We start from the raw sequence: 59786 nt of genomic DNA, 5'->3' as shown, positions 1-59786 counted from the left end.
GCTAACAGTTGTAATTGGTGAATAAACTCTTTTGTTTAATAAGCTAATAAGAGGTGGAGAAACTATTTCTGAAATTTCAGTGGTGGGTAAACTGTGTTTAGTCTGCTTGTGTTTAGTGGTGTGTTTAACATTATCCCTTATATATATATATACAGTATATAAATATATATATATATAGAACGCCGGTCATTATTGGGAAAATAAGTCCCGACAGGGTGAACCAGACCCCGACGTGCAACTGAGGGGTCTTGTTCCGCCCTGAAGGGACTTATTTATTACACGGCTACTTGCCAACACGAAACAATAAACTCCCCACGATGTGACTCTTTAGCCTACATAGCCTAGGCTATAGCCTATTTGTTACCGTTTCATCGTGGCTTTTGGTGAGAAACAAATAGTTTGCAACAGCACACGCTGAACTTGAATCAAACATTCTTTAGAACACAGCTGATCAACCGTCTGCTTTCACTTTTGAATGAAGTTCCAGTCCTTGCGCAGTAATATGAAAGACGTGAAATAGAAGCACAAAGCCCATTTTCCTTGACAGCGGTCTGTTATACTTAGCAACGGTCTGTTATTGAGAATTAGCAGACCACCGAACGTTAGGAAGGCCCATTCAAGTGAATAGAGCAATCTGCAGCACTCTGAAGAGCCGTGTAATATATATATATACCCTAATTCAACAGCTATTCATATTATCATTGCATGGTGTCTCATACAGTATATTTCATGTATGTGATACTATTTACTCCTCTATAATCCATTGTACATATATATTCCTTAACTAATATGTATGATCTCTCTGCTTACCTGAAAATTTCTTTGCCGTTAGGAATAAATCCTAAAAATGGGGCACATGTGGGGAAATTTCCAGTAATTAGACAACATTAAGCTGTTAAATGTCTATTGGGGTTGTTGTTGTCCAACTTTACACTTTAAAAAAATGTAGATATTACAAGGATGAACTGAGTTATTTTGGGTTTCATGACCTCTGATGTCGCCCTTAGGGACTAGGGAGTCTGGAGTAATAACAGCTTTTCTTTATCATGACGGCTCTTTGTCTTTCATTTCATGCAATCCATCAAGACTATCCTGTTAGTCCTATAAATAATGGTAAAACTTTGTCTGTGACAGACTTGTTGCTCTCATGCTCGCTAAGATGCTTGTGTGTTTGCAACCTGTCTCCGGTGTTGTGAATACATCTTTGTACTCTGCCGTACAGTCTGCTTGTCTGTGCATTATACTTTTTGCCTCTTTGTGGATTAATACTTAATTTTTAACACAACCACAACGTCCACAAGGAAGACTATTGACTAAAAGTTTAAATTTTATTGTAGTTGGCTAGAAATGATGGGCATAATAACAAAGAGAAAGTCATATACAACAACTTGTACAATACTAATTCAGAAGGTATTACATTGGGTTTTATATAAGATTAACATAATCATTACTTGTTAAAACAAGTTAAAACAATTGATTACATGATTTGGAGTTTATCACATTATGGGGTTTTATTGCCTTTTTAATGGACTTAACGAAACACACTAACTTTTGGGAAATTGGTTATTTTCCGTCTACCCCAGAGATAGATAGATATTCTCTTCTCTGTGTGATGCGCTCGATGGTGTTTTATGCCCCCGACGTCGTCTTCCAGGCAGCGCTGCCACTGTCGACTTAAAGGCACCTTAAACCTAAACCTAACCCTAACCCTAACCCATGCCTAACCATAGCGCCTTCCAGGCAGCGCTACCTTGAAGACAACGTTGGGGGCATAAAACACCAAGAAACATGTGATGCCATTAGCCTAGCTTAGCATAAATAACTGGAAGTGCTATCGGCTAACTGGTCTGACTCACTTCCAGTGACTTGGGCTAACAGTGCCAGACTAGGTTATTCCATGCACAGAGAAGAGAAGGGTATCCTTTTAAATGGGGTGGAGGGAAAAATAAGTTGGCTTTTTATTTGAAATGGCAAATTATGAATGTATCACACATACTGAGGGTGTAACATTAACATTCCTGAGAAATTGTTGAGTTGACATTATAGCATCTGATTTTTCACCACAGTTGTGAGAGGCAGCACAATTGTCTCCAGGTTTGAGATATGTTCTTTTATGTTTAGTCAACAATCGCCATTCCTGTTTTGATGATTTGCTCCAATCCTATGAAGTGAAGCAAAACATGACAAAACAAGTCTGTTATCCTGTTATCCTTTTCTAAAGTTCACCTAATCATTTACATCTCTATTTGTTTATGAGAAACTTATAAACAATACATCCAGTGAATTTACATTTAGATTTATTAATTTAGAAAACACATGATAATAATAATAATAATAATAATAATAATAATAATAATAATAATAATAATAATAATAAATATTCTTTGTGAATCCCACCCTTCAACTTCCTGATATTTACTCTGGAGTGGTGACCATGTTGTACTCTGGTGTCTTACAGGCCGTTCCCAATGCAGTTAGTGAAAAGAGTAGTGCACTGTGTGGTGTGTACTCACAGCATTCATACAGCTTTTTGATCCTCAGGATGTCAGTGGGGGAGAGACCCTGTATCTGGCCAATGGGGACGTCCGGGTCAGGGATGGGGGTGAGCGTTGCCTTTCCATACTCGGTGGTGAAAACAGTTCTACAGAGGCCAATGGGTGGTAGTTATTGAGATATGGGGGAGAGAATAATCATCTGATACATGTAATGACAGACACAGATTGATTGACTGATTGAGTGAGTGAGTGAGTGAGTGAGTGAGTGAGTGATTGATTGATTGATTGATTGATTGATTGATTAGTTGATTGATTAATTGATTGATGGATGAATATAAAGATAAACAGGTATGGGTAGATTTTTATATTTGTATAAGTGAGTAATTCAGTGCTTCATGTTGTGTTGCCTTACCGGGTGTAGTGCATCACAGATGTGTAGTCATATGGAGTGCCCATGGTGTTACCATATTGTTTTCTAAAGTTGTAAGCCTGGTCTGACAAATCAATAGAAATGGGATGAATAGAAGTGGAACATTTTAGTTTAATGACAGTGTGAGGGAAAAGTTCCGTCTAAGGCTTATGTACCAGCCACTCGTTTTCAAGTTAATTTATAGATATTCAAATATTATTATTACTATTAATGTAATCTAATGCAATGATATACTTATATAACATAATATTTAAATGTTATCATTACTTTTAAAAATAACCATGAAACCATCAAAAATAAGGAACTTTTTTATATTTCAATATGTATGTGCTGAATGGAGAGAGTAGGCGAGGTCAATCCCTTACCTGGGTCGACGTATTCCCAGTGGACTTTCACATACTGGTCCCTGTCGGCCCTGTTGTGCTCGTGGTAGAAGCCCAGGGCGTGGTTGAGCTCATGCTGGATGAGGCCATTGTAGATGCATTCATCCCTGTTCAAGGACACCAACTGCCTGCCTCCTGCTCTCCCAATGTAGGACCAGCACCTGAACAAAATGATGAGAATTGAGGACTATAGGGTACACGAAAAAACTGCTCATCTAATACAATCTGACCAAGTGTTATTAATCTCATATCAAGACCAAACAATCTAGTAGTTGGTATCGTTTTCAGTATAACGACACAAAGAGACAAAGAGCTCTTTTCCAACCAAAACGCTATAAATCCATTTTTGAAAAGATCAACAAGTCATGTTATTTAAATGTGTATTTCAGGTAATGCAGTGCAGTGCAGTTGTGTTGTTTTGATTGAGTAAAGATAAATCAAATAACGATAACCTAATTACATTCCACTAAAATTACTTGGAAAACAAATCTCTGTATCTCTGTTCATTTTCATTTCACTCAGGTACTAGTCTAGCATCTGACAATACACACTGTCAGAAAACGTTTCCCTCAGCCACCAGGGCGGAGGGCCAATCAGTCACAACAGGACATGGCATTAGTTTCTAAATCGAAAGTGGCTGTGGTAAACAGGAGTAGCATAACATAAAAAGAATTACAGTCTGAAAAGTGTAAATTTATGTACAGCATAAGTAGGCCTAAATACATTGTTTCCTGACTGCCAATACAGCTTATAATTAGTTAGTAAAGGTTATGCAAAGTAGGAGTAATGTTAGGAGTCCCTGATCAATGTGATTGGTTAGGCTGAACCAATGATTTCAAAGTTAAGGAAAACTCTATGCCTGTTACGATGCCAGGGTTGGCAACGTTTCCCAATCTCTTCACAAAGCGAAACAAAGTAGTGAAATTTAAATCCAGGCTACATGCCAGTGACTGAAGAGAGGGATTAAGATCCTCCTCGTGTTGTTCTAGAACGTTCCAAACAAATGGAACAAACTCACCCTTTACCGTTCTCTATGCTGATGTAGTCAACCTCTGTTGAGCGAGGCACAAATCGGATGCAGGTCTCTTTTGTGAAGGTCAGCATCGCCTTTTCGATTTTCATCCTTTCATAGACGGCTAAACAAAGCAAAGCAAACGTCAGTGTTTTTAAGTATTAAAACACAAACATTAAGCAAGGGATAATGATTTGTCCAATGGTCAGTATATAAATTCCCATAGAACAAACAGGACCCCATGATAGGCTATGTCTGTTTCAGCTTCGTTTAGATACAATAAAGTCAAGACAATACATATATTGGGCCCTAACTTAAATGGCAGGAAAAGTGCAAAGCCTGTTTAAAAGCAAAGCTATGTATCAATATTTGAGCTTAACATCTTGCCCATGTTGTTAAATTAGCAAATTGATTTTGTGTAGTTATGAAATTACATTTAGTTAGTCTTTGCACATTGGCCATTATTCAAATTAGGGTCATTTATGCTATAATATATATATATGGAGAAACCCACTCACAGAAATCAGGGCTCACAATCACAGGCACTTCGACAAGGCCGTTGGCAGATTTCTTCCACTTGCAGGAGGAGCAGATTAACGCATTCCTCTGTCGCGGAACAGCAATATCGCCCTCCACGAGAAGCTCACTGGAGGCTACAGGAAGAAATGTCAGTCATGAAGGAACTCACTGTTGCATATTATTTTATATTTAAGGACCACAATGGAAATAAGCCCTGTGACTTTATTGCGTTTATCCTCTTGACCGATAGTGTACAAAGACATTTTATTTATTTATTATTTATGTTCTCTTAGAAAACATTCTTTGTACAGTAACAACAATAAAGAATTTCAATCAATCAATCAATCAATCAATTAGGCACTTCACTCGAGCACTCTAAACATGTTGTGAAACACATTATCTTGTCATAAATCGGTAAATGATATGTGACCATCATCGGTAAGCTCAAAAGACTTGATGTCATGGCGGCCAGGGTTGGGTAGTAACGGATTACATGTAATCTCGATTACGTAATCAGATTACAAAAATCAAGTAACTATAATCAGCCCAGATTACAATAAAAAATGTGTAATTAGGTTACATTGTTGGGGATTACCTGATTACATTTCATCATGCAAATAATGCAACTTTTTAGGATAGCCTATTAATTTGACAAGCAGTTCATTCGGATGTTCACTTTTTAGACTTTTTTAATATATAGTTAAGAACAAAATTATTCATACCCCTGGCAAATATTGATTTTCTCTTGACCAATATGTTTGTTCTTAATTAAAATAACACTTGCACATGCCAAAAGCTTGCAAGACAATGTGGTAAAAACATGGAATAAAAAAGGTGTTTTATTAAAAAATGCATGTTCAAAATTATTCATACCCTTTTTAAACAATCACTGGAAACATCTTTATTTACCACCACAGCTCTCAAAATGGTTCATATAATACCCACTAAGCCTCTTCGGGCCCTATCATGATATTCTAAAGTGCATCGTCACTCGTCAAAAGTCTATTAAAATTTAGTAGGATGTCCAGTTCACATTGGGAGGGGTTTCGCTATCAAAAGCGGAGCGCATGGCGTAACAAGGTGTTCCTAGGTCTTTTAATCAGTCATATGGGTGTGTTTGGGGCGTAACATAATTTTAAACCAATGAGAAGGACATCTGGCATTCCCTTTAACGGCGCAACGCGCGATATGTCAAATAAATGCATCGGTATTTTGGCATTCAAAGGCGCATTTGAAGGAGGCTGCTTGCGAGACCGTATAGAATAGTCATTCTTAAATCATGCTTTACTAAAACCTAGCATAGCCTTCACGCATTTGCACTCGTCTATTTGAACTCATTGGCAAAGTGAAACTTCACCAAGGAGTCAGTCAACGACAAGACAGTTATATGCAGTTACTTTCACTATTGACTGACAATGGGTTACCACCGAAAACATAGGCTGGAAAAAGCAACACTTACCCTAATATTGCTCAAATGACTGAATAAAACAACATTTATCCTGCAGAGGAGTTGCTTATATCTCGTGACAGTGCGTCTTCAGCTGTGCTCCATACGTGTCTCTCGCCTCTCGCCTCTCCCCTAATCACTTTTAACCGTCATTACCAATTTGCAAATGATGGTGAATAACTACTCATTATGAGATGTACAGTATTTCGTAATATCTTTGTTCTAATTATGTTTCCCATTGTAATCGTGCAATTTGTAATGCTTTGCATGGACGTGCGCTGGTGTGCGTTCATGAATGATAGAAGGATGGTGCGTGCACCTGCCAATATGACTGGTGACATGCGCTCTTAAAATAGCATATGAACAACTCGCCATTGACTTCTGACCAGGTTTAGGTGGTGTATGATAGCGATTTTTAGACAACGCGCTAGGCCCCTCCCTAGGTTGTTAATTGCCACACCCCTGGGCGCAATGCTTAAAAAATAAACGTGCAAAATACCGAATTCAACTTTGCGCGGGTGAATAACGAGTATTACGCCATGCGCTGGTGACCCAAAATACAGCCCTTCATGTCTCCACAATGATTGTAGACTGCACCTTTTTAGCAGCAATCTGGGTTTTGAGGCAGGAACGATTATTTGCCATCACTTTGGCCTTGTGCTCACTTTTTTGACGGATTGAGGTCTGCTCTAAAATGTTGATATTGTTCTCTGTTAACCATTTCTTGCCTTGTTTGGCTGTATGTTTTGGATCATTGTGTGATTTAATGTTCAAATGCTACCTATTGGGGCAGCCATAGCCTACTGGTTAGGGCTTCGGCCTTTGGGCTTGCCGGTTCGACTTCACTAATTCACGGATTGGGATAAATGCAGAGACCAAATGTCCCTCACAGGATCAAAAGATATACTTACTTACTAACTTACATAATATTGGGGCAGGTCTCTCGGCACACTGCCTGATCTTTTCCTCCTAATCTTAATGTAGCCTCTTGTTTTAGTGTTACCGTTTACTTTGAGAAAGTCACCAGGTCCCCCTGGTTGAAAAACATCCCAAAATAATACATTTCTCACCTCCACAATTGAAATGGACATGGTGTCATTTGGGTTTAATGCTTCCCTTTTTTATGCCAATCTCAGGCCATGTCCCTGGGTAAAAAAAAATCCAGCAAAAGCTGAATTCTTTGTCCAGGTGTGCCCTTATAAAGGTTAAGCGGAGTTGTGCATGTTTGGAGAAGAGCAGAGAAAAATAGAATCAGAATTCTTTCATCAATTCTGTGGTGGTGTCTTTTACTTAATGGGAATATTTATTGAAGTAATCTAAAAGTAATCCTAAAGTAATCAGATTATGTTACATGTTTTTGGTAATCCAATTGATTACGTTACTGATTACAAAAATTGCCATGTAATTTGTAGTCAGTAATGGATTACATTTCAAAGTAATCTGACCCAACCCTGATGGCGGCTTATAGCCATGTTACATAAACTGTTTTGTGATAGACCCCTTCAATGTTTGTAATCATCCAGAGCCTATGTTTATTTGGCAATTGATAGGGTATACATCCTAGTTCCTTACATCCAACAAAAAATGTAACCTATTGTATAACTTTGCAATTGTTCAAATCTAAACTGTCACTGTCAAATAGTCACAAGTTTTCAAAAATATTAATACTTTAGCAAAGTACAGATACTCAAAAATCATACTTAAGTAATCAAGTAAATGTACTTAGTTACTGTCCACATCCCCTGGTCTTAGCTAATGGCGATTGTTTGCCTGAGCTGATAACAAAATGGGTAGGCGACGTTAGTAAGAGATTGATTAGCCCAACATGGCTATCTGGTTGAGCCCAGCTTGTATACATGCAAAAAGTAGTAATAGTAGGCATTTTTCTTGACGTTTTCTTGACATTTCAGTTATGTTTCATGTCATCTGCCATGGCATGTTTATAACTATGTCACATGTTACACACAACTATGTTACATTTGTAAGTTAGTTATTCCATCAAGATATGAAATTAAGTATGAATTGACTGAAGCTCTGTGAGAGGTTAAAGGTGAAACCTGCCATTGTTAGCGGACAGAATCTGGGTTGTTAAGTCCACGTTGTCTGCATCGTCGAAAAGCTTTTCAATGTCAACACCATCTCTCACCATCTGTAAGAGACACACCACAACCCTTAAAGTAGCCTGTTTTTTTAAAAAGGCATGATTGACATTTTTATTTTAATTAGCGAGCTAACAGGCCTTGCAATCAGATATCTAGCTGACAGGCTTGCACTGCAATCAACATACACAATACAACTGACAATGATTAAAACTAACTAATATATTTTGGCTATATACTGTATACATGTATGTGTGATGTAATGGTTTACAATTATTTAGGGTTTAATACTCAATAACTATATAGTGAGATATACTATACCCTAATAGGGTGAACTAAGTCAAATCCTTCACAGACTGTATACCATTAAAACTATAGCATGTTTTTAGTATGTTGCTTTTTTTAATATTTTTAGCCCAGAGAGAGATTTGTATAGCCTTGAAAATCTTACCATGAAGGCCAGACCCTTACACAAACCCAGCAACAGCACTAGGAGAGAGAGGGATGCTCTGAGGTCCATGTTCCTTCACTGTGTGTGTGTGGAGATGTTCCAGATTGTTCCTTGCTCCTTGACCAAGGCCTGATGTATGTGGGACCTTTATGTCTGGACTGTTAAATACAGATCCTCTAAGGTGTGTCCACGAGTGGGATTTAGGCCTGCTGAGAGGCTCAGGTGTCTAATGGACACTCTAGGAGGGTGGACGCCACCGCCTCTCCCACAAACCCAACAACTTATATAGAGTTGGGGAGATAATTTGTTTTTCTTTGGATCTTGTCTAGCTGACATACTGTGGCTGATTGTGAAGGGTGTAGTATTTGTTTTGGCTTGGTTGTTTGTGATTTAGGGTGTTGTGCTTACAGTAGATTGACTTCCTCACATACAGTATGATTAGTGTGTTCTACATACAGTGCAACCGGAATGTTTTCAGACCTTTTCAAGTTTTCCCCATTTTGTTATTTTTCAGACTGATCTTAAAATGGATTAATTTAATTTTGTTAAAAAAAAAAAAATGTAAAAGAAACAGTCCTTCTTTACGCTTCTCTCATCGTCTCAAAGGAACTCTGGATCTCATTCATAATGACTTGGTTACCTGTCTGAGAAAGGCCCTTCGTCCCAGATTACTCAGTTAGCTGAGTCTGGAGCTGAGCGGCCAGATCTAGGAAGACTGTCGGTTGTCCCAAACTTTTCCATTTGAGAATGATGGAGGCTACCGTGCTCTTGAGCACTTTCAATGCTGCAGAAATGTTCTTGTATCCTTCCTCAGATCTTTGTCTTCACACAACCCTGTCTCGCAGGTCTACGGACAATTCTCTCAACCCTTGTGACTTGGTTTTCACTCTGACATACACCATCAACTGTGAGACCTTATATAAAAAGAGATGTGTGCCTCTCCTACTAATGTCCAGTGAATTCATTCAGGCACAGGTGGACTCCAATCAAACTGTAGAGGCATCTCAAGGACCATTGATAGAAGTAGGATGCAACAGAGCTCAATTGCAAGCATCATAACAAAGGGTCTGAATACTTATGTAAATGGTCTTTTATTTTTTATAAATTTACAAAAGACTCCAAAAATCTGTTTTTTGTTGTGGAATGTTGGAGTATTATATGTAGATTAATGGGAGAAAAAATGAATTGAATCCATTTTAAGATGAGTCTGAAACATAACAAAATGTGTAAAACTTGAAAGGGTCTGAAAACATTCCGGTTCCACTGTAAAATCCACTAATTTTGTATAAGTGCATAGATTATATACTATATATTCAACAAAATATATAAATCCAACATTTTTGATTTCAAAAGCAGTTAAGAGGAGATGACAACTAGGACGTGTCAGATCATGTCATATGGGCCACAGAAGCAACCTGCTTTTGAAACAGACCGTTTTCTGTCTTTTTTAGCACCGTGTGGAGTATCAGCTGTTAGCCACAGCCCTTCCTTCACATGTGGCCTCACTTTTTTGAAAACTGTATATATACAAACATACACACATTTTTTTCAAAAGCTAAAACTAAAAATGACACCACTCCTCAATCATGACAGATGTGTGATGTTTAGGGTGGTGCTTCCTGTGATAAACAGCAGAGGAAGTCTCTTTACTGTAGGTCGTATGTACTTACGTAGTTTTAGTAAAGCCATTCAGTGGTAATAAGGACCTTCTCAATATGATTATTAATATTGTTAGAACGTTTGAAGGCACTATCTACCATTCTGAGGTGCATTTATAGAAAAATAAATAAATAAGTGTGTGTGTGTATGCATGCGTGCGTGCGTGCATGCGTGCGTGTGTGTGTGTGTGATAGAGAGAGTGAAATGAGGAAGTACAAATGACGTCAGCAGAACACTAATAACCCTCCCGTTTTCTTTTAAAGCCGCATTCTCTAAAGTTTCACTGAAGTCACGGACAAAGAGATATCAACTGGGGTAAATAAGAACCCATCATGCTTATTTCAATTGATATGAATGAACAAGCGAAAAGCGTATTACAGAGTTGAGATGATGATTATGATGATGATGATTATGATAGGCCTAATGATGATTATGATGATGAGGGTGATATGTGAATGAAACTCTGAGTCCATTAGTCATTCAATAGACTCCTCTAAAATGCATGAACATCCTGGTAGGTTTTCACTATGCACAAGAAAATGCACAGAATCAGATGCATCATTCTGCTGTTATACACACTGGGTATGTATATCATATTGTAACACTGATATCTTGCTTGGGTTGTTTTACCATCTTATGTTTGTGTGAGTGTGAATATGTTTAATACAGTTGTTCCTGAAAGGGGTAACAAGTTGTGATTGACATTACAGACACAGACTTCATTTGTGTGTGTGTGTGTGTGTGTGTGTGTGTGTGTGTGTGTGTGTGTGTGTGTGTGTGTGTGTGTGAGTGAGAGAGAGAGAGAGAGAGAGAGAGAGAGAGAGAGAGAGAGAGAGAGAGAGAGAGAGAGAGAGAGAGAGAGAGAGAGAGAGAGAGAGTGTGTGTGTGTCTGTGTGTGAGTGTTTATGTGTGTTTGTGGGTGAGCTAGTCAGTGAGTGATGGAGATTCAGAGGTCTATAGGATAGCACTACAACTCATGAGTCCCATGCGTTTTCCCACCAGCGGAGCTACATGTAGTTGGCTAGTTCAAACTTTTGCCAACTTAAAAAAAGCTTAACTTGTGTCACACTGTTCGCCAACAGCAACATCCACCTTCTTTGTTTTCAAGTAGCAGTGAATTCACGTCGAACCCTTTCAACTCTGCCATCAATCATTACAGTATGTTAAGCCCGCCTAACGACTCTATACACGATGTGATTGGCCCTATCAAAGTTTAATTTTCCCAGCCCGCAAGCCAACGGAGAGTTGCTAGACTAGCCCAGGCAGCAAATTAAATTTGCTGCCGCTAGGTTGCGTCTAGATTTCTAGGCTAAGTTTGCCCTGCATCCACAAGAGGTAAGTTCAGCACAGGATTGTGAGGCCTCAGACACAGACGCCCCTTGAGAGGGGAGGAGCCATCAACTGGTTGACTCAAGTGGAGATGACAACTACGACTGGCCAGATCATGCGACACGGGCCACAGGAAATGTGTAACCACTTCCGGTGTATTTTTTAGCACTGAGTTGTATCATGCCACTTACCCTCCTCCACATGTGGGTATGTGTGAACTGAGGTCCTCAGCCTCTGTGCAGCAGAGGAGACACACAGGAAGTAGAAATAACCTCAACAGAGCACTTATACCGTCCATTTCCTTTCTAAGCATTTTCCATTCCTCTGAAGTTTCATTGTAGTCACACATAGATATATACTGACTATGGTAGTCACAGATGAAGTCTCAGCTGGGGTAAGTGTCAACACAAACGTTCTTCTTTTAATTCACTTGAATCAACGAGTGAAAAACATATTGCCAAGTTGAGATGGTGATGATGATTATGATGGTGATACATGAATAAAACTCTTGAGTCCATTAGTCAGACAATTTACTTTTCTAAAACACATTAACATCCTGACAGGTTTTCATTATGCACGAGAAAATGCACAGAATCAGATGCATCATTCTGCTGTTGTTCACACCGGGTATGTATATCATATTGTATACTGTCAATCTGCTTGAGTTGCTTTACCATCTTATGTTTGTGGGAGTGTGCATCATTTTTAATAATTGTGTTTAATAATGTTGTTGCTGAAAGTGGTAACTCATGAAAGTTGTGATTGACATTACACACACAGACTTCATTGAGTGTGTGTGCATGTGTGTGATTGATTGATTGATTGATTGATTGAGTGTGTGAGTTAGTCAGTGAGTTATGGAGAGAGAAAGTGTGTGCACCCATGATGAGTGTGTTTGTGTTTCAGGTCTTTATGCCAAACCATCCCTCACTGTGACCTACTCTCCTCAGAACATCTGTGCTCTCGCAGGCTCAGTCGTGGTCCTTTACTGCAATTACACACTTACACCAAACTACAGTTTTAGATCAGGATATTGGTGTAAAATCGATGGTCAGAAACATCCTACATGTGTGAAAGTATCTGAACCTCGTATTGAGTATGACTCTTGTGAGTGTAGAGTGAAGATAAGCAATCTGATTCCTAGTGACTCTGGTGTATATGAGTACAGAATTATATCGACCAAATTCACATACTTACAAGGCAAAGATGGAGTTACACTCTATGTTTCAGGTAAGTACACTTTTGGCTTGGTTCATAGCTTTAATTATAACTGTAAATGTTTTATTCTAGATTCAAGTGAGAGTGTATTTTGTACTAGTATACAAACATGGGTGCTGGGTTGATGTATGCTGTGCTGGTGAGCTATTATTGCAGCCCAACCCCAACTTCCTTCGCAGAAGTAAACAAAAGGTTCAACAACAATGGCAGGCACACACACAAGCACGCACACACACACACACACACACACTCACACACCCACACACATAACATAAACATAACACAAACAATCAAGAATTTCTCAGAATTATGAACAGGCAAGATGGAGGTGGGGTTGTATAAAATGAATTTTACATGTGAAATCTATGAAATAATCATGTTTTGGTACTTGTTGTCTAGCAGATACCAGTGAGAATTGAATGTGGATAATGCAATTTAGTGAGACAGTTAGAATCATATAGGCCTTTCAGCGTGATTTGTTTTTGTGGAAAAAATGTGCTGGACTGGGCGGCGGTCATATTTTGTACCGCTCTGCGGTACATCTAGTTTTTTGAATATCTCTAGATGCCCCTGATGTGCACCCATTTATTTTCCCTTCACTCCAAACATTTAATATAAGCCTAACTGAAAACAGTGCTGGGTAACACACACACAATGTGGAGTGAATACAGAGTTGGGTAATTGGATCCTAGAACTGGGTATATGAACCTTTGTTATGTTCTCTGGGAATAAGACCCTGGGAACACACAGTAAGGATGAACCCAATATGTATATGTTACACTAACTTAGTCAAGACCAACAGGCCCATTTTAGTCTTCATTTTAGCACTCGAACATTTGAGTCTGAACTGATGGACTACTGGGCTGCTGAGCTTCTTACCTTTCAGAATCAGAATCAGAATCAGCTTTATTGGCCAGGTTTGCATAAACAAACAAGGAATTTGACTCAGGTTAATCGTTGCTCTCAAAGTACAACACTCACTTAATAAGAGTAAAAAATTAAAAAAAAACATAAAGAATAAAAACAGAACAGTAAGAATAGAATGAAGAACAGTAGAATATGGCTATGTATAAGTAGAAATACAGTATGTACATTTGCAATAAATAGTGGGATAGGGTAGTGCAATTGTCCCCTGTTGTCAAGGTACAGGCAAGATACAATATACAATTGAAGAGAGGGTAGGAATACTGCAATATCAGTATAGACTGAGATTTAAGATTTAAATATAAATATAAATATAGTGCAAGGCAGTTCAGTGCAATGATTATGTATTAATAACAATATTGTAATTGTAAGATGAAAGTATAGATGAGGTAGATGAGCAGAACCGTGTTGTTTGACTTTGTTCAGTGTAAGGGTGTGGGGGCTATTTCTGAGTGTTCAACAGAGTGACTGCTTGGGGGAAGAAGCTGTCTTTTTGTCAGCTGGTTTTGGCGAACAGTGCCCCCTGTATCGCCTACCAGAGGGAAGGAGGTTCTTTCAATTATGCCGAATGTAATTGTGTGTAAGTATGAGAGTAAGAAGTTTAGTTGAATAAAGTAATGTATCCTATTTTCCATATAGATGCTCCACGTAAGGACTGTTGGGGAGTGTTCTACTCGTCCAGCAGCTTCTGTGTCTTGAGGGACTCAACACTGGACATCAAAGTCAAAGTCAAAGTCAAAGTCAAAGTCAGCTTTATTGTCAATTTCTTCACATGTTCCAGACATACAAAGAGATCGAAATTACGTTTCTCACTATCCCACGGTGAAGACAAGACATATTTTTCCAATTTAAGTCCACAGACAAACATAACATTCAAGTAAACAAAAAAGTAAGTAAATAAGTAAATAAGAGGGCACATATAGTAATGAAAAAATAAGAGCAGCAAAATTTGGTTGAAGTTGTGCGTAGACAGTCAATAAAATACTAGTGCATTCCCTGCACATACGGATTCCCCAGAGACCAGACAGTCACCACAACACTCTGGTACAGAGAGGTGGAGAAGGGTCAGGAGCCTATAGACCTGCGTCTGGAGGAAGACTATGAGGGCAGAGTGGAACATCTCAGCACTGAGGACCGTAACTGCACTCTGAGAATCAGAGACGTGAGAGAAAGTGATTCAGGACAATTTCGATTCAGATACGAGACAAAGAAAACAAGAGAGGCCATTTCTGGTGGATTGGTGACAATCTCAATCACAGGTAAGTACATCAGTGAAGCTATAATATATGATAAAGGTTTGAGATTTTAACCCCTGACATTTTTCCAGATCTCCATGTCTTATTCACTGCTGGTACAGTTACTGAGGGAAGCAATGTGACACTGACCTGTGACACCAGCTGCAAACTAAAGGCCGACATCACCTTCATCTGGTACAAGAACACACGGCCAACCAGACACAGAGCCATCAACAACACCCTCCACCTAAACCCAGTCAGCAGTGAGGATGCAGGCAGCTACTCCTGTGCTGTTAGAGGACATGAACAACATCGATCACCTGACACTGCTTTAGATGTCAGATGTATGTGTGAGAAGCTACTGGATATTTACTGTTTAATAAAATGTAGCTGATGAATGTCAACAAAGGTTAAACTGATTATACAGTATGAGACAAAAAATGGCCAGCCTTTGAAATGGACCGAATAGATAAGAGGAAAAACAGTCTGAATGTAATTGTTGGTCTTTGTGTTGGCAGATCCACCACGGAACACCGCTGTGCTTGTGGATCACCATGGTGAAATAGTGTTGGGTGAGTCGGTGAATCTGACCTGCTGGAGTGATGCCAATCCACGGTACACACCTACACCTGGTACAGGAAGATGGGAACTCAAATCTCACTGCTAGGAGGAGGCCAGAGTTACGTTGTCGCTAACATCAGCTATGAGACCAGTGGACTCTACTACTGTGTTGCACAGAATAGTGTTGGTGAACAGCACTCAGCTGCTGTGTCAGTGCCAATAGCAGGTAAGATCACCTTTTGTCAGATTATTCAATCATAGTGTGTCGGAGTCATTTGTGCACTCTTATGACAAATGATTGTTTTCTCCCTGTTTGGAGTCCTAAGTAAACGGGCTACTATGGACTAGTGTAAAAGCAAGTGGGTACCAATTACAGAACTGTATGGTTTCAAGGCATGTACATGCAAGCAACTGATCATTCACACGTGTTAGCGTACTCCCTTTCACCATATAGTACAGAACTAATAGCATGCTCACTAGCTCTCTTGCCTCATATTCCAAGGGTTCATGATCCAAGCCCACTACTTTGACTAATACTACTGTTCAGCTAAAAGAGTAATTTTATTGGTCACTATTGTGAAACATTGTGATTCTGTTTATAGGGCAATGCTGGGCTAAGTATGTAGCCATTAGGAGCCTTAATGTAGTAGCTCTCCTGCTGCTCCCCTACCTTCTGTGTCTGAGGTGAGAAAACATTTTCCTCTAAATTACTTTTTGTGTGTGTAAACAACAGTCATTATGGAACCAATACAATAATGTGGTAAATATATAATATGGTATTATATGTTTTGTTGATTTCCCATGATAACTGACCCTAAAACCATCTGCACGTTAGCCATACTGCCAGGGCCTAGGCATAAACAAAATACCTCTGAACCCGTGCAACCCTGATCAACTTCCAATGGGGAGACCTGCCTAAATAGCCAACTTAGGGTTATATATGACAAATAAGTAAGACGTGCGGCTTTACCTTTATATCGGGTCCTTTTAGTGACACATGAAAATACTCAAACCCAACTTTTCCACCTATGCATTGTAACACGTAAGGGTGCACCTTTGTTAAATTAGGCCCTTGCACAGTTCCTTGGTAATCATCACTAGGTGGTGATCTTATTCACAAACACTGTTTGGCTGAGCGGCCTGGTGGTCATGAGATATCTTGTGATGAAGAAGGAAACAAATTCAAATGGTAGCTAATGACTAACAAGGGCATACTTACTGAAGGGGTAATATAATGCTGCAGCAGTGGACATTATGAGCTAACACAAACCCTTAGCCAAGAAACACTCAGTTGCTTAAAACAACATCAAATTAGTTTAACTGACTTTCAGCATCACAGGAACAGAGCCGGGTATCTCAGATAGGATCTTTTGCATTTACATCATTAGTGGCAGCTTGCCCTGCCCTGTTTGATTTGCTTTGAGCTCAATGAGCATCAAACCAGCTAATAGGTTAACTGAAATAACAATAATAATAATGTCAATCTCTAGGTATGGGGAAGGGTATGTGATGATGTGGGGCTATTTTCATTCCAAAGGCCATGAAATAACTGTCTGCCATTAAATAAAAATCTGCCTGCCTCTAAGGGAATTTAGGGGTGCCAATACTTATGACGCCTATATTTTAAGGAAGAACATGTATTTATTTATGATACATTATTCATTCACAAAGAAAATTGGTGTCCTTAAAGGTTGGATATTTCCTCATTTTTTACTTAAGGCATTAAGATGTAATTTCCAAAAGATGATTTTATATTCCCCTTTTTACTCAACTTTAGCATGGGTGCCAGTCCAACACTTTTGACCATCACTGTAGATCTGTATCTCTGAGTGTGTGTGAGTGAGTGAGTGAGCGACAGTGAAACGAGGAAGTAGAAAATGACCTCAGCAGAACACTAATAAACCTCCTTTTTCTTTCAGAGCTGCATTTTCAGTTCCTCTTAAGTTCCACTGTGGTCACAAAACGAAGTATCAACTGGGGTAAGTAACAACGCAAACATTCTTATTTCAATTGATATGAATAGACAAGTGAAAAACGTATCGTCGAGTTGAGATGATGATGATGATTATAGTGATGATGATGTATGAATGAAACTGTGAGCCTATTAGCCAGTGAAAAGGCTCCTCTAAAATGCATGACCATCCTGGCAGGTTTACATTATGCCCAAGAAAATGCATGGAATCAGATGCATCATGTTGCTGTTATGCACACTTGGTATGTACAGTAGCCTACATTATATTGTGTATTGATATTTTGCTTGGGTTGCTTTACCATCTCATGTTTGTTCAAGTGTGCGTCAGTTTGTTGATCCAGAAAAAGCTAACTCATGAAGGTTTTGATTAACATGCAAACACACACAGGCGTCGTTTAGGTTAAATGTGGCTTCTTGTGTGTGTGTGTGTGTTTGTGTGTGTGTATGGCTATGCCTACTCGCCCCGCCCGGCAGTACATCCCCAAACCCTGTCCAGGCCTTTGCCGATGACGTCCTCCTCGTATCAAGAGAAGAGAACGTAATTACTAACATGCTGTCAAACACCGATCGCTTCCTGCAATGGTCTGGGCTTGAAGTTAAGAACAGCAAATGCGCAGTGTTCTATGAATGGCGCAGCGGAGGCAACAGGTGGTATAGGGCTAAATATGACCACACTCTCTCATTCACAATAGCCGGCAGCGAGATTCGAGTCTATGCAAGACACGAAATTTACAGCTATCTCGGACACAAGTTTAATGTGGCGGGTGAATGGCAGGAACAGGTGAGAGATATCTGTGAGGAGTATTCTGCCAGATTGGATCTGATAGACCAATGCCCCTTGCCGACCTGTATGAAACTCCAGGCAGTTCGGGACATAGCCCTCTCCAAAATCCAACACCTGTTTTCCAATGTTCACATCGCCAAAAAAACTTTGAAAGAACTGAACAATAAGACAGTGCAGCTTGTTAGGAAATGGACAAATCTTAACACACACACAACAAGGAGTATAATTTTCATGAACAAATCAGAGGGGGGACTTGGAATCCCTAACATTGAATGGATTTATATAGCCACCAGAATAAGTCACTTACTGCATATGTTAAATAACGACGACCCGACTGTGCGTGCAACGACATTGCTACTGGACCTAACCAAACGTAAGATCCCCCTTGCCCCTCATGGAGAACTAGGTTTCCTGGGCTTCAGAAAGAAACCCAGTGGAAAACTGGACGCCAGGGCCACAGGGTTTGGAGTGCGGTCAGATTGGCCTGATCTAAACGATCTGTGTAGCAGCAATAACATACAGCTAAATTGGATACGCACAAGCGGTGGACAGGTAAACGTCAGCGAGGAGCTAATCATGGACTTAAATGTGCATGCTGAAGCGACTCTACACCATGACAAAACCAGCAAAAAGCTGAACAGCCGGACATGCAGGTATGAGATCCTCCAACACTTCCATTCTCAGCAGCGCAATCACTGGGTGAACCTGCGCCTCCAAGGCAAACTCGCATGTCTACAGTGCGCGGACCGGACAGTTTCACATTCGGCACTACATAACCCATCTGTTAACGCAGGCATTCAACAATTTGTCATTAAAGCTAGGTTGCAAGCACTCCCCACTCAGTATAACCTCTCCCTGTGGTATCCACAACGTCATGAAGCGTTTTGCCTTCTACAACGACAGCACAATAGAATCGACCGCGCACATAATGAACGGTGTCCAGCATAAAGCACTCTACATAGCCCGACACGATCGCCTTGTCGATATTACAACCAACGAACTACGCAGAGTATATGGACAAAGTGTAATACATACAAACAAAAAAATAGAATTGAACTGGTTCACACACTTCAATGATTACTCTCTAGAAAGTGTTCTCAGAGACTCTCCAAACACTACTGACATTGTTGTTGTTGATGATCTTTTAAAAACTGTTGTGATTCTGGAAGTGGGTTGTTGCTTTGACATGTACATGGACCTGTGTTTCTCAGATTTTTTTTAATAATACCAGCCATTAACTCATGCTCTTTCAGTAGGTGGTTATAGCACACAAATGGTTGTACTTATTTATGGTAGCCTTGGACATGTTCATAGACTCTGTGTTAGAGGATTGCAAATTGCTGGACTTAACAAGACAAAATCTAAGCAAATAGCCAAATACTGCTCTGTGTCAGCCATCATAGGCAGTCTGCATGTATGGAGAAGGCGGGGCCACCTCTACCCCTGATAATATGTATTTATCCACTGATTTAGCTGATCATATCTATTTATACACTGATTTAGCTGATAATGTGTATTTATCCTGATTTACCTGTAAAGCTGTAAGCACTTGCACAGTGTTTGTGTTGCTGTGTGAGACACAAATGGGCTCTTTATTATTAATATTTGGAATGCTGTGTTGTTGTAATCAGTATTGGTCATCCCAAATAAATGAATTAAATTTGTGTGTGTGTGTGTGTGAGAGAGAGAGTGAGAGAGAGAGAGAGAGAGTGAGCATGTACAGTATGTGCATGGGTGAGCTAGTCAGTGAGTGATGGAGAGAGAGTGTGTGCACCCATGATGAGTGTGTATGTGTCCATGATGAGTGTGTTTGTGTTTCAGGTCTTTATGCCAAAACACTACCCCTCACTGTGACCTACTCTCCTCAGAACACCTGTGCTCTCACAGGCTCCTCAGTGCTCCTTACCTGCCGTTACATAATTCCACAAAATTACTATTTTAAAGCAGGATTTTGGTATAAAAATTCATCGTGTCTACAAGCATCTGAACCTCGTATTGAGTATGACTCAAGTGACTCTAAGTGTAGAGTGAGGATAAACAATCTGATTCCTAGCGACTCTGGTGTATATGACTACAGGATTACAGCAACCGACAAGTCTTCCACAACCTTACAAGGCAAGAATGGAGTTACTCTCAGTGTTTCAGGTAAGTACACTTTTTGCTTGGTTCATAGTTTTAATTGTAATAATAAATGTTTTATACCAGGATCAAGTGAGAGTGTATTTCGCTCCAGTATAAAATGGGTGCTGTGGTGATGCCTGTATGGCAAGCCGATTGAGCATTTATTCAGATATCTTGATATCAGGCATAATTGTCATGTACATGCAAGCCATATCTGTCCACTAGTTAACTAGTGAGCCATTTCTGTGTGAACTAGTTAACTAGTGACAGCCAAAATGCTCACTAGTTAACTAGTAAGGCCCAAATTCTCTCTAGTTAACTAGTTCATATGTTTCATATCTTACTAGTTAACTAGTAATGCTTAGCATGTTCACTAGTTAACTAGTGGACACTGAAATGTGCACTAGTTAACTAGTTTAAAGACTTCTATACTTTACTAGTCAACTAGTAAGGTACAAAAATGTTTACTAGCTGACTACTGAATGTCAAATTCCCACTTGTTAACTTCTATGTAATTTGGCCAGCCGCTTGAGCATTTATTCTGATATCTTGATATCAGTCCAACATGCAAGGCATTTTTGTCAACTAGTGAGCCATGTTTGTGCACACTAGTTAACTAGTGACAACATAAATGCCCACTAGTTAACTAGTGAACACATATTAGCTTCACTAGTTGACTAGTAAGAGCCAGAAATGTCCACTAGTTAACTAGTAAAGGCCAAAATGCATACCAGTCAGCTAGTTGAAGCCTTTTGGGTATCACTAGTTAGTAGTTAGTTGGAGTAGGTCAATGTCACTAGTTAACTAGTGAACCATAAATGGCTTACTAGCTAGCTAGGTGATGGCAGCAGGCTCACTAGTTAACTAGTTGATGCATCCTTTGTCCAAACTAGTCAACTAGTGAGGTCATAAATGTATACTAGTAAACTAGATGAAGCCTAAATTCACACTAGTCAGCTAGTGGCTCAGAATTAAAATTAGGAGGCCGATAACTCTGAAAATTGAGGCTTTCTATTGGCTCCCTATGTCCAAAAAGAACATGACAACCAATCACAGCGCAGAATTTCACAAAATCCCACCCACAACTTTTGCATGTGGCACACAAGTTAACATGCTGGCCAAAGGAACTTTAACTAGTAAACTACTGGCTTCAATGTGACACTTACATGTAAACTAGTGAAGGCAGAACTAGTGAAGACACAAATGCCCACTAGTTAACTAGTGAGGTCTAAAAAGTGTCACTAGTTTACTAGTGTGCACCAAAACACCCACTAGTGAACTAGTGATGGCAATTTCCATTCGACTAGTTAACTAGTGAGGTGCAAAAAGTGTCACTAGTTTACTAGTGTGCTCCAAAATGCCCACTAGTTAACTAGTGAAGGCCATTTCAGCCCCACTAGTTAACTAGTGAGATGCCAAAATGGTCACTTGTTAACATGTAAAGGCAAAAAGACCCTCTAGTTTACTAGTGAGGGTGTTGTAGGCCTTACTAGTTAACTAGTGGCATGTATATTTTGTTCACTAGTTAACTAGTTACACCTAAAAAGAGAAACAAGCTGACCGTTTTTGTCCACTAGTTAACTAGTGGAACAATTGAAGTCTCACTAGTTTGCATGTTCTATTTGGACATAGGGAGCCAATAGAAAGCCTCAATTTCCAGAATTCTTCGCCTCCTAATTTGAATTCTGTGCCACTAGTTGACTAGTGTGAATTTTGTCTTGAACTAGTTTACTAGTATACATTTATGACCTCACTAGTTAACTAGTTTGGACAAATGATGCATCAACTAGTTAACTAGTGAGCCTACTGCCATCACCTAGCTAGCTAGTAAGCCATTTATGGTTCACTAGTTAACTAGTGACATTGACCTACTGCAACTAGTTAACTAGTGAGGTGTTTTGCCTTCACTAGTAAACATGTGCACATTTTTGGCTGTCACTAGTTAACTAGTGAGACCCAAAAGCCTTCGACTAGCTGACTGGTATGCATTTTAACTAGTGAAGCTAAAATGTGATCACTAGTTAACTAGTGACCCTTTTGGCTCCCACTAGTTAACTAGTGTGCATATTTTGGCCCTCACTAGTTAACTAGTTCACACAAACATGGCTCACTAGTTAACTAGTTGACAAAAATGTACATAACAATTATGCCTGATATCAAGATATCAGAATAAATGCTCAATCGGCTTGCCACATGCCTGTTGTGCTAGTGAGCTATTATTGCAGCCCAACCCCCTCTTTTTTTGCAGAAGTAACCAAAAGGTTCAACCACAATGGTGGAAGCTAAAGACTAGGCCTACGTTGGCTTGAAAACATGTATAAGGATGAAAGATATTGAAATCTCTAGACTCTAGACACCCCGTTTTTTGCCATCACTCCAACCATCATGTAATATATATATGTGTGTGTGTATATATATATATATATATACACACACACACACACTATATAGCAGAGCTGGCCAATACAAACACAGTTACCCATATTGTGTTAAGCGAATACAGGGTTGGGAAACTTTTTTATTGCCTGAATAATATGCTATGCTAGACAGGACATAAAACCCTGGGAAATTGGACTATAGAACTGGCTAGCATATGGAGCTTGGTCATGCTATCTGGGAATAGGACCCTGTGAACCTAGGGAATATCTATGGTACACTAACTTAGCCAAGACCAACAGACCCATTTTAATCTTCATTCATTGGGGCGGTGGTAGTGTAGTGGCTATAAGGAGCTGGGCTAGCATGCAGTAGCCTGAATAGTTGTAGGTTCAATACCCTGTTGTGCCTTGAAATATAATTGACAATGTACTGTACTGTACTTGAAATATAATCGACACGTATTGTAGGACACTCAAATGGATGAAGGTAAAGGTTCATGATAACACATTAACTTTGGAGTCTGTTAGGTTGATTGTCAGTATCAGAAACATTAGATAAATCAGGTTGATTCAGATCAAAGTCAAAGTCTGCTTTATTGTCAATTTCTTCACATGTCAAGACATACAAAGAGATCGAAATTACATTTCTCACTATCCCACGGTGGAGACAAGACATATTTGACCAATTAGGTCCACAGACAAACATAACATTCAAGTAAACAATATAAAAAGTAAAAATAAGAAGGCACATACAATGAAGAAAATAAGAGCAGCAAAATTTGAGTTGAAAATGTGCAATTGTGCATACAGTAGACAGTCAATATAATAGTGCAAAAGTCAGGCCAATAAATGGGGTAGTTCTGTTTGACCTAAGTATGCAAGTGGCATAGTGGTGCAAGTTATGTAAGAGCAGCAGAAGTGTGTTCAGAAGTGTTGTAAGTAAGTAAGTAAGTTTAATTTATAAAGCACATTTAAACACAGCATAAACTGACCAAAGTGCTGTACAGCGGACAACTAAAGATGAAGACTACGACAGATAATACAGAAAAACACATTGAGCCAATAGTCATAAGAACATAAAACATAAATATAAGGAAACCTTCAATATCAGGGCACACAACACAGACATAGGATGAGCAGAAGTACAGGGTTAGGGAACAAGGAAGGCCAGGGAGTAAAGATGGGTTTTTAGCCTGGATTTGAAGGCAGAAATGGAGGAAGCGGATCTAATATCCAGGGGGAGCTGCTTCTACAGACGTGGAGCGGCAACTGCAAAGGCTCTATCACCCCTCTGTTTGAGCCGTGAGCGGGGCACATGTAGAAGTCCTTTGTCTGAGGATCTCAGGGACCTTTGGGCTGAGTAGGGCTGTACAAGGTCGGTGATGTAGGTTGGGGCCTGCCCATTAAGTGCCTTAAAAACAAATAATACAACTTTAAACTGAATCCTAAAAACAACTGGGAGCCAGTGCAAGGAGGCCAGAATAGGGGTGATATGTTCAAGCCTCCTGGTGCCAGTTAGAAGACGCGCAGCTGCATTTTGGACCAGCTGCGAACTTGGGGGCCTGGGGGAGGCCAAGGTAGAGGGATTTGCAATAATCCAGCCGTGATGTAATAAAGGCATGAATAACTTTTTCAAGGTCATTGTGAGATAGGAAAGATTTGAGGTGGGAGATTGTTCTGAGGATGTCGAGGATGACACCCAGGTTTCTGGCACAGGGTTTGATAAATGGGGTGAGGTGACCTAAATTTTGCACTACAATGCATCTTGCCTTGGGAGGACCAAAAATGATGACTTCTGTCTTGTCGCTATTTAGCTGGAGGAAGTTGTTAGCCAACCAAATTCTAATGTCTTCAAGACAGACCAGGAGAGATTGTATGGAGTCCCTAGATTTTAGAGGCAAGTACAGCTGTGAGTCATCTGCATAGAGGTGGAAAGAGATGTTATGCTTTCTTATAACGTCACCCAATGGGAGCATATACAGGCTGAAGAGCATAGGACCCAAGATGTAATTGTGTGTGAGTATGAGAGTAAAAAGTTAAGTTGAATGATGTAATGTATCCTATCTTCTGATTTAGATGCTCCACGTAAGGACTGTTGGGGAGTGTTCTACTCGTCCACCAGCTTCTGTGTCTTGAGGAGCTCAACGGTGGACATTACCTGCACATACGGATTTCCCACAGACCAGACAGTCATCACAACACTCTGGTACAGAGTGAATAAGAAGCGTCAGGATCCTATAGACCTGCGTCTGGAGGAAGGCTACGAGAGCAGAGTGGAACATCTCAGTACTGAGGAGCATAACTGCACTCTGAGAATTAGAGACGTGAGAGAAAGTGATTCAGGACAATATCGATTCAGATACTTGACAAACAAAACAGGAGGGGCCTTCTCTGGTGATGTGGTGACAATCTCAGTCACAGGTAAGTAACTTAGAATATAACATAACTTATAATAAATAATAAAGCATAACCCCTGCCATTTTTGCAGATCTGCAGGTGTCAATGACTGCTGGTACAGTTATCGAGGGAAGCAATGTGACACTGACCTGTAATACACCCAGCTGCAACCTTAAGGCCAAATCCACCTTCATCTGGTACAAGAACACACAGCCTACCAGACACAGATCCATCAACAACACCCTCCACCTAAGCCCAGTCAACAGTGAGGATACAGGCAGCTACTCCTGTGCTGTTAGAGGACATGAACAACATCAATCACCTGAGGCTGCTTTAGATGTCAGATGTATGTGAGAGAGCAGCTACTGGATGTTAACTGTTTAAATAAATGTAATGTCATTAAGAATGTCAACAAAGGTTAAACTGATTATAAGTGACAAAAATGCCTTTGAAATTAATTGAATAGATAAATGAAAAAAAGTCTGAATATTATTTTGGATCTTGTTGTTGGCAGATGCACCACGGAACACCGCTGTGCTTGTGGATAACTATGGTGAAATAGTGTTGGGTGAGTCGGTGAATCTGACCTGCCGGAGTGATGCCAATCCACCGGTACACACCTACACCTGGTACAGGAAGATGGGAACTCAAATCTCACTGCTAGGAGGAGGCCAGAGTTACGTTGTCGCTAACATCAGCTATGAGACCAGTGGACTCTACTACTGTGTTGCACAGAATAGTGTTGGTGAACAGCACTCAGCTGCTGTGTCAGTGCCAATAGCAGGTAACATCACCTCTCGAGACTGTTTTTCACTGGCATACTGTTATTCATAAACTCTGTAATGATGACAAAGCCTATTCTCTTTACAGAGAATACTCATTTTACTCAGAAAATCTGAGATTTCAGATTTTTCCTCACAGTGTGTCAGAGTGAGTTTCGCACTCTCATGATAAATTATTATTTTCTCCTTTTTGGAGCAAGTAAACATACTACTATGGATAAGTAAAAAAGCTAGTAGGTAAGGAACTGCATGTTGCATAGCATAATATAGCATTCACATGTGTTAGCCTACTCCCTCTCCCACAGCAGATCACCACATTGTCATTGGGTGTGTTCGAAACGGGTAAAGTTGCTGCCTTTTAAGATATCTAACTGGGGAGCAAGGCAGCAAGTGCGGTTCGAAAACGAAAAAACAAATTCTGCTGCCTTTTAAGATATCTTAGAATTCCCAAATAACGGTCATTTTTGAAGGCAGCATCGATGCACACTTCATGCTCCCTCCTACCCATAATCCCTTGCGGCAACGTCTGAAACAGCTGTGAAAGGTAAACAAACATGGCGGATGACATTGGTAATGGCTGCTGAATCTGTTTAAAATGTCATTTGTGTGACCTTATTTTGCTTAGATTAGTAGATTACAGATTAGAAATAAACAATTTACTATCTGATTACGCCATTGTTGTAACCATTAATAGCGTCTGGTCTCATATATCTGCCGGCCGTAAAACTAATTTATACCGTTGGCTTGCTAGCTTACGTAAGCTAATTTAGTTTAACGCTAACGCTTACTTTGCTAACGTCATACCGTAGTGTTAACAAAAGATTCTAGAGTGCTACGCTCATTTTTAAAAGATGCATTTAATCCAAAGTCATGTCTAGTGAGACAGCTCTCTATGTAGGGAGGGAGGCAGTAGGCAGCTGTCTCCCGTTTCGAACACACCCATTGTGTTGCCCTAAGTTCTCTATGACCTTGAAGACAACCAAAACTCAATCGTGCTGAATCAGCAAAGGGAGACGAGAGTGATTGAAAAACTGATCACTGATCAAACAGGGACATGCTGGAGCTTGGAGTAAACACCGTACAGAACAGAACTACTAGCATGCTCGCTAGCTCTCCTGTCTCATATTCCAAAGGTTCATGATCCAAGCCCACTACTTGGACTAAAATATAAGGGTAATGATTGGTCAGTATTATTTTTTAGCTTAATATGCACGTTTTTTTTAGCTTAATTTACCTTAATTTAACAGCTTCAGAGTCATTGGAATGGTTATATGACTTTTTTCGGGTTGAATGGTGGCCGTCTCGCTTCACCCTAGTGAGCGGAAATACCACCCTTGCAACTGTGGGCTGGCGAGTGTAACGAATTGCTTTACTGCATTCAAATACACATACACACCAGGCACTGGCTAGAAAAAGGTAGCGATGGAGTTTCTCAGACATTCGTCATGACAGTGAAAAAGAAGCAAAAACTGAGAAAACAGTAAGGAAAATGCCAATACTGCATAGTTTACCTTTAAACATTGTGTTTAAGTGTACTTAAATATTCTGTTTACAGGGCAAGGCTTGGCTAAGTATGCAGCTATTGGAATCCTTATTGTAGTAGCTCTTTTACTGCTTCTGGGCCTTCTATGGCTGAGGTGAGAAATAATTTCCCTTCACATTCATTTTATATGTGAACAACAGTCATTATGGTAACAATATAATAATGTTTTAAAAACACTGATAAGGTATGATACGTTAATTTTGTTGATTTTTCATGAAAATTGGCCCTAAACCCTTGTCCTCCACAACAGCAAGCAAAAATCCAGCGCTCCTCCCATAACAGCAAGCACAACGATTTCGCAACAGGTGAGCCGTGCTAAAGAGAGACCGTCAAACAAACTAATCAATGACAGCATAAACATCACTGACACGTGATAGATTCAGGTACAATTATCCTTATTATTATTATCTCAATGCAGCACTATAAATGTTTGGTCTAACACTAGCGAGCTAGTTACCTAAAAGGCATGCCTTATTGCCACTGCCAGAAGCTTACTAATATGCTGACATATTCAGCATTGTTGTGCTGTGAAAAGAAATATAGATTCCAGGTAGCCTGGTTTCATCAGAGCAGTTCAACTTGTGTAATCTCAGTGAGAAAATGTCCAAAGGCCAAGCTAAACTCTAGGAGCTAGATAGCCTACAACTCTGGAGCTAGATAGCCTACAATTAGTTGTTCTTTTTTAGTTGTTGTTTGGACAACTTCCTCTTTTCCTCCAGCAGGCAGACTCAAGTGTGGTGTACAACAACGTATTGATCTCCGACCCCTCATGCAGCCGGAACACAAAAGCAGACAATGACGTCCAGTATGCCAGCATTAAGTTCAAGGGCTCGGACAAAGCAGAGGTGGGCCCATACGCCGATGTTCACCGTCCTCGCACCCAAACAACACAGGAGGACGTTCAGTACGCTTCAGTGAATTTCTCCAGACCAAAGGACACTTTCCAGTGAGTAGTTTTGCCTTCATCATACTAACTTAATGCACAAACATAATGTGGCATATCTGTAGTGTTTTGTTAGGAGAGAAACGTAGGTAATATTTTTACACTTTTACTCACCTTTTTAAATGCAAACATACACAACCAAAATGCAGCTGTTCCCACAACAACCAACACTGCTAGACTCAAACTTCAGAGTGCTTTGTCTGTGAGGTACATTAATGTAGTAGCCTAGAAATCTAGACGCACCCTAGTGGCGGCAAATTGATTTGCTCAGTTTGTACGTCTAGTAGCAAACCATAGGGATTTCTATTGGCTGACGCCGTGGACGTCATCCAATCACAGCGCTCTATTTTGTTAGAGAGTCTTAAGGCGGGCTTAACAGGATGACGACAGTCCTGCGGCGGTGAACAACAAGGAAGGTGGCTATGGCGAACGAAGAACGGTTGTTTGAATCGGCGTTGGCGTCAACTTTGGAGGAGTTGGACTTGTGCTTTTCTTTGAAAGTTGAGCAACACAATGCACTTAAGTCATTCCTTTCGAAGAAGGATGTATTTGCCGCTTTGCCGACCGGATACGGTAAAAGTTTGATATATCGACTGGCTCCGTTTGTTCTGATTGGTCGTAGCGCTGGCCTATTGCATGCCTAGGCAGTTTGAAAGACAATTCTCTGCCCGCCCCTTGAATTAAGCGAGGTGAATGGGTCGATTCCAGACTATACATTTCAGTGATATAGGATGGCCCGCCAGGCTAGTAATGTAGGCTATCATATCAGAGCCATATAAAGGTAGGGTTGCGACAACTCCATTGACGCTAATGTTCCATTCACTAGTTCGCCCTTCTATATGATTGCTTCAGCTAGACTAGAATGTATGGGAGAAGTGCGTGTTTGGCAAGGTAGCTGTCCGTGGTCCTGGAGTGCCTGGAGCGGATATCGCGATAGAGCGATGACCGCTTGCACCCCCCTGTGTAAGGAGGATGAGTAACAGGGCAATTGGTGAAATGGAGGAGTAGGGGGAGGAGGGGGGATGATTTCGCGAACGTCGGAGCGTGTGACGTATGGAAAAGGAGGTCGGCTTAAATAGGCCTACCTATTGCTGTCAATCATCCCGAAGGCTCCACCCGAACTTTGTTTATAAAACATCATTTTTTTTCCAACAATGGCGGCTCATGGAAGCCTCAAAGAGTTCCCGGAAGTTAACAATTAATAATAGCAGCAACTGCGGTTACAGCAGTGTAGACTGTTTGTAGCCAACTTTTCAGACTCAGATTTACATTATTGGCACATCCGAATAATAATAATAGTAATAACAGTAATAGTAGTTAAGTAATAGTATTAATGACCTAATTATAATAATAAACTATTTATGTATCGACTATGACAGCTTTCTGCTGCTCAGTTTTTATCAGTTCCTCATCAAATAAATTAAAAGAGGCTAAAAGCCCAATTAAGGTGCCACACATAATAGTCTAATATAAGATAAACCTTGCCTATCCCATTTCAATTCGGCAGCACTAGGCTACACTACGAACAAGCTGTCATTAAGTGTAATTTTGCGTTTGTACAACCTTTCTGATGTGACGTTTCTTGGGCATTTAGCTTTATCGTGTCAACATAGTTGTAACGTTATGCGCAATGCTCATCTAGGCTATGGATTTAAGTGGTTTCATTTTAAAAAGCGCAGCAAAAGTGGGATATAGTGCAATTGCTTCCTCAAAACAATTCCTCCATAACTGTGGATTTAATCGTTTGATATGTGGATAACTTTCAGTGGACTAAACACATAAAAGGTAAGACTTTGTTATCACAAAGCTAGCTGGTTAGTTATGGCAAAGCATATTTTCAGTTAACTTTGTAGGCCTACTTGTACAGTGGAGTTTGTTGTTAACATTTCTTCAAACAACAAACCGCAAACGTTTCTTCAGTTAGGAGCAGGACTGTTTTTTTTATTTTGCATTCATTTTGATTGGCAAAAGCTAGCCTATGCATGAGAGAACCTAGATTTGAAGGAGCTGCAGCTGTTAGCATCAGCACGGTCATATTTATTAACACAGCAGGGCACACTAGCCCAGTGATGAAGGATGACAAGGATCGTGTAAAATTCCCATCCTCAGAAAGCTTCAAACCAAGCTTGCGCTGATTATTAGGGTTGGGCGAATGAAGCCCCACGAGGCTTTGGAAGGTTCTTCCTGATTGTATCGTAAGTGTTTCGAAGTGTCAAAGCATCGAATACAAAACAGTGACATCTGGTGGTTAGCAGACATAACGGCGGCTCTCATTAGCGATTAAACAATCACAGACAAAGCCACATGCCGACCAAATGGCCCTTCTCTGACAACGTGTTCTGTTCCCTTTTGTGTAAAAACTATTAGGCCTACAGTAATTGGAATAAACATTATAGTTTTTATATGCTTCTAATGACTCGAATTGAAAATGTAATGTGCTTGGTTTTAAATAATGCTATGTTTCCGTGAAAATCTTAAAATGGCCTTGGGAGGGTGGTAGCGTGTTCGTATACCGCACGCGCGCCCGGGGTTTAAATCACGCCATGTTCATAATTGCCATGCGTTAGCATTATTTGATATTGCACGCTTCTCTATAGTGGTTGTGTTTAAGACTTCATTTGATGTTTTGCAAAATAACGTACACTAATTGCTGCAGATGACCACAGCAGTGTCAGATAACAAAAAACATATAAAGGGCATTGTGAACAGTGGGGGTTGTGAAAACATGGGCATTGTGTACAGTGGGGATTGTGAAGTGCTTGTGTAGGGCTACAATATGTGTTGGGGACTTTAAAGGTTTATCGAACCCGTAACGCTTTAGAGATTTGATACAAGCACCGGTGCCCCTGTGTCAAATGTCCCATTTAAATTTTTCAGTGACGTCCGAAGCTTCGTACGTCATCAGTCACGTGACCTTACAACTTTGATACGCGCTCCGATACATTGTGCCGAAGCAGATTGCTTCGCGGAAGTGATACGAGCTTCGGTGCCTCGGTGTCAGACTTCCCATCCCTACTGATGATGCATCTGATCAAATTGCTATTTTCTGACAACCATTTCCAGGTGCTCTCCTGTCTGAATCTCAAGCTCTTTAGCCTAGCATCTTAATGCTGTTCACAGCACGGTGAATGACAAACGATGACAAAATGCTGTTCATGTTTATGAGTTTATAGCCTGGACACGTTTTACATGTCACGTTTTATATTTTATTATGATCACTCTCATTACCATGGGGTTACTAAATATGTAATGCTACGGTTAACACTGGAGATGTTAAAAAAAACTTTTAAACTTTTTTTATTCTCCCGCGACGATAGGCTAGGCTTGGCTACAGGTAATTCGCTCATTAGCTCAGATCAGTGACTACCAGAGGAAACGTGGGGTAGAAAACTCAAACAAGTTAGCTGCTAATGTAAGACTAGGTGTGTTAGTTTCTCGTTGCAAAAGCAAAATTTCACAAGAGCTCCATGCGCTTTTGTAGGCTACACGCAGTCTCAAAAACACTGTTTACAGCTTTTCGAGTCACTGTACGAGGTAATTTATTTTATATAGTGATAATTTAGATACACTTATGGGGTGGTTGCAATTGCGTTTTCTAAAGAATCTCCCGTCTCGATTTTGTACAGAAATTAATATTAAGTGACACATACGTAAAAGGGCAAAAGGTCACCTTATATAGCAGGCTAAGATATAAGGTCTGGAATTTAATTTAATATTGTTGTAATGGTAGGATAACTACATAGTTTACACAATAATTACACTGAGTTATAAATATTGTATATCAATGCATTTATTGACTGTCAATTACCCAACATTGTGGCTCTGTCTATCATTGAACAGTAGCCTATTTAATGCATTCTAATCCATTGTCAATCACTTCCGGGAACTATTTGAAGTTTACATGAACCACGTGACCTTAACGAATTTTGAACACCCATTGTCGCAACTCTACCTTTATATGGCTCTGTATCATATACATAGATGCTGTGTGTGTGATGTGTGTTTGGTTACTCTGATAATGATGTGCAGTTGGTCATTTTGAAGATGATATGTTTATGTTTGTCTGTAGAGCTGAAGAGGACCCTGTGATCTACTGTACAGTCAACAAACACCCCAGAACATAAATACAATGAGCATCAGTTCCCATCAGTGCTTCCCATATGCAAATGCATGTCCTGTGTCACTGGGCTCAAGAACCAGTTTCTACCATTGTTATGAAGTTGTTCTGTCCATGCACTTCTTGCTTATATATGAAGGTCTATTTTTTGTCTAAATATATATACTGTATATAGTTTTCACCTGTTATGTTCTCTCTGAGTTTGTGCCCTGTCACCCCATCAACTGTTTATTTGTTTCCTGTTTTTCAGGAATATTATTCCTCCATACAACAGATGTGGCAAAATATGGTGATTAAAAGACATGATTATGAACTTAACAGAGAACTGAATGCAAAGGTGAAGTGTTTATTAATACAGATTTGACCAAATTTGTAAACATTGAGTAAAATAAACATTCCTACTTTATTTGACAAGGAACGGTATCAGAGATCAAATACTGAATTAAAACCAGAAAGCAAAGGCATTTAGATGATGAAATATTTTTAAACCATTGGTAGGAGGCATGATATTGGTATTGGCTGGACAGATAAGCGTGCAACTTTGTTAAATTAGGCCCTTTCACTGGTCCTGGCAATCACCACTAGGAGGGGACATTATTCTCATACACTGTTTGGCTGAGCCAAAGTCCTTTTAGGCAAGTCCCTCCACTCGGCAGCCATATTGCAACACTTTTTGGGCACTCATCGAACATCCGTTTCGGCAGAAATGCGTGTGCGCAAGGCTTTATGACACCATTCTTGCTCCAGCGGCGAGATCACAACGTATGATTTGGGAAGATGTCTTCACAACACAACATATGATTGGCTTAATGTATTCACAACACAGCACATGATTGGCTCAATGTATTCACATGTCGACGTTTTGCCGCAGAAGCGGTGTGATATGTGTAGACAACTGCCATTACAAACTAACCCCATGCATTTCTATGGAGGATTTTTTCAGTGCTGTGTCTCCTCATTAGAAAGTCTCTGGCTGAGCTTCTCAGTTTACCTGAGATTCAATGTGTGAATTCACCTTGCAGTCACGTGACGAAGGAGAAAAAATAATTAAAACGATTCAGCTAAAAACTGGCAGTGGTATACTTTCTGAAAGTATAGTATAATGCTGCAGCAGTAGACATTATGAGCTAACACAAACCGTAAGTCAAAAAACAGTCAGTTGCTTTGATACTTGCTTGCAACAGCATCAAATTGGTTTAACCTACTTTAAGCATCACAGGAACAGAGCAGTGTCTCAGATCGGATCTTTCGCATCTTTCGCATTAGTGGCACCTTGCCCTGCATCCACAAGAGGTAAGTTCAGCCCAGGATGGTGAGGCCTCAGACGAATGGCCAGCGTAAGCTTCTGAGAGGCCTCAGATAGACGGCCAGTGTGAGGAGAAGGAGCTATCATCTGTTGGGCTCCTCCCCCACTCAAGAGGAGATGACGACTAGGACTTGCCAGATCATGCAATATGGGCCAATGAGAACATGAACAGAAATGAAATATTAACAGAAATGAAACATGAAATGAGCGTGACATTTTTCTGTCATTTTTAGCACCGTATGGAGATGGTATCAGCTGTTAGTCCCTCCCCTCCTCCACACAGTCAGTATGTGTGAACTGATGCCCTCAGCCTCTGTGCAGCAGAGAGGCTGCAGTATGAAACACAGCACAAAGAACCATTAAAGGGACATTCCACCATTTGGGGAAATACTAACACTAACACTAATTTTCTACCTCCCCTCGAGTTAAACAATTGAGTTTTACCTTTCCATAGTTCATCCAGCCGTTCTCTGAGTCTGACAGTAGCACTTTTAGCTCCAGCTCATTGAATCAGATTAGACCGTTAGCATCTCTTCTATAAGCTAACGGTCTAATCTGATTCAATGAGCTGGAGCTAAAAGTGCTTCTGTCAGACTCAGAGAACGGCTGGATGAAAAGTGGAGTATCGCTTTAACAACCACCGTTACTATTTCCATTGCTACACCCACTGTATACTAGGGATAAATTAATGCACATTGAAAACAAAATGATAAGTAAAATATTATGCAAAAACCAACAATTAAGAGAAAGAAAAAAAAAACGTAAAAGCACAAACAGTGTACTTCCCTTTATTGTTCTAGTCGTAGGCATCCATTAGATTTGTGTTATAATGAGAGAGGTGAGCTGGTGATGGAGCCGGTTGGTTCTGGTTCTGACACATTGGTATCAGCAGTGGGAAGGAGATGATGAGAATTGGACAGATCTAAGACCTTGTTGGAAAGCTACAGCTGGGAGAGTGCATTGCTCTACTGAAGTGGGAAAGGCGTGTGTGTGTGTGTATTGCTCTGCTTAAGTGGGAAAGGTGTGTGTGTGTGTGTGTGTGTATTGCTCTGCTTAAGTGGGAAAGGTGTGGGTGTCCTGGATGGAGAAATGACAGCTCGGTCACCAGCTTGTCCCTTGTGTGATTGGGCTTGACACTTCAGACTGGAACCAGAACAACAATATGGATTTTAAATACTGTGTAATTGTAAGTCCTGTTACACAAGAGAGTGAGAGGTGAATATGTATGTTTGTGTGTGTGTGAGAGAGAGAGTATCTGTGAAATGAGGAAGGATAAATTACCCTCATCATACCCTGTTTCCTTACAGAGCTGCATTTTCACTTCCTCTAATGTTTCAGTGTAGTCTCAGACAATTTAGAAGTATCAACTGGGGTAAGTGTCAACACAAATGTTCTTAATACGAATGAACAAGTGAAAACAATGTATTACCGAGTTGAGATGATGATTATGATGAAATAATATATTATTCAACTGTGACTGAGAAACTGCATATTATTCATAAAATAGACTCAAAAATGCATGAACATCCTGGCAGGTTTTCATTATGCACAGAATCAGATGCATCATTCTGCTGTTATGCACACTGGGTATGTATATCATATTGTAACACTGATCTCTTGCTTGGGTTGCTTTACCGTCTTATGTTTGTGGGAGTGTGCATAAGTTTAATACTGTTGTAAGTCTGTGAGTGTGCATGTGTGTGTGTGTGTGTACTGTAAGTGAGCCAGTGAGTTCTGGAGAATGAGTGTGTGCAGTGCACCCATGATGAGTGTGTTTGTGTTTCAGGTCTTCATGCCAAAACACCCCTCACTGTGACCTACTCTCCTCAGAACAGCTGTGCTCTCACAGGCTCCTCAGTGCTTCTTACCTGCAGTTACACACTTCCACCAAACTACAGTTTTTCTAGAGGATATTGGTACAAAACTGATAGTCAGAAACATGTGACGTATGTACGAGCATCTGGAACTCGTACTGAGTATAGCTACTTCTCTCCAGAGTGTAGAGTGAGAATAAGCAATCTGATTCCTAGCGACTCTGGTGTATATGACTACAGAATTAGCAGACATACCACAATCTTACAAGGAAAAGATGGAGTTACTCTCTATGTTTCAGGTAAGTACACTTTTTGCTTGGTTCATAGCTTTAATTGTAATAGTAAATATTTTATACCAGGATCAAGTGAGAGTATATTTTGCACTAGTATAAAATGGGTGCTGTGGTGATGCATGATGTGCTAGTGAGCTATTATTGCAGCCCAAAACCCCCTCTATTTTGCAGAAGTAACCAGAAGGTTCAACCAAAATGGTGGAAGCTAAAGACTAGCCCTATACATATAACTTGGAAACATGTATGAGAATAAAAGATAAATATTATTTTTTAAATGTCTAAACTCCCCTGATGTGCACCCATTTCTTTTTTTCCATCACTCCAACCATTTAATATTGGCATATTAAACTGAGAGCCATACAACGGTGCTGGGTAACACACACACAATTACCCATATCATGTGAAGTGAATACTGGGTTGAGGAACCTTTTTATTGCCTGATGTGCATAGACTGGGGAACATAGAACATTGGAACCTAGAACTGGGTAGCATATGAAGCGTTGTCATTTCTGGGAATAGAACCCTGGGAACACAATGTTGACCCCAATATAAATGAATATTTATCAACATCTTACACTAACTTAGACAAGACTAACACTCATTTTAGTCTTAATTTTATCACTTGAGCTTTTGAGTCTGAACTGATGGACTACTGGGCTACTGAGCTTTTTGCCTTTCATTTACGATGATTGTCAGTATCAGAGCCAGAGGCATTAGATACATCAGTTAATTCAAATGCAATTAAATAGATAGATAGATAGATAGTAGTGATGGGCAAATGAAGCTTTGGTGAACCACTGAACCACAGCAGTGTGAACAGTGTGAAGCACAGCAGTGTGAACCTAGCGACACTAGCTGGCTGCCACACATACATTTTTCAACATAAAAGTCCTCAGCAAACCAATATTTTTGGTTACATATACTGGTTTGGGTAAGGACTTTTATTTTGAAAAATCTACATGTGGCAGCCATATTGGATTTTTTCATTAGTGTTGCTAGCTTCACACTGCTGTGGTTTAGTGGTTCACCAAAGCTTCATTTGCCCATCACTAATCGATAGATAGTGTGATGTCACGAGAGGCTGCGTCCTGGAGGGGCGCTACATTCCCCTGAGATGGCTGCAGTCACGGACAGCTTTGGCTCCATCTGCTGGTGGAGTTGGAAACTCCACCCCTCAACACACGAGATCCCAACACACCTGAGACCGATCAGGGCCTGATGAGCCGAAGGGCTTTTTAAGGCGCAGAGAAACAGTTGGTGTCAGAGTGGGGTTTGGGAGACAAGCGCCAAGTTGTGCTCTCAGAGAAGCTACAGACCGTCGAAGTAGCACTTTCCACGTGAAGTACTTGAAGACTGGAATACTTACCGCTGGATTGGCCATGGGCTGCGGCGCTGACTAAAGTAAGGCAGAAGACTGGTTTCCAAGAAGATATTTTCCTGAGGGAATGGGACTATGATTTCACGTTTGAAGAGACATTAAGTTTTGACTGTTGAAAGATCAACCTTATCCTTAGTTACCCTTTTGAACTTGGCATACCTTTTTGTTAATTCCCAAGAACTTTATTAAAAACCTTCGTTGTATTATAACCGTGTCCTTGCACTGCTGAACTGTCCCGCTGAGAGCCGTGTAGCCGCTCAGATCACATATGGTGGAGAATGCGGGCAGCGTTCAAGCGCTAATAGTGCATGTCAGAGGAGGACACTGAACAGTTGATATCCCAATTTTCCAAATTTCCCACAAAAAAGAGGTATGCCAAGTTCAAAAGGGTAACTAAGGATAAGGTTGATCTTTCAACAGTCAAAACTTAATGTCTCTTCAAACGTGAAATCATAGTCCCATTCCCTCAGGAAAATATCTTCTTGGAAACCGGTCTTCAGCCTTACTTTAGTCAGCGCCGTGGCCAATCCAGCGGTAAGTATTCCAGTCTTCAGGTAAGTATTCCAGTCTTCAAGTACATCACGTGGAAAGTGCTACTTCGACGGTCTGTAGCTTCTCTGAGAGCACAACTTGGAGCTTGTCTCCCAAACCCCACTGTGTCTCTGCGCCTTAAAAAGCCCTTCGGCTCATCAGGCCCTGATCGGTCTCAGGTGTGTTGATCTTGTGTGTTGAGGGGTGGAGTTTCCAACTCCACCAGCAAATGGAGCCAAAGCTGTCCGTGACTGCAGCCATCTCAGGGGAATGTAGTGCCCCTCCAGAACGCAGCCTCTCGTGACATCACAATAGATAGATAGATAGATAGATAGATACTTTATTGATCCCCAAGGGGAAAGTCAAGGTCTCAGTAGCATACAGACATCACACACAGCATTCACTAACAGCAGAAAATGTAATTAAAAGTATATAATATAAAAAAAACACAAGCAATAAGGACAGTAGAATATAAAGAATATAGGACCCTGGGAACATAGGGATGACCCCAATATTCATAACTTAGTCAAGACCAACAGATGCATTTTATTCTTCATTTTAGCACGTTGTCATTATCAGGCATTACTAGATAAATCGGGTTAATTCAAATGTAATTGTGTGTGTGAATGAGAGTGAGAAGTTTAGTTGAAAACTTTAATATATCCTGCTTTCTGATCTAGATGCTCCACGTAAGGACTGTTGGGGAGTGTCCTACTCGTCCACCAGCTTCTGTGCCTCGAGGGGCTCAACGGTGGACATTCCCTGCACATACGGATTCCCCAGAGACCAGACAGTCACCACAACACACTGGTACAGAGAGGTGGAGAACGGTCAGGATCCTATAGACCTGCATCTGGAGGAAGACTATGAGGGCAGAGTGGAACATCTCAGTACTGAGGAGCATAACTGCACTCTGAGAATCAGAGACGTGGGAGAAACTGATTCAGGAAAATATCGATTCAGATACAAGACAAACACAAGAGGAGGGGCCTTCTCTGGTGATGTGGTGACAATCTCAGTCACAGGTACTGTAAGTACATCAATTAAGTTATAATATATAATAAAGGTTTTAGAGAGTAACTCCTGCCATTTTTGCCAGAACTGCAGGTATCAATGACAGCTGATACAGTAACAGAGGGAAGCAATGTGACACTGACCTGTGATACAACCAGCTGCTACCTGAAGGCTGACACCCACTTCATCTGGTACAAAAACACACAGCCAACCAGACACAGAGCCATCAACAGCACCCTCCACCTAAACCCAGTCAGCAGTGAGGATGCAGGCAGCTACTCCTGTGCTGTTAGAGGACATGAACAACATCAATCACCTGAGGCTGCTTTAGATGTCAGATGTATGTGAGAGAGCAGCTACTGGATATTAACTTGTCAATTAAATTTAACTGATAGAATGTCAACAAATGTTAAACTGATTATAAGTGAGACCAAACAAGTAAAGGAAAAAAGTCTGAATGGTAGTGTTATTCTTTCTGTTGGTAGATCCACCACGGAACACTGCTGTATTTGTGGATCACCATGGTGAAGTAGTGGCGGGTGATTCGGTGAATCTGACCTGCCGGAGTGATGCCAATCCACCGGTACACACCTACACCTGGTACAGGAAGACGGGAAATCAAACCTCACTCCTAGGAGGAGGCCAGAGTTACGTTGTCGCTAACATCAGCTATGAGACCAGTGGACTCTACTACTGTGTTGCACAGAATAGTGTTGGTGAACAGCACTCGGCTGCTGTGTCAGTGCCAATAGCAGGTAACATCACCTTTTGAGATTATGTTCTTCACTGGAATAATGCCATTAAACTTAATATTGATGATTAGGCCTATTTTTGGCTGGTTTTATGGTTGAAGGGTTTTATGGTTGACAGGTAGAGAGAAGTTTGTCAACTATAGTGTGTCAGTTAGTTTTGCACTCTCGTTGTTTTCTCACCATTTGGAAGCCTACTTGTTAGTAAACGTGCTAATAATGATAAGTGAAAAATCCTGTGGTACAGTGGTTTCAGCACCCGTACCACATTTGGGTCCAAGTGCCCACAGGGACCTAGATTCGAGTCCGACCCAGGTCATTTCCCAATCCTACCCCATATCTCTCTTCCACTCGCTTCCTGTCAGTTGCTTCACTGTCCTATCACAATAAAGGCAAAAAGACCAAGAAATATAATAAGGGCAATGATTGGTCACTATTGTGAAACATTGTGATTAAGTGTGCTTAAATATTTTGTTTACAGGGCAAGGCTTTGCTAAGTATGTAGCCATTGGGATCCTTGTTGTAGTGGCTCTCCTACTGCTCCCCTGCCTTCTGTGTCTGAGGTGAGAAATATTTGTCCTTCAAATGACTTTCATAATATAATAATGTGGTAAAACATATAGTAATACGGTAACATTATATGTTCATTTTGTTGATGTTTCATGAGTACTGGCCCTAAGTCTTTCTTCTCCACAACAGCAGGCGGAAATCTAACGCTCCCCCCACAACAGGAAGCACAACGATTTCGCAACAGGTGAGCATACTTACTGTGCTAAAGAGAGATGACAGTTTGTCCACAAGACTGACAGGCCAGTAAAAAAGAAAATGACACGTTCAACATAATAAGTTATTCCAATGTTTCATTGAGACACACTAAATAAAAGTGTCTATAGATGTGGCTAAGGTATGGTAAATGCAAATCTAATGTCATCCCTCTCTTACCTCTCTTTAGCAAAGAGGGAGCAAAAGCAAGCACAAGATACTTGAGATGATTAAAATTGTCAGGGCCATGCACAATCTTACTGCACAAAGGCCAATTTTGTCTTGTGGGTCTAATGTCTAATGGACATTTTCACTTATGAGCAAAGCGGTTCGTCGGGTCATCGATATGTCCAGGTTTTTTTTTTTTTTTTTTTTTTTATCAGACATACTGTGGTTACCCTAAGCTGGGTACAATTAGTTTTTCTTTTTTGAGTTGTTTGATGCACAACTTCCTCTTTTCCTCCAGCAGGCAGACTCAAGCCTGGTGTACGATGACGTATTGACCTCCGACCCCTCATGCAGACGAAACACAGAAGCAGACAATGACGTCCAGTATGCCAGCGTTAGGTTCAAGGGCTCGGACAAAGCAGAGGTGGGCCCATACGCTGACGTTCAGCGTCCTCACACCCAAACAGCACAGGAGGACATTGAGTACGCTTCAATACATTTCTCCAGACAAAGGACACTTCCCAGTGAGTAGTTTTGCCTTCACCATACCAACTTAATGCACAGACATAATGTGGTATGTCTGTAGTGTCTTGTTAGGAGAGAAACGGGGGTAATACACTTTTACTCATCTGTACCACTCTTTAAACGCAAACACACACAACCAAAACGCAGCTGTTCCCATAACAACCAACACCGCTAGACTCAAACTTCAGAGTGGTAGCACCAAAGATCCTTGATTACTACTCCGCTTTAACCCTCTCTGGTAGCACCCTTGCCGTGTACTGCAACAATGATTCATTCTGTTGCTTTGTCTGTGGGGTAATGTGTCATGTACACTGATGCTTTGTCTGTGAGGTAATGTGCCATGTACACTGTTGCTTTGTGTGCGATGTGTGTTTAGTTATTTTGAGAATGATGTGCACTAAACAAACTATCTGTTTGAGGATGATTCGATGAGATGTTTATGTTTGTCTATAGAACTGAAGAGGACCCTGTGATCTACAGTACAGTTAACAAGCCCCTCAGGACACGAATATGACAAGCATTACTTCCCATCAGTGTTTTCCATTTGTATATGCATGTCCTGTGTCACTGGGCTTCTACCATTGTAGCCTTGTAATTGGCTACTGCTTTACTTGAAAATATGTTCTTTCTTCTTGCATTGCATCTACCAAGCAGGGAGATAAAGATCAGTAGTTTTACTCAAACTACTTGAGCACGTATAGGCTATGGAAAATTGTTCAAATCTAGCAAGTAGAAAAGATTAAGTGAATGACATGAAAGTGAAAGTAAGACATTCGAAAGGCCAACAAAAGTTAAGGTTGCTTTTGATAGTAGAAATTAGGGCTGTCAATCGATTAAAAAAATAATCTAATTAATTACATACTCTGTTTAAAGCAACACCAAAGAGTTTTTTGTACCTTAAAATAATGTTTCCAAAATAGTTTCCGTGGTTCATCAACTCGTAACAGGGTGAACGGCACTTCTGCATTCGCTTCGCGGCCCTCTATCGGCTATAACCGCACTATGTTGGGTGCAACGCGTCAGTAATCACATTACAGTTCCTACAGTGTGTGAGCAAGGTAATAGCCTTCTCCGAATAAGGTGAATAAGGTAATAGCCTTCTCCGATGAGTTTTAGTTATTCGTGTCTAGTTATTCGTGCCACTCGAATAACTACAACTCATCGGAGAAGGCTATATTACCTTACTACTGAGCGGGAAACAGTGCACTAATGACTAGTCTGATGTCAATCACACCAGAAATTGATTAAAAAAATAACAGGGTGTTACAAGCTAGGACTGCCACTGTTTTCAGTGTGAAGAAGAGCATCTAGGCTATTAATGACAGAAGGAACGCAACTCGCAAGCGCACTTCACTCAAAGCAGTTCAATGTTTTGCAAGTTGTGTGCATGTCACCATTCAACTTTTATGAAGGAGTGTGTGCGAGCTGGGCAGCAACGCTTCCATAAAGCAATTCGAACTTGCACAATTTTTAAAAGCAGTAGGAAGTGCCGTGTTCATTAACTTTTGAAGGCAGATTAGCTATTTGTAAGAAATGCCTGGTAGGCCTACAGCGCAACTTGGTTTGGACTAGGCTACCTAATGTTTCACAACTGTAATTAATTAAATAATAAATAAAAGGGGACGATATCTATAATGTCCATATCAACAAAGTAGCCTAATGTAGCTTGTTAATCCTCAGTCATCATGAAGGCCTTCTACACTTCAGCGGTTGAGTGTTCTAACTGGTAGCATCATCACCTGGTATGGGAACTCCACAGTTAGAGATTGTAGTACTCTGCAGAGAGTAGTGCGCTCAGCTGAACGTACTATTAGAACTCAACTTCCTGCTCTACAAGATATCTATTCCAGAAGAGTACTCCTAAGAGCCCAAAAGATTCTGAAGGACTCTTCTCATCCTAACAATGGATTATTCCTACCGCTGAAATCAAGAAGACGCCTATGTAGTCACAAAGCCAGAAATGAGAGACTCAGGAGAAGTTTTTATCCCCAGGCCATCCGAACTCTGAACTCACACTATACTGACTTTGCACTCATTCACTCCTCAGCACTCATGCCCCCCCCCCCCCCCCCCACACCTACAAGACTTTTAGCACTTTTACATCCCTCACCCTATGCTATAGACCTTTTATTATTTTCTTATTTCATCACACGTCAAAACACACACACACACACACATATCTGACTTTCTCCAACTTTTGCACATCTCCATAGAACTTTTTATTTATTATTTTTGATTTCTCCTCCATCTACCCATGTCCTTGATTGCCTAGCCTTTCTGCCCCCCCCACCCCCACCCCACCCCCATCCCCAACACCCCCACAAAAAACACACACATTAACATCACTGTCATCACCTCACATACATACAGCACACTGCTTGCTACAGTAAGCCTCCTCTACTTGCTGCACACTGCCCCCCCCCCCCCCTCCCTACATACACAGCACATTGTCTTCAGGATCTTCTCCAACACACATCCTCTACATACTTACAGCACACTGCCCCCACCTACCCACACGCACACTACACACACACACACAGTCACTGCTACACTCCCCTCCCGCCCACACACACACATCTTCATCACTCACATACATCATACATACAGTACTCTGCTTGCAATAGTAAGTCCCTTCACCATACTTGCAGTACATTGCCCCCCCCCCCCCCTCTCCCCTACATACACAGCACATTATTTCATCAGGAAGCTTCTCCAACACACATCCCCAACATACTTACAGCACACTGTTGCCCCCCCCCCCCCAATACACAGCACATTGTCTCATGAGGAAGCTTCTCCAACACACATATTGCACACTGCCCTCTCCCCACATACACAGCACACTATCACATCTCCCCTGTCATCCCCCCAACACACACACCAAGACCCCTGGCAGTTGGGTTAGCCCCTTGAGCCGTGGATCTGCCCAAGGTTTCTTCCTTGGTAAGGGAGTTTTTCCTTGCCCCTGTTGCTCTTGGGTGCTCCTTGTTGGTGCCCCCCTCCCTCCCCCCCAATTCCAATCCTCCCTCACCTTTCTTATGCAGCCCTTGCCACTTAATCTACTAAACCCCTCTTCTACTGCACTTTTTACCCCCCCCCCCCCCCCACTTTGCACAAATAGGCTGACACCAGACATAATTTCACTGCATTTCTTACTTCCAGTAACTATATGCATGTGACAATAAACTTCCTTGTATCCTTGTATCCTTGTCCCTTGCCTACCAGGTGGATGTAAACAAAGCTATAGAACCTAGAATACGTCACATGAAAAACGTTAATAGACCCTTTCAAGAGACCCTTTATCAGCATCATAGTTGGCCCCACAAGACTTCCTTTTTAACATTCCATATGTTATCTTAATGCAGAGGAAGTAGATTGGGGCCCAAATAGAACGTTCAAGCATTGTTTTTGTTTACCTTGTTGAAAGGGTCTATAGGCTAATGACAACCACTGCCTCTGGAAAATAAACAAACAGTAGGCCTAGATACATTGAAAGCACAATTTGAAACCATCCCGAGGTGACAGCTGGAGCTGTAGAGTTGGAGTCTCCGATGCACAGGAGGACATTACGCTTAACTCAGGAACTTTACAATACAATTAATCATACCAGACCAGAATAAATGTTATTGGATTTGGCTACATTTCAAATCCATCCCTCCACACATGTTGCATTGATTGAGAATGAACGTCTCAAAGTGGAGCGCTGTCTGCTCCCTGGGGGTGTTGCCTGGGCGCTCTGCTGGTGTTTTGCTCATCGGTTTTGACCCATGGGCAGAAAGTTTAAGGTTTTTCAACAGTGACGCTGCACAAATAGCTTTAGGCTATATTAGATGCGGGCTACCGCTATAATGGTTCACACCTCTCTCCGTTTTTTCCGCGGAGGTTTTTTTTGTTTTTTTTTTTGTGTATGATTTTGTTTATTAAAAGATATTTTGAGCCAAAAGTGAGGGGGCCATTGTCCCCCTGGCCACTGTGCTTCCGGCGCCTATGCCATCTGGCCCACAGTCTTTAAAGTGAAAAGGGAAAAAAAAAGATGAAAATTTACATATATAAATTTAGTTGCCACTTTTATCCCAAATGACTTGTAAGTCCGGCATTACAGATAAGCAATAGTGTGATACGAGTATGTTGAAATGAGGAAGTTGTGTGGATGGTAGGAGTTTATGTGTTAGTCCAGAATAGAGCTCCTTCCTTCAGCCACATGATGAGAGAGGGAAAGAGGAAGTGAGAGTAGGCCTCCTTGTTGTTCTAGACCACCACTCTCAGTTCCCCTGAAGCTGTTCTGTTGCCCGGACGCCTCATCTGAGGGTAAGAATGGATGATTTAAAAGTACTTTAAATACAAATTTGTGTATTTGATTGTCGGCATTGACTATGATTTAGCTCCAAATGGATATCTTGCATCTACAGATGCGACATAATACTTTGAGTGTCAACTTATTCATCAGATTTACATAAGTGAATTTGTTTCTCTAACTGCCATGCTCTCAGTTCCTCTGTTTGTGGTCTTTGTGTGGTCATTTTTTTTTACACTTTCCTATTTTGTAGGAAATAATATAAATAACTACAATAACTTACAAAAAGAAGTAATGAACTCCACATATCAAACCTCTGGTGGTGTGACACCAAATTGGCTGAGACTGTTTTGTATAACATTAAATCATTGCCATCAGGAATGTGCATCACACACTTTGTAGTCGGCAGTATTGTTATTAAAATAAATAAACCACATTTTGTCCATCATTTGTTTCTTTCTCATCCATGTTTATCACTTTTTTTTGTAAAGTTATAAACCAGAGCTTGTTATTCCAGGCTAAGATATCCATCCTGAAACACCATGAAAGGAACCACTCTTACATATTTTCTTTTATTCACTACTGGTAAGTTTTTTATGTTGAGATGTCGATAGCTTATGTTGAGCTTTTGCTTTGTGCTGCACTGAAATAGTGCTACATAATTAAACACTTCATGCCTTTTGATAGGCCTATAATTATGGCTAAATCATTGATGGGTGCTGTTTGATAGAACACTATGTGTTTATCTTCTGTTAAAGGGACACCAGGCAACGTTTTCGTGTTAATTACTCATCTTCGTAAGTCGGTATATGGTTAAATGACTCATTACAGGGCGAATTAAGACTCGCTCGCCCGCCCCTACTGCCTGTAGGAAGAATATCCCGCTTGCAAGTTCAGTGTATCGTACCCGGCGACCGAAGCAGTTTCAGTTTCCATCCTGCATCCACAGCACAGAGGGAGGCTAACGAAACGCTAGAGATTGTTGCAAACGTGTGTATAATGGCAGAGCCGGCGAAGAAGCAGCGAAAACCCTTGATGGAAGATGCAAAGAAAAGGAAAAGAGCTTCAGACCAAGCGAGGGGGAGTTTCGTAGAGAAAAAGCATCAGGCTTGCCTGGTGTCCCTTTAAGCTGAAGTCAAATGACAAGTTCTGCTCTGATCACTTGCAGATACTCTCACATTTTCACACAAATTCCTTAAATCTTTATTCACATATCTCTCTCTCTCTCTCTGTATAATATATATATATATATATATATGAATTAAGAGTTTGGTTCCAAAACGCCATATCCTCCATTTCAATGAATTTTGATAAATAATTTCCCATGTAATAGACATGTAAATAATAAACATGTAAATAACACAAATGTTTTGAAAAATGGAGATATAGGGTTTTGGAACCAAACTCCAAATGTATATACAGTATATATACGAATGCCTCTTCACATGATCTAATTACATATCGTGTGTGTGTGTGTCTGTCTGTCTAACGTTATGTTTCAGGTCTTCAGGCTATAGTTATAAACTACCATGCTAAGGAGGTTTGTTCACTCAAAGGGTCCACAGTGGTTCTTAAGTGCTCGTATGATATTCCTACTGGTGACAGTTTCATAGCAGGGTTTTGGTATAAAAATGATTCGAAAATACCAATACAATTGAATGTCCCAAATGTAAATCGTTTTGTGTACAATTCACACACTTGTGTGCTGAGGATAGCCAACCTGACACTACACGACTCAGGTTATTATGAATATAAAATCACAACAAAAACATCCACATCAAGCCTGAGGGACTCTAGTAGAGTCAATGTCCATGTTGCGGGTAAGTGTCTCTTTTTACATTTTTGGCATGCTAAATAACTTCCTGTTGAATGTAGAACATATGATTCTTATAGCTTATTATATAAATTATATTCTTGTGCTATTAATTAATTGATTCTGTTTATTTCAGTAATGAAACAATAGCCTGTATGATGCCTGCAGGGAAGATCATGAACATTGTATTTATGTAAAGTTCCCTCTAGTGATCTGTGAGTGAGTGAGTGAGCTTTGTGTAATTGTGAGTGTGAAACAAATGTTTAATGTACCATCAAATATTCTATAAATTCTACACATAACATCTTTAATTTATGCTGATTGTTGACATCAAATGTATTAGATAACTCAGGTCAGAGGGCTGATTAAATTGTAATGTGTATCTGTGTACGAGAGTACAAGAGTCATTCAGCCACACACTTTAGTATATCCTATCCTCCAATCTAGATGCTCCACGTAAGGACTGTTGGGGAGTGTCCTACTCGTCCACCAGCTTCTGTGTCTTGATGGGCTCAACGGTGGACATTCCCTGCACATACGGATTCCCCACAGACCAGACAGTCACCACAACACTCTGGTACAGAGAGGATAAGAGGCGTAAGGTGCTTATAGACCTGCGTCTGGAGAAAGACTATGAGGGCAGAGTGGAACATCTCAGTACTGAGGAGCATAATTGCACTCTGAGAATCAGAGACGTGGGAGCAACTGATTCAGGACAATATCGATTCAGATACGTGACAAACACAACAGGAGGGGCCTTCTCTGGTGGACTAGTAACTATCTCTGTCACAGGTATGTCAATTAATAAAATAATTTCAATTCATTAATGACGAGATTGAGAAGATAACTTATTTGCCCAGGGCAAATATTTTATAATATTGTCAATATTACAGTGGCACTTTTGGTCTAATCAGCCAAAATAGACACATGTAATCCTCTGTTAGTTACTCACCATTGGCTTCACGTTCCTCACTCTGGCCTATAGGACACTTACTGGATCCGCACCTTGCTATTTTAATTCCATGATCCAACTCTACGTCCCCTCTCGCCCACTGGTTCTCTGATGAGAATGTCGGCCCTCCATCAACACTAAGAGTAACTTGCTATTTTGTTGTAATTTTACTCTCTAGATCTACAGGTGTCAATGGCTGCTGGTACATTAACTGAGGGAGGCAATGTGACACTGACCTGTGACACCAGCTGCAAACTAAAGGCCGTCACCCCCTTCATCTGGTACAAGAACACACGGCCAACCAGACACAGAGCCATCAACAGCACCCTCCACCTAAACCCAGTCAGCAGTGAGGATGCAGGCAGCTACTCCTGTGCTGTTAGAGGACATGAACAACATCGATCACCTGAGGCTGCTTTAGATGTCAGATGTATGTGAGAGAGTAGCTACTGGATATTAACGATCAGTTAAATGTAGATTAACAAATATATTTATTATTTAAATAAGTGGATAGATAATAAATAAATAAATAATGCAATCTAACAAATGAATAAAATAAAGCAATAATAATAATGATAGTGATAAAAAAAAAGACGTGTATCATTGTTGATGTTTTTGTTGGCAGATGCACCGAGGAACACTGCTGTGCTTGCTGCTCCCCATGGTGACAGAGCAGTGGGCGAATCGCTGTCTCTGACCTGCACCAGTGATGCTAATCCACCTGTGCACAACTACACTTGGCACAGGAAGGTTGGTGATGAACTCAAATTGATAGGAGCAGGCCAGAGTTACGTTGTCGCTAACATCAGCTATGAGACCAGTGGACTCTACTACTGTGTTGCACAGAATAATGTTGGTGAACAGCACTCGGCTGCTGTGTCAGTGCCAATAGCAGGTGAGATCACCTGTTTAAATTGTCCTCTTCACCGGCATACTATTATTCATAAAGTATTGATGACTAGGCCTATTCTTATTACAGAGATAATTCAGATTTTGCTTGAGGCCTGCCACATGATCATGTTGTCATCCATGATTGACAGTTGAGCACAGGCTCTCATGTAGTCATAACCAAAGTTCTGTCTCTTCAGCGAATACTTTAGTATGGTAGAGTGGAACACCACTAATGATCATGTGTCAGTGCAAATTTGTTACATTACAATCCATAATATTGTGAGATGGGTGTAAAGTTGTGAAGCTGAATTACTACTAGTGTTTTGTGATTAGTTAGTTGGTGTGTCTAAATATTCTGCTGTCCTATAGGGCAAGGCTCTGCTAAGGGTGCAGCTATCGGGATTCTTATAGTAGTACCACTCCTACTGATCCCAGGCCTTCTGTGGCTGAGGTGAGAGATACAAAAGTTTAAGCTCCTTGACTTTACATGCACCAGGACCTTAGTTAGTATGGTCATAATATAAACTATGGTAAAAACAAAAGATACTAATATGATAAATCATTTTTTTAAGTATATTTTTTGGGCTTTTTATGCCTTTAATTTGATAGGACAGTGGAGAATGACAGGAAGTGAGTGGGAGAGAGAGTCGGGGTGGGATCTGGACCACGGGGCGGGAATCAAACCCAGGTAGCCGGCGTACGGTGCCCCTGCCAGTTGTGCCACGGCTGGGGGCGATAAATCATTTTTTATCATGATTATTACGGGCAGCCGTGGCCTACTGGTTAGCGCTTCGGACTTGTAACTGGAGGGTTGCCAGTTCGAACCCCGACTGGTAGGCCACGGCTGAGATGCCCTTGAGCAAGTCACCTAACCCCTCACTGCTCCCCGAGTGCCGCTGTTGTTGCAGGCACCTCACTGCACCGGGATTAGTGTGTGCTTCACCTCACTGTGTGTTCGCAGTGTGTTTCTAATTCACGGATTGGGATAAATGCAGCGACCAAATTTCCCTCACGGGATCAAAAGAGTATATATACTTATTAGGGCTGTCAATCGATTAAAAAATTAAATTAATCTAAATTAATCGCATATAAGATTTTTGCTGTGAAAGTATTTTAGTGACATTAAAGTTCAAAAACTCTTTTATTATTATTTTAATAATGGCCATAATAATCTATGATATGACCTAATATGCTGAGGAAATAAATTCAAAAGTGCTTCGGGAAGAAGTTTTTTTTATCACATACATTGCAGAGGACTTTATTTTAATCAACACTTTATTTTTATCAACACCATCAAGCCATTTTTGAAAAGTAAATGTTCCAATCAATGATCTAGGCAGCACATTTTCTTCTCTCTCATTTTACAGTCTAATGGTTACTGACTACAACGGCTCGTCATTCAGAATCGATTAATCTGCGTTATTTTTTTTAATCTTTAATCTATTTTTTCTCAAATTAATTAATCGAAATGAATCAGTTAATTTGACAGCCCTAATACTTATACTTATTATCATGGTTATTTTTTTGTTTTGTTACTTTTTGTTGATTTGTTGAAGTGAACAGTGTAGAACTGGCCCTAAACTTTTCTCCTCCCTTAACAGAAAACAAAAGTCTAGGAATCCTGCCTCGAAAGGGAACACAACAATTTCTGTACAACAGGTGAGGATGGTGACTGTGTAGCCAATGCCTGTGCCTAGATGACACTGGTGATATGTGATGGGATCAGGGAAAAACCATCACATGGCGAAATTTCACCAATTTATGATTCTGATACAACAGGATTTTGCGAGGATGGTATCCAGGCTGTTGCAAGGGGACAGTATCCAGGATGTTGAATGAATCATACGTTGATGAAATTTCACCAGAGAGGGTTGAAACGGAGCAGAAATCAGGGAATTTTTTTTTTAATTTCACCATGTGATGGGGTTTCCTAGATCTCATCATATATGAAGAGTAAGTCGAACCAAATTTAGTTTAGCCAGGATAATGTTTTTTTTTTTTTTTTGAAGATTAAAATTGGAAAGATTTTATTTTCACTTCTGCTTTTGGAATGGGTAAGGCGAAACGTGTATTAAAGTATGAAAATGTGACACATTTTTTCTGTTTGGTTTAAGTCTTCAGTCGCTGAAAACCTCAACGAGGTGTGCGTTGATGTTTTAATCAGATTATTGCAATTGTAACACACTGCAGTGCAGTGCAGCCAAGCGTTTTAGTCACGCTGATTGCAATCCAAGGCACAGTTGGAGAGGATGACTGTTTTCACTTCAGTCACAGTTTCTGTTTTTGGCGCAGGTTGAGCAACTTCCTTTTTTCTTTCCGCAGACAGACCCAAGTCCGGTATATGACGACGTAGCTGCAGTAGCAGTGGCCTCTGATCTCGCATGGAGACGAAAAACGGAAGCGCACAATGACGTTCAGTACGCCAGCGTTCAGTTCAAAAGCTCGAAGGAAGCTAAGATGGCACCCTACGCTAGTGTTGAGCACCCCCAAACCCAAACAGCACAGGAGGATGTTCAGTACGCTTTACTGAATTTCTCCAGACCAAAGGACACTCCTCCGTGAGTAGTTTTGCCTTAACCATTCCAACTGAATCCACAGGCATGACATGATGTGATAGGACATAATTTTGTTGCTGTGTGGATGGGGTGACATGACATGCATTTTGGATGACGTGATTTTATTATTGTCAATAGAGCTGAAGTGGATCCTGTGATCTACAATACAGTGACCAAACCCCCCAGGACACGAATACATTGAGCATCACTTCCCATCAAGAACAAAGATGAATGTTATTTTTCAAGGATATATTTGCTGAAACCTTTGTTATTAACAAGAATGGAATGTATATTCCTGTGTTCTTATTTCATCCTGGCATGCGTATAATAAATATTCACTTATGTGCCACCAGTCTTTATGTGTCCAAGCCAAAAGCTGGTGCTCGCTGGTATGCAGAGGTGGAAAGTAACAAATTACATTTACTCACGTTACTGTATTGAGTAAAGACTAATGACAACCAAAAGGAAGGGAAAAGATTGTGCCCGGAACCACTACAGTGACAATGATCAGCATGTAGCCTACTACAATATACACTGTAAAAAATCAAACTAGGGAAATAGTGGCCACAACTTGAAAAACTAATTAAGAAAGAACATTCTTACAAGTGACCGTTGTCTTAACTTGCAATCGTGTGTTATATGACTGTTTTTTATTAACATTAGGAGAACTTGAGTGGTAAAGTTTGGAGAAATTCAAAATGTAAGTTAATCGCAGGGCAAAGTTCAGCCAACTTTTTGAGAACGAGACCACGCATGCGCAGTCGGATTCCACCGTTAATGGAGAGGAGAGGCGCGCGAGGCACAACGACTTTGGTAAGTTCACACACAGACAACAGGGTTCGTGTTCAAATGTAAGGCCCCCCTTAGTTCTGCCGACTAATACGTTTGTAATATCGTTTAGTATCTCTCTATGTAGACTAAGGCTGATATTATACGTAAGACCGTTGTGTTTAAAAATAAACAAAATGTTTTGGCGCGCTTAGCTAACCGCTAGCGAACATTAGCTAGCTAACGTTACCTCAAGTCTAGGGGCAGGTGATTTTTTTTTTTCTTCTGCTTGCTACTTAAAACTTTTCCTGAACTGCGTTTACGGCCCAAACATCATTTTTTGGAGCACTATGCACATCTTATTAGATGTTTTGGTCCCTTGGTTGAGTTATGGACAATGCGTTTTGAGGCAAAACACAGTTTTTTCAAAATGGTTGTCCATGATGCCAAGAATTTCAAGAACATTCTAGTCACCTTGGCAACCAAACACCAGTTAATGGTTGCATATCATCTTGATTCACATCTACTAAGCCACCGTATCCATGTTGAGAAAGTGAACGTTGTTCAGGCTGCATCTTTAGATGCATCGTGGAAAAGGGCTTTAGAGAGAAGGTTTTCCCACCTCGAGTCTGTGTCTTTGTCATCCGATGTTCAAGTGGATGGAATTAGATACAGAGAGGGCATGATCATTTCTGCAGGTCAGTGTGGTGGCCTACCAGAATTCCACAGAATACATAGAATTCTCGTTGCAGAAGACTTGGGGTTCCTTTGCATAAAGCTCCCGTCTTGGTATATAGAACATCTTAGATCGTATGAGTTGGATGAGACTGACATCTTGACATTTGATGACTTAAATGACTTTTATCCTTTGATAGCCTACTCTGTCAGGGGAAAGCTTCTAGTGTCACCGAAGAAATTTCTGTTGTTCTGGCGTTCTGTTCTGTTGTTTTTTTTTTTGTAATGTTTGCTTTTTTCAGACATCGGACATTTCCATGCACAGAAAGACCGTGGCACTCCGAGGGCTTCCATTGTTCCTGAAAGACTACGGAGCAGAGAAGATTCTAACAACATGCTTGGTAAGTATAAAGGAGAACTAACTTTTAACCCCATTATCGTTTTCCTGAGGGGTCACCCCATGCTTAGGGAAGCAAAAAACCCAGACAAAAATGAATTCGACCTAGCCATAGATCTGCACTGGCTGCCAGCGCTTTGGAATAGCTATAACGCCATCCTATGGGGGCAACCCTTATCTGCTTTTGGATCCTCTAAATACACTCGGAAAACCATTCCAAGACCTATGTAACATGAGTTGGTTCCTTACGAGACACCACCATGCTCGTTTAACTCAAATAACGTGGCGAAACAATATAAACTTTGTGTTTTTGCATGGAGTCACTCACCGCAGATTTCCCCATTGACATATCCAGCTATCGGCTAGTAAGGGCTTTCTGCATATGTCAATGGGAAAATCTGCGGTGAGTGACTCCATGCAAAAACACAAAGTGTTTCGCCACGTTATTTGAGTTAAACGAGCATGGTGGTGTCTCGTAAGGAACCAACTCATGTTACATTGGTGGAATGGTTTTCTGAGTGTGTTTAGAGGCTCCAAAAGCAGATAAGGGTTGCCCCCATAGGATATCGTTATAGCTATTCCGAAGCGCTGGCAGCCAGTGCAGATCTCTAGCTAGGTCGAATTAATTTTTGTCTGTTTTTTTTGCTTCCTTAAGCATGGAGTGACCCTCAGGAAAACGATAATGGGGTTAAAAATGTACAAAGTTTTAAAGGGACACGACATCATTAGCTACACATTAATTTCTGCTCATATGTAAGAACTCATTTTTGCTTGTTTTGGTGCTCAACAGAACACTGATCCAGAAGCAGACTACACAAAAGGTGTGAAGATGGCCATCATGACTGTGATTGAAGATGATGTAGGGGCCTCCGCTTCCCCACCACACATTGAAGATTATGCCATCATACTAGAGGAGATTGTGGTAATGCACAACATCTGTGATTTGCCAAATGCATTTGCACTTTTTTTTGGCCTCTTGTACGCTCTCAATTTTCAGTACCCTAAAGAGTTGAAATACACATGTGAGGTGATTCAGAAAGTTTTCCTTGGACTTGGTGATGTTTGCTCAGCTAGAGTTCAGGCTTTCAAAAATAAACTCTTGCAGTAAACAACATGCTTACACACTGTTTAATGGCAATGTTTTGCAATACCTGTTTGACAGCCACAAGTAACATTTGCTTTGAGTGGGAATCCTAAGTTTATTGTATGGATGTTAAACCAGCAGAACATGTGCCGTACTTTGAGTATTTTATTTTTCAAGTAGTTTGTCTGAATGACTTGTGATTTACATTTCAAAGAAACTTTTGAGAGTTTGAATGTTTATTTTTTCTGTGCAATCAATAACTTTTGCTAACTTCAGATACAAAGCAGCAGAAGAACCTTTAAATGCTTTTTGTGGTACATTTGACTGTTCCCTATTGTTCAGATGGTCTGTCTGAATTACCTTTTTTCATATTTGTCTTTGGCTACATTATGTTGCTACATAATATTTGAAATATGGTGTAACTTCTATTACAAACCAGCAGAGGAACCTTTCAGTGCTATTTGTGGTACTTTTGACCGTTCTGTATAAATGGTCTGTCTGAATGACCTTTTCTTTTTTTGATAGTTCATTGTTGACTACGTGCATAACTTACAAAAGATGCAAATAACTCATGTTTTCACTTTCACACTGAAAACTTTCAATAAAACCCAGATTATTTGCACAAAAACAATGATTTTGTTGTGTTGGTGTGCAAGCTGACATGTAAATAACTTGAGTGTTATTTAAAAGTAAGATGCATTCAGCAAATACGAAACGTTGAGAATAAAAGTGTATTCCCTCAGATGAGCTCTAAATACAACACATTTTTTTAAGCCATACAAACCTCCATTTGCAATGCCTACAAACATGCATTATGACATTACACTAAATTAGAATATTAAGTTCAGGGAACTTATAAATCCATTGTTGTAGCTGTATTTTATGTGTTTGATCAACTTGTGGTTTAGCTTAATGTAAACTCAACAATCTGAGTTTTGAAACAAAAGTTCAGTTTACTCAAAAATATCTATGCATAATGTTGACTTTTTTTGAAAAGTTACTGCCACTGCAGATTTTTTACAGTGTACACACCCATATTGGCCACACAGGCCTAGGTAAGTGTCACACCCATTATTTCCTGAAATGTCAACATGTGGCACATATTTGGATACAGGGAATGAACAATCTTGTTTGTGAAATTTGAAACCTCCAGCAGCTTCTATGTTGTCAGGAGGCGGAGCCAAACATTGGAAAATGTAGATTTCTAGGGGGCACTACAGAGTCTGTGAATGTGTGAGTTGTGATTTTACTTAGCTCATGTTTTTTATGTCATACATAGATGTCACATGCCAAATTTAGTAAGTCTATGAGCTATGCAAGTTAGAAATGCTAACCCTAGGTGTAGATGGCCATAATTTGCATAGGTCAGACATATCTTGAGTGCTTAATGTACCTATTAATTGACAGTGTTGTTTAACCTGCACCACAGCCTTTAATAGGATTACACCAGTTAATTCAAGATAGTACCAGCATGTGGCACATTTTTGATACACGGGATGATTACAAACTAGTTTGTGAAATTTGGGACATCTAATGGCTTGTGTGTTGCCAGGAGGCGGAGCCAAATGTAGGAAATATTGGATTTCTAGGAATTAGATTTCTAGGGGGCGCTATAGAGTCTGTGAATATGTGAGATGCAATTTTACTATACAGTCATATTTTGTGTTATATATGGATGTCACTTGCAAAATTTTATCAGTCTAGGAGGTATGCAAGACACAAATGCTAACCCTAGGTTTAGATGTTCTTGATTTGCATAGGTTAGATAGGCCATGATAGAGTTACAGCAGTTTTTTTACTAATACCAACATGTGTCACATATATTGATAAGGGGGTAAAAACAAAGCAGCTTGTGAATTTTGAGACCTCTAGCTGCTTGTGTTGCCAGGAGGCGGAACCAAAGATTGAAAAGGGGCAGCTACAAAGTCTGAAAGTGTGAGGGTTGTTCTAGTTACTTATGTGAACCCTAAGTGTACATGTCCATGAATTTCTAAGGTCAGATAGGTCAGATAAGGTAAAACCAGTCATTTTCAACTAATAACATGTGGCACAAATTGATAAAGGGGATAGAAATAAACTGGTTTGTCGTATTTGACACCTGTAGCTGAGTGTAGCTGAGTGTGTGTTGTTGTAGCTTCCTGGATGTGTGAGGTCGTTTCAGGTTATTTCACTTCAAGGTGTCTGGATGTGTGAGGTAATTTCACTCCGACCCCATATTTGCAAAGCCTAGTTTAATAGGTCATAGCTCAGACAGGCCTTTGTAGGGTCACACCAATTACTTCACAACATTTGCACATATAATAAATACATGTGATGGAAAAAGACTTATCTGAGGTTAATTTAAGCCTTGACCTTGCTGATCATAAACAGGGTGCAGTATACCTGTGCACAGGTAGAACCAACAAGTGTTTGGACTTCCTAAAGCTGAGGTTACCCAGCACTGTTGAGCAGTGTTTAAAATTCTCCCTCGACAGGGATTCTCAACCCTGCTCCCTTTCTATTCATCAGTAGAACATTGTATACACAAGCCATAGCAATTTCTCAAATGACATTGGCGCAAAGTCATGAAAGTGTCAATAAATGTTGGTAGTGGAATAGGATAGAACAGACCTCATTAATAGCATAAACAACAAGAGTCCCTCTCCTGTCGCGCACACACTTTGCGCACATGGAACATGAATCCATCACTACAGACCAGGGTTCACAACTGTTATTGACAGTAAAGGCCTAGTCACAATCAGTATAAGCTGTGGGTAGTATTGTTAATCCAAGCACCATTTACCCCTTACAGTATTACACCTCAACACATGTTAAAAACTGTTGTTTTCAGACACACATATTACACATTGCACTTCACTACATCTCCTCAAAAAATTGGAATTACTAAACAGACATCTTTAATACCATCACAACACAACTAACAATTACATTCAGTGGATTAATCTCTTGATAATTTCTCCAATTAATCAGTTAGTTGTTTGATCAATGAAATGTGAGAAAATTATGAAAATGCTTAATGTGGTTTAATGTACCTACACCACGATCAACCATTAGGCCTACCAAATTTCTCTGTCATATTGAACCTGATGACCACTGAAAAAAAAACAAAAAAAAAACATATCCAACCCAAAAGTTGCAAGCTTTTCACTTCATATTCAGGTGACAAATGTTAGTAATATTAGCCATTTTGTTGTGTTATATTATGTGATTTGCAAAATATAGCTATTTATGTAATTTGACTACATTTCCCATGACGTACACCGTTCACTTCAATCGTGCTTACCACGAGTTCGCTGAAATTTGTAGTTCACTGAAGCACAAGTTGAAGTTCATTATCATGTAGGCTACTCATTAAATTATTTATCAGTATTTACATTTATTGTGCTGAAGAGACAACAGAATATTAATGAAAAAGAACTTGGAAATTGGAGTGCTAATATGATAATATGAATAAAATCAGCCTGGGAAACTTTACATGAATTGACCAATCACAGGACATCTCGTTTTTGATATATACAGTAAACCCATGCATGATACACAATCAGTCCTTGCATGCAATCATTGCTTATTGACAAAGTTATACAGCGATTGTTGCCTTCATTCTGAAAACTATCAGCGTTCGACATTCTGAGCTAAAAAAGGGTTTGTTTTGCATGTCTGTATTCTATTTTTACGTGATACAGTCCTATTCTATGCGATGCATTGTGTTGTTTATTTTGTGTAACGTTAACTGTTAGCTTGTTAGGATGCACGGCAGTCTAGCGAAATGAACGTGGTTGCTGATGTGATACACTAAATTATGCAAAAATGCACAGATGAAGTTGTAGTTTGTCATTTAAAATCTATACTGCTTCCTAACACAAATTGCACAAGTAGCCAACATATTATTTTGTACATGCATTTGATCAAGTTTCGGTTGGTTTGCTGTGGCAGATGGCAACACGTGTACTGAGCTAACGTTATTTGGCAGGTCATGTTATTATACCATCAGCAGGAAAATGCCACAGTAACATCATTTATCTGCGAAGGCGGTTGTGTCATGTAATTGTTTTTCATGGAATGTTTTCAAAAAATACATTGATGCACTAAATTAAATATGCAACTTCTCGTGACATAAAATATGTGTGGAGAGCGTCACTTGGTACCATACATGTACCATACTATTTTCCCCGAGGCATCTCCAGGGATGAAGGTGAGATAATCAAATTTATGAACCTATGTAGATGTTATATTTACATTATGTCTTTCTCTTTGCACACCAGAAATGTGTTTGACTCTGCCTGCCTCGGTCCTATTTCTAGCATGCACGCATTTTCGGCGCAGGTTGCATGTGCATGGCGTGAGCGTGGCCTGAGCGTCTCGGCTGCGTTGCAGACAGTTACCAAAAGTAACTGGATAAAATTGGATAATTACAGTTTCATGCACTGTACTGCACTATGTTCTTCCTAGACTTCTTACAGTGCATGCAAATGCACTGTATTGTTATCTGATTTTCTTCTTCCGACTTATTTTTATTATTATTATTATTATTATTATAGGCCCTAATTTGACTTGAACCGCTTATCGTAGAAACTTGATTCAAATTCTGTTGACCAGTCCTGAACCCGGGAATGTCCACGGTTCGTGTGACTCCAAAGGTGTTTGTCTCAGGGACTTCACGGACCCTGAGGCATTGTGATCCGTCTGCCTGGTCAGTGGTAAGTGAATGTTCCTAAACATTGACTCATAGCAGTTGTGGAAGCAGCACTAAGTGTTACATGTACATGTACACAAAGGTTGGCTTAAGGTTGGCCGTTAAGATGTAGGCTATAACAAAAGTTGAACAGAACAGAGATGTGTATATCATACATTATCTGCTGAAATATGAATCATGTAGGTTAAACACGGTGTATAAATGTGTATATGATGCATTATCTGCTGAAATATGAATCATGTAGGTTAAACACGGTGTGAAGGAGACTGTGGCAGAGCTTCAGTTCAGGGAGATGTGTGGTGTAAGTGCAACAACTTTATTAGCT

The 59786-nt window shown here is 40.3% G+C and overlaps 3 protein-coding genes and 1 long non-coding RNA gene across 10 annotated transcripts; 2 read left to right on the top strand and 2 right to left on the bottom strand.

Annotated features, from left to right (window-relative positions):
* Positions 1-2056: 2056 nt before the first annotated feature.
* On the bottom strand, positions 2057-8949 carry LOC121718330 (hatching enzyme 1.2-like). The gene is made up of 8 exons (XM_042103350.1): positions 8837-8949; positions 8348-8435; positions 4839-4973; positions 4327-4444; positions 3291-3469; positions 2908-2989; positions 2514-2641; positions 2057-2161 (listed from the first exon to the last, which is right to left on the bottom strand). Coding segments are annotated over exons 1-8 (801 nt in total). The 5' UTR covers positions 8906-8949; the 3' UTR covers positions 2057-2159.
* A 1840-nt stretch (positions 8950-10789) lies between these two features.
* LOC121718292 (B-cell receptor CD22-like) lies at positions 10790-42104 on the top strand. Of its 5 annotated transcripts, XM_042103250.1 has the most exons (10): positions 17694-17741; positions 17913-17976; positions 35892-36218; positions 38802-39146; positions 39221-39475; positions 39621-39890; positions 40366-40447; positions 40584-40638; positions 41113-41338; positions 41793-42104. In XM_042103250.1, the coding sequence occupies exons 2-10, from the start codon at positions 17922-17924 to the stop codon at positions 41810-41812; spliced, it is 1635 nt and encodes a 544-aa protein (XP_041959184.1). In that variant the 5' UTR covers positions 17694-17741; positions 17913-17921; the 3' UTR covers positions 41813-42104. The 5 variants fall into 5 exon arrangements, with proteins under 5 accessions (XP_041959182.1, XP_041959181.1, XP_041959185.1 ...); XM_042103248.1 differs by lacking the exons at positions 17694-17741; positions 17913-17976; positions 35892-36218; ... (4 more) ...; positions 40584-40638; positions 41113-41338 and adding exons at positions 10790-11077; positions 20340-20663; positions 25094-25438; ... (3 more) ...; positions 27990-28044; positions 28462-28685; XM_042103247.1 differs by lacking the exons at positions 17694-17741; positions 17913-17976; positions 35892-36218; ... (4 more) ...; positions 40584-40638; positions 41113-41338 and adding exons at positions 10790-11077; positions 20340-20663; positions 25094-25438; ... (3 more) ...; positions 27990-28044; positions 28459-28685.
* Positions 31559-52926, bottom strand: LOC121718429. Its single transcript, XR_006033949.1, has 3 exons — positions 52916-52926; positions 35923-35925; positions 31559-31697 (listed from the first exon to the last, which is right to left on the bottom strand). It is a non-coding gene; the product is annotated as an uncharacterized LOC121718429 (long non-coding RNA).
* Positions 45239-55396, top strand: LOC121718293 (sialoadhesin-like). 3 transcript variants are annotated; one of them, XM_042103253.1, is made up of 12 exons: positions 45239-45647; positions 46151-46218; positions 47136-47453; positions 47894-48238; positions 48577-48828; positions 49024-49293; positions 49659-49740; positions 50891-50948; positions 51612-51847; positions 51983-52657; positions 53590-53688; positions 54475-55396. In XM_042103253.1, exons 2-10 carry the CDS (start codon positions 46176-46178, stop codon positions 52044-52046), a joined length of 1668 nt encoding a protein of 555 aa, XP_041959187.1. In that variant the 5' UTR covers positions 45239-45647; positions 46151-46175; the 3' UTR covers positions 52047-52657; positions 53590-53688; positions 54475-55396. The 3 variants fall into 3 exon arrangements, with proteins under 3 accessions (XP_041959187.1, XP_041959188.1, XP_041959189.1); XM_042103255.1 differs by lacking the exons at positions 45239-45647; positions 46151-46218 and adding an exon at positions 47583-47661 and having other exon boundaries at positions 47348-47453; XM_042103254.1 differs by lacking the exons at positions 45239-45647; positions 46151-46218 and having other exon boundaries at positions 47315-47661.
* Positions 55397-59786: the final 4390 nt, after the last annotated feature.

Source organism: Alosa sapidissima, chromosome 9, assembly GCF_018492685.1.
Source record: "Alosa sapidissima isolate fAloSap1 chromosome 9, fAloSap1.pri, whole genome shotgun sequence".
NCBI lineage: Eukaryota > Metazoa > Chordata > Actinopteri > Clupeiformes > Clupeidae > Alosa > Alosa sapidissima.
The sequence above is the reverse complement of the archived record's forward strand: the minus strand, read 5'-3'. Positions and strand labels throughout refer to the sequence as shown.

Excerpts from the sequence above, each read along its gene's own strand:
- LOC121718330 (XM_042103350.1), bottom strand. The coding sequence starts at position 8,905 with ATGGACCTCAGAGCATCCCTCTCTCTCCTAGTGCTGTTGCTGGGTTTG. Across the intron at positions 8,436-8,836 it reads GTAAGGGTCTGGCCTTCATG|ATGGTGAGAGATGGTGTTGA; the intron begins GTAAGATTTTCA and ends TGTCTCTTACAG. Across the intron at positions 4,974-8,347 it reads GATTCTGTCCGCTAACAATG|CCTCCAGTGAGCTTCTCGTG; the intron begins GCAGGTTTCACC and ends TTCTTCCTGTAG.
- LOC121718293 (XM_042103253.1), top strand. The coding sequence starts at position 46,176 with ATGAAAGGAACCACTCTTACATATTTTCTTTTATTCACTACTG. Across the intron at positions 46,219-47,135 it reads TTTTCTTTTATTCACTACTG|GTCTTCAGGCTATAGTTATA; the intron begins GTAAGTTTTTTA and ends GTTATGTTTCAG. Across the intron at positions 48,239-48,576 it reads AGTAACTATCTCTGTCACAG|ATCTACAGGTGTCAATGGCT; the intron begins GTATGTCAATTA and ends TTTACTCTCTAG.
- LOC121718292 (XM_042103247.1), top strand. The coding sequence starts at position 11,023 with ATGCACAAGAAAATGCACAGAATCAGATGCATCATTCTGCTGTTATAC. Across the intron at positions 26,199-27,751 it reads TGTGTCAGTGCCAATAGCAG|GGCAAGGCTTGGCTAAGTAT; the intron begins GTAACATCACCT and ends TTCTGTTTACAG. Across the intron at positions 27,834-27,989 it reads CTGGGCCTTCTATGGCTGAG|CAAGCAAAAATCCAGCGCTC; the intron begins GTGAGAAATAAT and ends CCTCCACAACAG.